The sequence below is a fragment of the Staurois parvus genome, unplaced genomic scaffold (genome assembly GCF_062004578.1).
Source record: "Staurois parvus isolate SC_StPar_1 unplaced genomic scaffold, SC_StPar_1.0 ptg001052l, whole genome shotgun sequence".
Classification (NCBI taxonomy): domain Eukaryota; kingdom Metazoa; phylum Chordata; class Amphibia; order Anura; family Ranidae; genus Staurois; species Staurois parvus.
Genome location: NW_028318848.1, coordinates 423,659 through 477,653, shown reverse-complemented (window position 1 = coordinate 477,653; position 53,995 = coordinate 423,659). Strand labels below are relative to the sequence as shown.

Below are 53,995 nucleotides of genomic sequence, written 5' to 3'. Positions count from 1 at the left end.
CTGTATCCCACTAGGAGGCCTCAAAAATCGAAATTCGGGGAGTGGTGAGACTGTGCCAAAATATTTTCTTTTATATTTCAAACTTATTAAGATTTACAACATTTTTATTGTGTGGTTAGGAATGTATAAAGGATATCTGAATTATTATTAATGTAACTGTTTGAGTATTGGTATTGAGATTATATACTGCATACTAACTGATTTGTAGTATTTTTGGTGGTGCTAATTATCAGAGATACTTTCTTATTTCCCTACGGCCGCAGGAAATTGGAAATAATATCTGAAGCACAATAGGTTGCAACTAACCCCTCAAAATGTGTTTTAAAGTCATTTGATAAACATATCTTGTATGATCCCGTAGAGATAAACATACTATTTCTTTGATTGTGTGTATGAATATATTCATCACCAGTATTGTGCGTTTGTATTAATATATATAAATATTTGTACATAAATAAATGTATTTATTTATTAAAAAGGCAAATTTTGTGTATATGGTAACGAAATCATATTGGTAAAAGAACTAAAGGAATATTATTAAGTGGTGATCAAATTATTATGGTGTCCAAATTATTGGTTTATTAAATATTTGCTGTATTTTAACAACTGGAGCCCAGTGTGAGATCTGCCAATCAGAGCCCAGCGTAAGATCTGCCAATCAGAGCCCAGTATGAGATCAGCCAATCAGAGCTCAGCGTGAGATCAGCCAATCAGAGCCATTCGTGAGATCTGCAAATCAGAGCACAGCGTGAGATCAGCCAATCAGAGCCCAGCAGCTGACCAGCCAATCAGAGCCGAGCGAGATATAAGCCAATCAGAGTCCAGCGTGAGATCAGCCAATCAGAGCGCAGTGTGAGATCAGCCAATCAGAGCACTCTATGAGATCAGCCAATCAGAGCCCACTGTGAGATCAGATCTTACGGTGGGCTCTGATTGGCAGATCTAACACTGGGCTCTGATAAGCTGAACTCACGCTGTGCTCTGATTGGCAGAAATCACATTGGGATCTGATTGGAAGATCTCATGCTGGACTTTGATTGGCAGATCTCACGCTGGAGTCTGATTGGCTGATCTCATACTGGACTCTGATTGGCTGAGGGATGTCCTATACTTTCTGCATGGCGCTCATTGTGTCACCAGTGATCTCACGGAGTGCTCTGATTGGCTGAGAGCTGCGCTACACTTGGTGTGTATTGTGATCGCCAGCCCCATCTAGAGGACACAATGCGGAATTCTCCTGAAATAAATCAAACAGGAAAGTATATCAATATGGCCACTAGATGGAGCCAACTATCATAGGTAACACACCAAGTGTAATGCAGCCCTCAGCCAATCAGAGCACTCCACGAGATCGCTGGTGAAACAATGAGCGCCATGCAGAAAGTATAGGAAATCTCTTAGCCAATCAGAGCCCAGTGTGAGATCTGCCAATCAGAGCACAGAGTGAGATCAGCCAACCAGTGCCCAGCGTGAGATCAGCCAATCAGAGCCCAGCATGAGATCTGCCAATCAGAGCCCAGTGTGAGGTCTGCCAATAAGAGCCCAGCGTGAGGTCTGCCAATCAGATCCCAGTATGAGATCAGGCAATCAGAGCCAGTCGTGAGATCAGTCAATCAAAGCCCAGTGTGAGATCAGCCAATCAGAGCCCTGCAGCAGATCAGCCAGTAAGAGCCCAGCGTGAGATCAGCCAATCAGAGCCCAGCGTGAGATCAGCCAATCAGAGCCCAGCGTGAGATCAGCCAATCAGAGCCCAGCGTGAGAGCAGCCAATCAGAGCCCAGCGTGAGAGCAGCCAATCAGAGCCCAGCGTGAGAGCAGCCAATCAGAGCCCAGCGTGAGAGCAGCCAATCAGAGCCCAGCGTGAGAGCAGCCAATCAGAGCCCAGCGTGAGAGCAGCCAATCAGAGCCCAGCGTGAGAGCAGCCAATCAGAGCGCTGTGTGAGATCAGCCAATCAGAGCCCAGCAGCAGATCAGCCAAACAGAGCCCAGCTTGAGATCAGCCAGTCAGAGTGCAGCATGAGATCAGCCAATCAGAGTCCAGTGTGAGATCAGCCAATCACAGCCCAGTGTTAGATCAACCAATCAGAGTCCAGCGTGACATCAGCCAATCAGAGTCCAGCGTGAGATCAGCCAATCAGAATGCAGCGTGAGATCAGCCAATCAGAGCGCAGCGTGAGATCACAAGACATACACAGACTGGACACGTTTCAAGTTTATCTAAACCCCAGAAGTCCTGCATTTCAGCTTCACAGTCCCTAGATGCGGCGGCTGCATTAGTTTTCTTTTTTTTCCATTTTCACCCAGTGATCCCGCCAGCAACACACTTCCTGTCCTCGGGTGGCAAATCTAACTGTACTCTATCCATGGATCAGCAGCGGTGTCACCCAGATTAGGACCCCCCTTCATCACCTCCATTACACAGCGGGGAATTGTTTTGTAGTTTGCTGATCTCGCGCTGGGCTCTGATTGGCTGATGGATTTCCTATACTTTCTGCATGGTGCTCATTGTGTCACCAGCGACCTCGCGGAGTGCTCTGATTGGCTGAGGGCTGAGTTACACTTGTTGTGTATTGTGATCACCAGCCCCATCTAGAGGACACAATGCGGAATTCTCCTGAAATACAACAAACAGGAAAATACATCAATACGGCCACTAGATGGACCCGACAATCATAGGAAACACACCAAGTGTAACGTAGCCCTCAGCCAATCAGAGCACTCCGCGAGATCGCTGTTGGTACTATGAGCACTATGCAGAAAGTATAGGAACTCCCTCAGCCAATCAGAGCCCAGTGTGAGATCTGCCAATCAGAGCCCAGTGTGAGATCTGCCAATCAGTGCCCAGCATGAGATCTGCCAATCAGAGCCCAGAGTGAGATCAGCAAATCGGAGAGCTGCGTGAGATCAGCCAATCAGAGCCCAGCGTGAGATCAGCCAATCACAGCGCAGCGTGAGATCAGCCAATCGGAGCCCAGCATGAGATCAGCCAATCAGAGCCCACCGTGATATCAGCCAATCAGAGCCCAGCCTGAGATCAGCCAATCAGAGCCCAGCCTGAGATCAGCCAATCAGAGCCCAGCCTGAGATCAGCCAATCAGAGCCCAGCCTGAGATCAGCCAATCAGAGCCTAGCTGAGATAAGCCAATCAGAGCCCAGCATGAGATCAGCCAATCAGAGCTAAGTTTGAGGTCAGCCAATCAGAGCCCAGTGTAAATTCAGCCAATCAGAGTGCAGCGTGAGATCAGCCAATCATAGAACAGCGTGAGATCACAGGACATACACAGACTGGACACGTTTCAAGTTTATCTAAACCCCAGAAGTTCGGCATTGCAGCTTCGCAGTCCCTAGATGTGACGGCTGCATTAGGGAACAAGAAGATCGCCGCAGTGCATGAATCTGCGCATGCGCAGGATCCCGACAAGGCATACAGGTTGGCGGGCACTAGGACCCAGGTGCGCGGGTCAGCAGTGACGGAACAGGCAGGCACTAGGACCCAGGAGCGCCTGTCAGCGCTGGGCAGGCTATTTAAAGAGCATCCTCAGTGCTCATTCAGTGCTGACTGGTCTTCAGCTCCACCCCCCCCGTGTCCTGCTTGTTTCCTGTGCGATTCCTTTGGTGCTGACCCGGCTTGTTCCTGACCCGAGTCTGATTACTCTCCTGCTCCTGGTTCCTGACTTCAGCTCTGCTCCTGACCTTGGCTTCTCCTACTGATTCTGTACCTCGCTGCCCGACTGTTGATGACCTTGGCTTCCTTTGACCCTGCTCCTGTTCTGTGTCCTGGCTACCTACTTGCTCTGCTGCACATCAGGCATTACCCAGAACCTGCTCTGTCTGCTACTACAGTATTCTAATCAGAGGATACACGGCCTTTCCAGGCCATCATCTGCAAGAGCCGCAAGCAACAACACTGGCGCTCTGGTCCCCCTGGTCCCTAGACTCCCACTGTTCCAACCTCAGCGGGGTCAGGGCTAGTGACACAAGTGAGGCCAACCTCGTCAATTCAGTCTCCTATCAGGTACGTGACAATTAGTTTTCCTTTTATCCCATTTTCACCCAGTGATCCCGCCAGCAACACACTTCCTGTCCTCTGGTGGGAACTCTAACTGTACTCTATCCATGGATCAGCAGCGGTGTCACCCAGATTAGGACCCCCCCCCCATCACCTCCATTACACAGCGGGACTTGTTTTGTAGTTTGCTGATCTCACGCTGGGCTCTGATGGGCTGAGGGATTTCCTATACTTTCTGCATGGTGCTCATTGTGTCACCAGTGATATCGCAGAAAGCTCTGATTGGCTGAGGGCTGAGTTACACTTTTTGTGTATTGTGATCGCCAGCCCCATCTAGAGGACACAATGCGAAATTCTCCTGAAATACAACAAACAGGAAAGTACATCAATACGGCCACTAGATGGAGCCAACGATCATAGGAAACACATCAAGTGTAATGCAGCCCTCAGCCAATCAGAGCACTCCACGAGATCGCTGGTGGCACTATGAGCGCTATGCAGAAAGTATACAAAATCCCTCAGCCAATCAGAGCCCAGCGTGAGATCAGCCAATCAGAGCCCAGCGTGAGATCAGCCAATCAGAGCACTCCATGAGATCAGCCAGAGTCCAGCATGAGATCAGCCAATCAGAGCGCAGCGTGCAATCAGCCAATCAGAGTCCTCCATGAGATCATCCAATCATAGCCCAGCGTGAGATCATCCAATCGGAGCCCAGCGTGAGATCATCCAATCGGAGCCCAGCGTGAGATCATCCAATCGGAGCCCAGCGTGAGATCATCCAATCGGAGCCCAGCGTGAGATCATCCAATCGGAGCCCAGCGTGAGATCATCCAATCGGAGCCCAGCGTGAGATCATCCAATCGGAGCCCAGCGTGAGATCATCCAATCGGAGCCCAGCGTGAGATCATCCAATCAGAGCCCAGCGTGAGGTCAGACAATCAAAGCCCAGCGTGAGGTCAGCCAATCAGAGCCCAGCGTGAGGTCAGCCAATCAGAGCCCAGCGTGAGGTCAGCCAATCAGAGCGCAGCGCGAGATCAGCCAATCAGAGCGCAGCGCGAGATCAGCCAATCAGAGCGCAGCGCGAGATCAGCCAATCAGCGCCCAACGTGAGATCAGCCAATCAGAGAGCAGCGTGAGATCAGCCAATCAGCGCCCAACGTGAGATCAGCCAATCCGAGTCCAGCGCGAGATCAGCCAGAGTCCAGCGTGAGATCAGCCAATCAGAGTCCAGCGTGAATTCAGCCAATCAGAGCGCAGCGTTAGATCACAGGACATACACAGACTGGACACGTTTCAAGTTTATCTAATCCCCAGAAGTCCGTCATTGCAGTTTCGCAGTCCCTACATGTGGCGTCTGCGTCTCTCTGTGATTGGACGGTCTGCGTCTCTGTGATTGGACGGTCTGCACCGCTCTGTGATTGGACACTATGTGCCGCTCTGTGATTGGGAGGTCTGCGTCGCTCTGTGATTGGGAGGTCTGCGTCGCTCTGTGATTGGACGGTCTGCGTCGCTCTGTGATTGGACACTATGTGCCGCTCTGTGATTGGACACTATGTGCCGCTCTGTGATTGGCTGGTCTGTGCTGCTCTTTGATTGGACAGTCTGTGCCATTCTGTGATTGGACGGTCCGTGTCTATCTGTGATTGGACATTATGAAGTGTGCTTAGTATCCCAAGTATATAAATACAAAATATAATAAGTGCTCTAAACAAAAACAAAAAACACACAATTCCCAAAATAATAAAATAGTCCTTCAAAATATCAAATCATTCAAAAATCTCAAAATCAACTTCCAGGTGAAGACCGCCTCCAAAGTGATTTCTGAAACCAAAAAACCTCAAAAAAAAAGAGAAAGGAAAACGCACATCGTGTATTATCCGTAACAACTTGAATTATTCATTCCATAACGCATGTGATTCACACAAAAACACTGGTGATCACTATATGGGAAGGAGAATAGCTGTGTAAACACGTGCCTGTGAAACAATCTAGTGATAAAAACTGTGATAAACGTGTCCACTTCTAGAGTGTGCAAATTAAACACCTTTACCAAAAATATATATAAACCCCAGCTTGGTAATCTTCCAGGCCGGGTACTGATATATAATGAGTTCCTCCAGAGGGATCTTCACAGCCGCAGTATTATACTCCTCCCCACATCAGTCTCCAAGCGATGCCCCCCATAAATGGAACCACAACAGTGTAATTCTGTAAAAACGTAAACAGAATTTACTTTATTCATGTGCTTACATATATCTTCATCTTTAAAATTGCCATCAAACAAGAAATCAGCCCAGCCAGACCTCCGGAAATCCTCAGCAGATCCTCTCCTGTGGATCAGAGATTTCCAGGATCCAAAATGGCCGCTCGAGGAGAGGATCTGCTGAGCATTTCTGGAGGTCTGGCTGGGCTGATTTCTTGTTTGTTGAAGTTTGTGAACAAGGGAAGGGTACACCGTATTTTATTGTGATTGGACAGTATGGTCCGCTCTGTTATTGGATGGTCTATGTCTCTCTGTGATTGGATGGTCTGTGTCTCTCTGTGATTGGAGGGTCTGTGTCTCTCTGTGATTGGAGGGTCTGTGTCTCTCTGTGATTGGAGGGTCTGTGTCTCTCTGTGATTGGAGGGTCTGTGTCTCTCTGTGATTGGAGGGTCTGTGTCTCTCTGTGATTGGAGGGTCTGTGTCTCTCTGTGATTGGAGGGTCTGTGTCTCTCTGTGATTGGAGGGTCTGTGTCTCTCTGTGATTGGAGGGTCTGTGTCTCTCTGTGATTGGAGGGTCTGTGCCTCTCTGTGATTGGACGGTCTGTGCCGCTCTGTGATTGGACGGTCAATGTCTATCTGTGATTGGAGGGTCTGTGCCTCCCTGTGATTGGACGGTCTGTGCCTCCCTGTGATTGGACGGTCTGTGCCTCTCTGTGATTGGACGGTCTGTGCCGCTCTGTGATTGGACGGTCTGTGCCTCTCTGTGATTGGATGGTATGGGCCGCTATGTGATTGGACGGTCTTTGTATCTCTGTGAATGGAGGGTTTTTTACCTTAATGCAGAGTATGCAATGAAGTGTTACTAAACCCCGGACCCGGCATGCACTATATCCGGTCTCCCTGGACCCTGCATTCACTATATCTGGTCTCCCCGGACCCTGCATTCACTATATCCGCTCTCCCCGGACCCTGCATTCACTATATCTGGTCTCCGCGGACCCTGCATTCACTATATCTGGTCTCCCAGGACCCTGCATTCACTATATCTGGTCTCCCAGGACCCTGCATTCACTATATCCGGTCTCCCCGGACCCGGCATTCACTATATCCGCTCTCCCCGGACCCTGCATTCACTATATCCGGTCTCCCCGGACCCGGCATTCACTATATCCGCTCTCCCCGGACCCTGCATTCACTATATCTGGTCTCCCCGGACCCTGCATTCACTATATTCGCTCTCCCCGGACCCTGCATTCACTATATCTGGTCTCCCCGGACCCGGCATTCACTATATCTGGTCTCCCACAGTACACAGAACATGGAAATGTAATTATTTTAGTACATATAAACTGCTAAATACGGAGAGGTGGAGGAGAGGTGGATCCATTCATTGTAAACCGTTGGCTGCGATTGGACGGTCTGTGCCGTTTTGTGATTGGACGGCTTGTGCTGCACTGTAATTGGACGGTTTGTGTCGATCTGTGATTGGACGGTTTGTGTCGATCTGTGATTGGACGGTCTGTGTCGATCTGTGATTGGATGGTCTGGGCCGCTCTGTGGTTGGACGGTCTGGGCCGCTCTGTGGTTGGACGGTCTTTGTCTCTTGTGATTGGACGGTCTGTGCCGCTCTGTGATTTGACTGTCTGGGCCTCTCTGTAATTGGACGGTCTGTGCCGCTCTGTGGTTGGACGGTCTGTGCCGCTCTGTGGTTGAACGGTCTGTGCCGCTCTGTGGTTGGACGGTGTGGGCCGCTCTGTGATTGGACGGTCTGTGTCTCTCTGTGATTGGACGGTCTGTGCAGCTTTGTGATTGGACGGTCTGTGTCTCTTGTGATTGGACGGTCTGTGCCGCTCTGTGGTTGGACGGTCTGTGCCGCTCTGTGGTTGGACGGTCTGTGCCGCTCTGTGGTTGGACGGTCTGTGCCGCTCTGTGGTTGGACGGTCTGTGCCGCTCTGTGGTTGGACGGTCTGTGCCGCTCTGTGGTTGGACGGTCTGGTCCGCTCTGTGGTTGGACGGTCGGTGTCTATCTCTGATTGGATGGTATGGCCTGCTCTGTGATTGGTCGGTCTGTGTCTCTCTGTGGTTGGTCGGTCTGTGTCTCTCTGTGGTTGGTCGGTCTGGGCCTCTCTGTGGTTGGTCGGTCCGTGTCTCTCTGTGATTGGACGGTCCGTGTCTCTCTGTGATTGGACGGTCTGTGCCGCTCTGTGATTGGACGGTCGGGGTCTATCTGTGTTTGGACGGTGTGGGCCGCTCTGTGATTGGACGGTCTTTTACCCTAATGCAGAGTATGCAATAAAGTGTTACTAAACCCCGGACCCTGCATTCACTAGATCTGGTCTCCCCGGACCCCGCATTCACTATATCTGATCTCCCCGGACCCCGCATTCACTATATCTGCTCTCCCCGGACCCCGCATTCACTATATCCGCTCTCCCCGGGCCCCGCATTCACTATATCCGATCTCTCCGGACCCCGCATTCACTATATCCGCTCTCCCCGGGCCCCGCATTCACTATATCCGCTCTCCCCGGGCCCCGCATTCACTATATCCGCTCTCCCCGGGCCCCGCATTCACTATATCCGCTCTCCCCGGACCCCGCATTCACTATATCCGCTCTCCCCGGACCCCGCATTCACTATATCCGCTCTCCCCGGACCCCGCATTCACTATATCCGCTCTCCCCGGGCCCCGCATTTAGTATATCCGATCTCCCCGGACCCCGCATTCACTATATCCGGTCTCCCCGGGCCCCGCATTCACTATATCCGGTCTCCCCGGACCCCGCATTCACTATATCCGCTCTCCCCGGGCCCCGCATTCACTATATCCGCTCTCCCCGGGCCCCGCATTCACTATATCCGCTCTCCCCGGACCCCGCATTCACTATATCCGCTCTCCCCGGACCCCGCATTCACTATATCCGCTCTCCCCGGACCCCGCATTCACTATATCCGCTCTCCCCGGACCCCGCATTCACTATATCCGCTCTCCCCGGACCCCGCATTCACTATATCCGCTCTCCCCGGACCCCGCATTCACTATATCCGCTCTCCCCGGACCCCGCATTCACTATATCCGCTCTCCCCGGACCCTGCATTCACTATATCCGCTCTCCCCGGACCCCGCATTCACTATATCCGCTCTCCCCGGACCCCGCATTCACTATATCTGCTCTCCCCGGACCCTGCATTCACTATATCTGCTCTCCCCGGACCCTGCATTCACTATATCTGCTCTCCCCGGACCCCGCATTCACTATATCTGCTCTCCCCGGACCCCGCATTCACTATATCCGGTCTCCCCGGACCCGGCATTCACTATATCTGGTCTCCCACAGTACACAGAACATGGAAATGACATTATTTTAGTACATATAAACTGCTAAATACCGAGAGGTGGAGGTGAGGTGGATCCATTCATTGTAAACAGTCGGTGAGGTTGGGGTCCTCCCAGTGGCCCAGCACTATCCTCAGTCATTTGAAAGTTCTGGAGAACAGCTCTGTCTGTGTCTCTCTGTAATTGGAGGGTCTGTGCCGACTTGTGAAAGGAAGGTCTGGGCAACTTTGTGATTAGATGGTCAGTGTCTATCTGTGATTGGACGGTATGGTCTGCTCTTTGATTGGACGGTCTGTTCCGCTCTGTGATTGGACTGTCTGTGCCGCTCTCTGATTGGACGGTCTGTTCCATTCTGTGATTGGACGGTCTGTGTCTCTCTGTGGTTGGACGGTCTGTTTCTCTCTGTGATTGGACGTTCTGGGACGATCTGTGATTGGACGGTCTCAGTCGCCTTGTCATTGGACGGTCTGTGTCTCTCTGTGATTGGATGGTCTGGGCCGCTCTGTGATTGGACAGTTTGTGCTGCTCTGTGATTTGAGGGTCTGTGCCGCTCTGTGATTTGAGGGTCTGTGCCGCTCTGTGATTGGACGGGCGATGTCTATCTGTGATTTTTCAGTTTGTGCCGCTCTGTGAGTGGAGGGTCTGTGCCGACCTGTGATTGGACAGTCTGCGCCGCTCTGTGATTGGACGGTCTGCGCCGCTCTGTGATTGGACGGTCTGTGTCTCTCTGTGATTGGACAGTCTGTGTCTCTTGTGATTGGATGGTCTGGGCTGCTCTGTGATTGTACAGTTTGTTTCGCTGTGTGATTGGACGGTTTGTGCTGACCTGTGATTGGAAGGTCTGTGCCTCTCTGTAATTGGACGGTGTGGGCCGCTCTGTGATTGGACGGTCTGTGTCTCTCTGTGATTGGATGGTCTTTTATCTTAATGCAGAGTATGCAATAAAGTGTTACTAAACCCCGGACCCGGCATTCACTATATCTGGTCTCCCCGGACCCTGCATTCACTATATCCGGTCTCCCCGGACCCTGCATTCACTATATTCACTATATCCGGTCTCCCCGGACCCTGCATTCACTATATCCGGTCTCCGGGACCCTGCATTCACTATATCTGCTCTCCCCGGACCCTGCATTCACTATATTCACTATATCCGGTCTCCCCGGACCCTGCATTCACTATATTCGGTCTCCCCGGACCCTGCATTCAGGTGGAGGTGGAGGAGAGGTGGATGCATTCATTGTAAACCGTTGACTGAGGTTGGGGCCCTCTCAGTGGCCCAACACTATCCTCTGTCCATTGAATATCCCGGAGAACAGCTCTGTGATTGGACGGTCTGTATCGATCTGTGATTGGACGGTTTCTGCCGCTCTATGATTGGATTATCTGTGCCGCTCTGTGATTGAACGGTCTTTGCCGCTCTGCGATTGGACGGTCTGTGCCGTTTTGTGATTGGACGGCTTGTGCTGCACTGTAATTGGACGGTTTGTGTCGGTCTGTGATTGGACGGTCTGTGTCGATCTGTGATTGGATGGTCTGGGCCGCTCTGTGGTTGGATGGTCTGGGCCACTCTGTGGTTGGACAGTCTGTGCAGCTCTGTGATTGGATGGTCTTTGTCTCTTGTGATTGGACGGTCTTTGTCTCTTGTGATTGGACGATCTTTGTCTCTTGTGATTGGACGACGGTCTTTGCCGCTCTGTGATTTGACTGTCTGGGCCTCTCTGTGGTTGGACGGTCTGTGTCTCTCTGTGGTTGGACGGTCTGTGTCTCTCTGTGATTGGACGGTCTGTGCAGCTTTGTGATTGGACAGTCTGTGTCTCTTGTGATTGGACGGTCTGTGCCGCTCTGTGGTTGGACGGTCTGTGCAGCTCTGTGATTGGACGGTCTGTGCCGCTCTGTGGTTGGACGGTCTGTGCCGCTCTGTGGTTGGACGGTCTGTGCCGCTCTGTGGTTGGACGGTCTGTGCCGCTCTCTGATTGGACGGTCTGTGCCGCTCTCTGATTGGACGGTCTGTGCCGCTCTGTGGTTGGACGGTCTGTGCCGCTCTGTGGTTGGACGGTCTGTGCCGCTCTGTGGTTGGACGGTCTGTGCCGCTCTGTGGTTGGACGGTCTGTGCCGCTCTGTGGTTGGACGGTCTGTGCCGCTCTGTGGTTGGACGGTCTGTGCCGCTCTGTGGTTGGACGGTCTGTGCCGCTCTGTGATTGGACCGTCTGGGCTGCTCTGTGATTGGACGGTGTGGGCCGCTCTGTGATTGGACGGTCTGTGTCTCTCTGCGATTGCATGGTATCCTCCGCTCTGTGATAGGACAGTCTGTGCCGCTCTGTGATTTGACGGTCTGTGCCTCTCTGTAATTGGACGGTCTGTGCCGCTCTGTGGTTGGACGGTCTGTGCCGCTCTGTGGTTGGACGGTCTGTGCCGCTCTGTGGTTGGACGGTCTGTGCCGCTCTGTGGTTGGACGGTCTGTGCCGCTCTGTGGTTGGACGGTCTGTGCCGCTCTGTGGTTGGACGGTCTGTGCCGCTCTGTGATTGGACGGTCTGGTCCGCTCTGTGATTGGACGGTCTGGTCCGCTCTGTGATTGGACGGTCTGGTCCGCTCTGTGATTGGACGGTCTGTGCCGCTCTGTGATTGGACGGTCTGTGCCGCTCTGTGGTTGGACGGTTTGTGTCGACCTGTGATTGGAGAGTATGTGCCGCTCTGTGACTGGACGGTCGGTGTCTATCTCTGATTGGACGGTCTGGTCCGCTCTGTGATTGGACGGTCTGGTCCGCTCTGTGATTGGACGGTCGGTGTCTATCTCTGATTGGATGGTATGGCCTGCTCTGTGATTGGACGGTCTGGGCCTCTCTGTGATTGGTCAGTCTGTGTCGCTCTGTGATTGGACGGTCTGGTCCGCTCTGTGATTGGACGGTCTGGTCCGCTCTGTGATTGGACGGTCTGGTCCGCTCTGTGATTGGACGGTCTGGTCCGCTCTGTGATTGGACGGTCTGGTCCGCTCTGTGATTGGACGGTCTGGTCCGCTCTGTGATTAGACAGTCTGTGCCAGTTTGTGATTAGACGGTCTGTGCCGCTCTGTGGTTGGACGGTTTGTGTCGACCTGTGATTGGAGAGTATGTGCCGCTCTGTGATTGGACGGTCGGTGTCTATCTCTGATTGGATGGTATGGCCTGCTCTGTGGTTGGACGGTCTGTGCCGCTCTGTGATTGGACGGTCTGTGCCGCTCTGTGATTGGACGGTCTGTGCCGCTCTGTGATTGGACGGTCTGTGCCGCTCTGTGATTGGACGGTCTGTGCCAGTTTGTGATTAGACGGTCTGTGCAAGTTTGTGATTAGACGGTCTGTGCCGCTCTGTGGTTGGACGGTTTGTGTCGACCTGTGATTGGAGAGTATGTGCCGCTCTGTGATTGGACGGTCGGTGTCTATCTCTGATTGGATGGTATGGCCTGCTCTGTGATTGGACGGTCTGGGCCTCTCTGTGATTGGTCAGTCTGTGCCGCTCTGTGATTGGACGGTCGGGGTCTATCTGTGTTTGGACGGTGTGGGCCGCTCTGTGATTGGACGGTCTTTTACCCTAATGCAGAGTATGCAATAAAGTGTTACTAAACCCAGGACCCTGCGTTCATTATATCTGGTCTCCCCGGACCCGGCATTCACTATATCTGGTCTCCCCGGACCCTGCATCCACTATATCTGGTCTCCCCGGACCCTGCATTCATTATATCTGGTCTCCCCGGACTCTGCATTCACTATATCTGGTCTCCCCGGACCCTGCCTTCACTATATCTGGTCTCCCCGGACCCTGCATTCACTATATCTGGTCTCCCCGGACCCTGCATTCACTATATCTGGTCTCCCCGGACCCTGCATTCACTATATCTGGTCTCCCCGGACCCTGCATTCACTATATCCGGTCTCTCCGGACCCTGCATCCACTATATCCGGTCTCCCCGGACCCTGCATTCACTATATCTGGTCTTCACGGACCCTGCATTCACTATATCTGGTCTCCCCGAACCCTGCATCCACTATATCCGGTCTCCCAGGACCCTGCATTCACTATATCTGGTCTCCCCGGACCCGGCATTCACTATATCTGGTCTCCCACAGTACACAGAACATGGAAATGACATTATTTTAGTACATATAAACTGCTAAATACCGAGAGGTGGAGGTGAGGTGGAGTGGAGAGGAGGTGGAAGAGATGTGGACGTGGAATGGAGGAGAGGTGGGGAGGAGGAGATGTGGAGGTGAGGTCAAGTGGAGGTTGAGGTGAGGTGGATCCATTCATTGTAAACAGTCGGTGAGGTTGGGGTCCTCCCAGTGGCCCAGCACTATCCTCAGTCCATTGAAAGTTCTGGAGAACAGCTCTGTCTGTGTCTCTCTGTAATTGGAGGGTCTGTGCCGACTTGTGAAAGGAAGGTCTGGGCAACTTTGTGATTAGATGGTCAGTGTCTATCTGTGATTGGACGGTCTCTTCCGCTCTGTGATTGGACGGTCTCTTCCGCTCTGTGATTGGACGGTCTCTTCCGCTCTGTGATTGGACAGTCTGTTCCATTCTGTGATTGGACGGTCTGTTCCATTCTGTGATTGGACGGTCTGTTCCATTCTGTGATTGGACGGTCTGTTTCTCTCTGTGGTTGGACGGTCTGTTTCTCTCTGTGGTTGGACGGTCTGTGTCTCTCTGTGGTTGGACGGTCTGTTTCTCTCTGTGATTGGACGTTCTGGGACGATCTGTGATTGGACGGTCTCAGTCGTCTTGTCATTGGACGGTCTCAGTCGCCTTGTCATTGGACGGACTGTGTCTCTCTGTGATTGGATGGTCTGGGCCGCTCTCTGATTGGACGGTCTGTTCCATTCTGTGATTGGACTGTCTCTGTCTCTCTGTGGTTGGACGGTCTGTTTCTCTCTGTGATTGGACGTTCTGGGACGATCTGTGATTGGACGGTCTCAGTCGCCTTGTCATTGGACGGTCTGTGTCTCTCTGTGATTGGATGGTCTGGGCCGCTCTGTGATTAGACGGTATGGTCTGCTCTGTGATTGGACAGTTTGTGCCGCTCTGTGAGTGGAGGGTCTGTGCCGACCTGTGATTGGACAGTCTGTGCCGCTCTGTGATTGGACAGTCTGCGCCGCTTTGTGATTGGATGGTCTGTGTCTCTTGTGATTGGATGGTCTGAGCTGCTCTGTGATTGTACAGTTTGTTTCGCTGTGTGATTGGACGGTTTGTGCTGACCTGTGATTGGAAGGTCTGTGTCTCTCTGTAATTGGACGGTGTGGGCCGCTCTGTGATTGGACGGTCTGTGTCTGTCTGTGATTGGATGGTCTTTTATCTTAATGCAGAGTTAAAGTGTTACTAATCCCCGGACCCTGCATTCACTATATCTGGTCTCCCCGGACCCTGCATTCACTATATCTGGTCTCCCCGGACCCGGCATTCACTATATCTGGTCTCCCGGACCCTGCATTCACTATATCCGGTCTCCCGGACCCTGCATTCACTATATCCGGTCTCCCGGACCCTGCATTCACTATATCCGCTCTCCCCGGACCCTGCATTCACTATATCTGGTCTCCTGGACCCTGCATTCACTATATCCGATCTCCCCGGACCCTGCATTCACTATATCCGGTCTCCCGGACCCTGTATTCACTATATCCGGTCTCCCAGGACCCTGCATTCACTATATCCGGTCTCCCCGGACCCTGCATTCACTATATCCGGTCTCCCAGGACCCTGCATTCACTATATCCGGTCTCCCAGGACCCTGCATTCACTATATCCGGTCTCCCCGGACCCTGCATTCACTATATCCGGTCTCCCCGGACCCTGCATTCACTATATCCGGTCTCCCAGGTCCCTGCATTCACTATATCCGGTCTCCCGGACCCTGCATTCACTATATCCGGTCTCCCCGGACCCTGCATTCACTATATCCGGTCTCCCCGGACCCTGCATTCACTATATCCGGTCTCCCAGGACTCTGCATTCACTATATCCGGTCTCCCCGGACCCTGCATTCACTATATCTGGTCTCCCGGGACCCTGCATTCACTATATCTGGTCTCCCGGGACTCTGCATTCACTATATCTGGTCTCCCGGGACTCTGCATTCACTATATCTGTTCTCCCGGGACCCCGCATTCACTATATCTGGTCTCCCACAGTACACAGAACATGGGAATGTAATTATTTTAGTAAATATAAACTGCTAAATACGGAGAGGTGGAGGAGAGGTGGATCCATTCATTGTAAACAGTCGGCGAGGTTGGGGCCCTCTCAGTGGCCCAGCACTATCCTCTGTCCATTGAAAGTCCCGGAGAACAGCTCTGTGATTGGACGGTCTGTATCGATCTGTGATTGGACGGTCTGTATCGATCTGTGATTGTACAGTCTGTGCCGACCTGTGATTGTACGGTCTGTGCCGACCTGTGATTGGACTGTGTTTGTCTCTCTGTGAAAGGACGGTCTGTGCCGCTCTGTGATTGGACGGTCTGTGCCGCTCTGTGATTGGACGGTCTGTGCCACTCTGTGATTGGACGGTCTGTGCCACTCTGTGATTGGACGGTCTGTGCCACTCTGTGATTGGACGGTCTGTGCCACTCTGTGATTGGACGGTCTGTGCCACTCTGTGATTGGACGGTCTGTGCCGACCTGTGATTGGACGGTCTCTGTCGCTCTGTGATTGGACGGTCTGTGCCGCCCTGTGATTGGACGGTCTGTGCCGCCTTGTGATTTGACGGTCTGGGCTGCTCTGCGATTGGACGGTCTGGGCCGCCCTGTGATTGGACGGTCTGTGCCGCCTTGTGATTTGACGGTCTGGGCTGCTCTGCGATTGGACGGTCTGGGCCGCTCTGTGATTGGACGGTATGTTTTACTCTGCGATTGGACGGTCTGGGCCGCACTGCGATTTGACGGTCTGGGCCGCACTGCGATTTGACGGTGTGGGCCACTCTGCGATTTGACGGTCAGGGCCGCTCTGCGATTGGACGGTCTGTGTCTCTCTGTGATTGGACAGTCTTGGCCTCTCTGTAATTGGAAAGGTCTGTGCCAATCTGTGATTGGACGGTCGGTGTCTATCTGTGATTGGACGGTATGGTCTGCTCTGTGATTGGATGGTCTTCGCTGCTCTGTGATTGGACGGTCTGGGACGCTCTTTAATTGGATGGTCTGTGTCTCTCTGTGATTGGACGGTCTGTGTCTCTCTGTGATTGGACGGTCTTTGCTGCTCTGTGATTAGACTTTCTTAGAGTTGGAGAGAACAGGAAGGAGAGAGAGAAGCCATGTTTTGGAGCATGGAGCCCAGATTGGCTGATCTCACACTGGGCTCTGATTGGCTGATCTGCTAATGGGCTCTGATTGGCTGATCTCACGCTGGACTCTTATTGGCTGATCTCATGGTGGGCTCTGATTGGCAGATCTCAAGGTGGGCTCTGATTGGCTGATCTCACACTGGGCTGTGATAGGTTTATCTCACACTGGGCTCTGATTGGCTGATCTCACGCTGTGCTCTGATTGGCTGATCTCACGCTGTGCTCTGATTGGCTGATCTCACGCTGGACTCTGATTGGCTGATCTCACGCTGGACTCTGATTGGCTGATCTCAGACTGGGCTCTGATTGTCTGATCTCACACTGCGCTCTGATTGGCTGATCTCACGCTGCTCTGTGATTGGCTGATCTCAGACTGGGCTCTGATTGGCTGATCTCACACTGCGCACTGATTGGCTGATCTCATGCTGGACTCTGATTGGCTGATCTCACGCTGGGCTCTTATTGGCTGAGCTGATGGTGGGCTCTGATTGGCTGAACTCATGCTGCACTCTGACTGATCGCACCCTGCGCTCTTATTGGCTGATCTCTGCCTTGGCTCTGGTTGACTGATCTCATGCTGGGCTCTGATTGGCTGATGGCACGCTGAGCTCTGATTGGCTGATCTCTGATTGGCTGATCTCATGCTGGACTTTGACTGGCTGATCTCATGCTGGGGACTGATTAGCAGATCTCACGCTGGGCTCTGATTGGCTGAGCGATTTCCTATACTTTCTGCATAGTGCTCTTAGTGCCACCAGCGATCTCGTGAAGTGCTCTGATTGGCTGAGGTCTGCGTTACACATGGTGTGTTTCCTATGATTATCGGCTCCATCTAGTGGCCGTATTGATGTACTTTCCTGTTTGTTATATTTCAGGAGAATTCCACATTGTGTCCTCTAGATGGGGTTGGCGATCACAATACACAAGTCCCTCAGCCAATCAGAGCACTCCGCGAGATCGCTGGTTACACAATGAGCACCATGCAGAAAGTATAGGAAATCCCTCAGCCAATCAGAGCCCAGAATGAGATCAGCGAACTACAAAAGTCCCTGCTGTGTAATGGAGGTGATGAGGTGGGGTCCTAATCTGGGTGACACCGCTGCTGATTCATGGATAGAGTACAGTTAGAGTTGCCACCCGAGGACAGGATGTATTTTGCTTTCAGGATTACTGGGTGAAAATGGAAAAAAAAGAAAACTAATGCAGCCGCCACATCTAGGGACTGCAAAGCTGCAATACTTCTGGGGTTTAGGTAAACTTGAAACGTGTCCAGTCTGTTTATATCCTGTGATCTAATGCTGGACTCTGATTGGCTGATCTCACGCTGGGCTCTGATTGGCTAATCTCACGCTGGGCTCTGATTGGCTAATCTCACGCTGGGCTCTGATTGGCTGATCTCACGCTGGGCTCTGATTGGCTGATCTCATGCTGCGCTCTGATTGGCTGATCTCACACTGTGCTCTGATTGGCTGATCTCACGCTGGACTCTGATTGGCTGATCTCACGCTGGACTCTGATTGGCTGATCTCACGCTGGACTCTGATTGGCTGATCTCACACTGGGCTCTGATTGGCTAAGGGATTTCCTATACTTTCTGCATAGCACTCATAGTGCCACCAGCGATCTCGCGGTGTGCTCTGATTGGCTGAGTGCTGCGTTACACTTGGTGTGTTTCCTATGATAATCGGCTCCATCTAGTGGTCGTATTGATGTACTTTCCTGTTTGTCATATTTCAGGAGAATTACGCATTGTGTCCTCTAGATTGGTTGATCTAATGCTGGACTCTGATTGGCAGATCTCACCTTTGGCTCTGATCGGCTGATCTCACGCTGTGCTCTGATTGGCTGATCTCATGAAGTGCTTTGACTGGCTGATCTCACGCTACTCTCTGATTGGCTGATCTCAAACTGGGCTCTGATTGACTGATCTTAGACTGGGGTCTGATTTTCTGTAAACAATACAGATCTCTTCCCTGTCAGCTCCAGCACAGTGATTTGTACGGCTCTGCATAGCATAGTCATACAAAGCAGTGTGCCTACAGTTGAAAGCATAGACACAGCTTACTGTGAAACAGCACACAGTTAACCCTTTGATTGCCCCACATGTTAACCCCTTCCTCCCCAGTGTCATTAGTACAATGTCAGTGCTTTTTATTAGCACTGATCGCTGTATTGGTGTCTCTGGGGATGTCAGTGACACCAAGTCAGAATGCCCACTGCAATCCCACTATAAGGCGCCGATTGCCGCCATTACTAGTAAAAATTAACCACCATTTGTAAATGCTATAACTTTCAACCAAACTAAACCAATCAGTTTACATGTATTGGGAGTTATTTTAGTAAAGATTTGGAGCAGAATACATTTTGGCCTAAATTCGTGACGACATTTGTTTTTTTTTATTTTTTTTACTGGACATGTTTAACCTCTTGCCTACCAGGTACTCATACCCCCTTCCTGCCCACGCCAATTTTCAGTTTTCAGCGCTGTCGCACTTTGAATGACAATTGCACAGTCATGCAACACTGTACCCATATGAAATTTTTATTATTTTTTTCACAAAAATTGAGTTTTCTTTTGGTGGTATTTACTTGCCGCTGGGTGATTTCTTTTTTGTGTTATAAACAATAAAAGAGATAACATTTTGGAAAAAAAAAGTTTTTCTTTGTTTCTATTAAAAATTTTTGCAAACAGGTAATTTTTTCTCCTTCAGTGATGTGCGTTGATGAGGCTGCACTGATAGGCAGCACTGATGAGATGACATGGATAGGCAGCACTGATGGGCATGGATAGGCAGCACTGATGAGCTGGCACTGATGATGCTGCACTGATATGCAACAATTATGGGCACTGATAGGTAGCACTGATGGGTGGCATTGACTGGCGGCACTGCTGGGCAGCACTGACTGGCGGCACTGCTGGGCAGCACTGATTGGCGGCACTACTGGGTGCCACTGATGGGCACTGGTGGGTGGCACTGATGAGTACTGGTGGGTGGCACTGATGGGCACTTGTGGGCGGCACTGTTGGGCACAGGTGGCCCCTGATGGTCAGTGCTGATTCGTCCTCTGTAGGACACAGCAATCACAGATATCGCCGGGTGCGTGCCCCTGTGGGCGCGCGGGAGGGCGCGTTCTGGGAGGAGGTCATATGATGCCCTCCCAGAACTGGCCGGCCACAGTGAAACCGTCATTTGGCTATCTGTGGTTGGCAAGTGGTTAATGGCAAAAAGTAAAAAATACCACCAAAATAAAGCTCTGTTCTTGGGAAAAAAATTTCATTTGGGCAGTGTTGCATGACCGCGCAATTGTCAGTTAAAATAACGCTGCGCCATAACGCAAAAAATGTCCTGGTCAGGAAGGGGGGTAAATCCTCCGGAGGACAAGTGGTTAAAGGCCTTATTGCTTTTTCTGAAATCAGTAGAATGATGGGCTTTACCAAAAAGTGGGAATTTTGTTTTGTCTGTCCACAGCACATTCTTCCAAAAGGAATTTTGGCTTCCTCAGGTACGTTTTGGCAAACTCCAATCTGTCTTTTTTGTGTTTCTGTGTCAGCAGTGGGGTCCTCCTGGGTCTCCTACCATAGCATCTCTTTTCATTCAGATGGCAATGTACAGTGTGAGCTGACACAGTTGTACCCTGGACCTGAAGGTCAGCTTGAATTTGTCTGGAAGTTGATCGAAGTTCTTTAGCCACCATTCATACAATCCTTTGTTGCAGTATTTAATTGATCTCTCTCGTTTGTCCAAATCCAGGGAGATTAGCTACAGGGCCATGGGCTGTAAACTTCTTGACAATGTTGTGCACAGCGGACACAGGAACATTAACCACTTGCCCTCCTGAGGATTTACCCCCCTTAATGACCAGGCCTCTTTTTGCTACTCGGCGCTGCACTAATTCAACTGATAATTGCGCGGTCATGCAATGCTGCACCCAAACGAAATTTACGTCCTTTTTTTCACACAAATAGAAACTTTCTTTTGGGGGTATTTGATCACCTGTGCGCTTTTTATTTTTTCACGCTGTAAACAAAAAAAGACCAAAAAGTTTGAAGAAAAACGATATTTTTTACTTTCAGCTATAAAAAATATATAGTAAACTCAAAGATAGTTATAAATTTAGGCCAAATGTATTCTTCTACATGTTTTTGGTAAAAAAAATCCCAATAAGTGTATATTGATTGCTTTGTGTGGAAGTTATAGCGTCTACAAACTATGATATAAATACTGCAATTTACGCCATTTTTTTGCTATACAGCGCTGTGCTAGTTTAACGGACAATTGCGCGGTCATGCAATACTGCACGTAAATGAAATTTATGTCCTTTTTTTCACACAAATAGAGCTTTCTTTTGGTGGTATTTGATTGCCTGTGCGTTTATTTTTTGCGCTACAAAAAAAAGGCTGACAATTTTGAGGAAAAAAATCAATATTTTGGACTTTTTGCTATAAAACATGTCCAGTAAAAAAATGTAAAAATCAAATTTTGTCATAAATTTTTGCCAAAATGCATTCTGCAACATGTCTTTGCTAAAAAAAAAAACCCAATACGTGTAAATTAATTGGTTTACATGAAAGTTATAGCTTTTACCAATGGCGGGAAAGATACTGGGATTTTAATTTTTTTGTATACAAATAATGGCGGCGATCAGCGACTTATGGCGGCGATTAGTGACTTGTGGCGGCAATCATGGAGGGACTGCGGGACAGCGGCGGACATTCTGACACTGGGGGGAAACTGACTTGGGGTCACTGACATCCCCAGTGACACCAATACAGTGATCAGTGCAAACAAAAACTACTGACACTGTACTAATGGCCCTGGGGAGAAAGGGGTTAACTTTTTTATTTACTGAAAGGGTTAACTGTATGAGGGGAGTGTTTTACTAGGGGGCGGGGTGTGTACTGCTGATAGGGAGAGAGAAATAAACTCTTCTCTCCAGCCCAGTGTGTCAGGAGCTGTCAGGGAACTGACAGAAAGCAGAGCTACTGCAGCCCTGCTCTCTGTCATTGATTGCCGCTAATCAGCGGGACACAGCCGGTAACGACCGGCTGTGACCCGGTGACTGACATCCGCGGCTGTGATTGGCGGGACAGATAGGGCGGTGGCGCGCCTCGCGCGCGCCCCCTGCCTGTTTTGAAAACACACGTTTTAAAACGTGGTTTTGCCCAGCCGTGCCGCCCTGCCAATGTATTTATACAGTGGCTGGGTAGCATGTGGTTAAGAGCTCTGGAGTTGGACTTGTAACCTTGAGATTGTCCATGCTTTTCCACAATTTTTGTTTTCAAATCCTCAGACAATTCCTTGCTGCTTTCTCTTCTCCAAGCTCCATATGGCACATAAGGACACAGAACAGAAAGGTTGAGTAAATTTTTCACGATTTTTAACTGGTTGCCGGTGTGATTTCTATATTGTCAGCGCCTGTTAATTGATAGAGGTGAGTTTAATTACAAATTATAGGAGCATCACAAACTTGGAACGCAATTATTTCTTAAATTTTGAGAAGGTGCCAATAATTTTTGTCCAGCCCATTTTTGGGGTTTTGCGTGAAATGTGTCAGATTTGGATTTTTTGGCCATAGCTGTATATAATAAGAAAAGTCCTAGCTATTTGTCCTGAAAAACTGCATGTACAATCATTCTGTGTGAGTGAATCAGCATTCCCTCTCTAGTTTCAGGGAATTTTCCCGCATTTATATAAAGCCATGGCTGTTGTGGGAAATGAATACAGTTGAGTGTTCTTAGGATATTTTCTCTTTTGATGGAATGTTTTTGGGGCATTTTCCCTTAGAATCAAAAGTTCTTAGAATATGTGCTTAGATTCACCAGCGCAAATACAACACCTTGTATAATAATTACCACATTCTAGTTCAATTTAGCAATGTTGGAACAAACAGAATACACCGAATCAGCATTACACACCTTCTGTGAAAAACTATTTAAATCTAAAAAAATAACATTTTGCACAAATTAAAAACATTTGCAAGGTTATTATTTACGATATTAAAGTGGAACTTCACTCTCTCAATCAACATTGAGTAGCATTAGTAAATGGATAGGAAGGTATAATATATTTACTTGTTTTAAACTTTTTTTGTTTACATTTCTTCAGTTACTTCCTGGTTTTCATGCCTAGGCAAATGGTGTCATACATCCCAGGAGTCTTCAGAAGGGGAGGAGGGCCTTTCTCAGCTAAGCACACCCACCTTCCTGCATGCCTGAACTAAGGGCAGATGGATTCCAGATCCCAGGAAGTAAATTCCTCTGCCCTTTCTTAGGCTCCATGCACACCAGGTGTTTTGATAATGCTGGTAATGTTAGCTGTGTAAAGTCACGTTAAAAATGTGATTTTTTTTTTTTAAACGTTTTTGCATTAGCGTTTAGTGGTGTTTTCCCACGTTTGCATTTTTTAGTGTTTTTTTTTTACAAAAAAAATATTTATGTGGTTAAAAAAAGTCCAAAAATTCTGGTTTGTGTCGTTTTACCACGTTTTTCAGCATTAGAGCGTTCTTACAGCTAAAAAACTCCTCTAGAACCCACTTGTCCTGGGTTTTCTCCAGCCAAAAAACATTGATTCCAGTCTATGTGTGCATGGACACATAGGATAACATGCTGGGGGGTTTGCTGGCTGTAGAAAAAAACATCAAAAGCCAAAAACAGCCGCTGTAAAAATGTTCGGTGCACATGAGGACTTAGGTTGGCTGCTGCCTGAAATGCTAGAGAAGTGTTCTTCATAGTGATTTCTCAGCAAAATACAGCATGGAGACATGGATGGATGGATAGGGGAGTTTGCTTTGAATATTAAAAATGAATAGTGTTTTTGGTTTGCGCTGCTTAGATGCCGTGTAGTTCCCCTTTAAGGCGTTTCCCCCCATTTAGAGATGAGCTTTCACTGTGTGCAGTAATAAACGTACAGAGTTCCTCTGAAAAGCGACTTGTCCCGTGTCACTACACTGTGACTTGTATGTTGCATTAGGAGGGGCGTGCTGAGCCTGCACCCACTCCCCCAGTCCAGTGTACTGTACCTGGGTTACCTCCCAGTAACAGAATGGAATGGCGCCGAGCACACAGCACTGACCTCATGCGTGTTCTCACTTAACTCTTTCCATCCCGCACCTCGTGACTAGGCCATAGATCTCCATAATGCAGGTTTGGATCTCGTTGCCATTGGATTCTGACAGCTGGGGGGGGGCCAGAACATCGACCCACTCGCTTCCAGATAACCTGTCACCTTACCAGGTAACACGCCTAACCAGGGGCGGACTGACCATTTGGAAACCTTTTTCATAGGCTTTTTTGAGTTTGGGCAAGGACATGGGGGCCCCGTGATCCCCTATTGCCCGGGGGCCCCATGAGTTGTCAGTCCGCCTCTGCGCCTAACGAATGGTTGTTTGTACCTTCACTTGGAGACCCATAACAACTACACTCCTCTTGTCTTGCTGAGTTACCTTTTAGCAACAGCGTTACTTCACACTCCACAGTGCTCTACTTACCCAAGTTATCCGGAATACGCCAGAACCAACATAGACCTCTTTGAATCACTTCAGCCCCGGCTAATAACGGTAAATATGACTTTACTCAACAAGTGCAGCATACGCTCAATATGAACAACATCCCGTCCCCAATCCTAAGATGACATATTGGCCCAGGCCTACCTCCATAAGGTCCATTACAGCATTGTCCATGTCTGGATGTCCTCCGAGAAATCCAGGTCTTCAACAACACCAATGACTACGCTCACAGGTGGTGCTGTAGCTCCTGGACCCACTGAAACCTGCCTTTTTTGGACCTCAGCCATCCCCCCTTTTATAGCACAGGTGGGCTGGTTAGGTTGAAAAGCCCAGGCATTTGGGTACAACGGTTAACTCTTTCCCCCAGCCTGGGCCTAACTCATTGGAGCCACATACTGTATTTCAACCTTCCTACAAAAAGAGGACAAAGTTTTGTCGTCAGTTTTGTTTGCAGACTAAGTGTATAGTCCATAGGGCGCTCCTGCTGAAACTAGACCTCTGTAGCCACTAGGAGGGTGTCAGAATGGATATCCAGGATAGAGAAGCCAAACAGACACTGAGGCAGCTCTTCACAGAGTTGGAAGCAAATCTCTAGTGCAAAAAGACATGGAAAGAAGGCGCCTCTAAGTGTAGTATTGGCAGTTTATTAACATACAGAGATAAAATTCTACTTACAGGAAGTCAAAACATGACAGGCTCATCATAGTAAATTCGACTGATGTTCCTGGTGGTATGGGTTAAGGGCCATCCGGCTGTTCAGCGGCAGCATGACCCAGGGAACACAGGGATGTCGGAACTAAAATGGCTGTAGAACCTCAGGAGGAGTCGTGGAACCTCAGGTCTGATGAAGGAGCCCTTTGCGCATGCTCACGTTACCACCCCACACCTTATGTCACTTCCGACGTATGCATTCCATGACTCCTCCCGAGGTTCTACAGCCATCTTAGTTCTGACATCCCTGCGTTCCATGGGTCACGCTGCAGCTGGACGGCCAGACAGTCCTTAACCCATACCACCAGGAACATCAGTTGAATTTACTATGATGAGCCTGTCATGTTTTTGTGATGGATTTGGTAAAATGCCTATTTCGTTTCCTATTGAATATATATATATACGCTATTTCTTTAAGTTTTATAAATATTTACTTTTATACTTTAATACATATGTTGTGTGAATATTTTCTGCCTGCTGGGCTTTGTGGTACTATAAGAAATCCTTGCTTAAGAAATGTCTGCTCACACACACAGACCCCCTCCCACCGTGTGATTTGGGAAACAAAGGAATGTTTTTCTTCTCTATGAGATAAGGCCTGGAAGAAGATCACACCTATACCATGACGGAGATTGTTTTCGTGTGGAAATGACCAATCAAAGACTAATATAATGCTTATGCTGTTGTCACATGACTCTCGCATCATTCTGCATATATAAGTTCACTTTCTCATTATAATAAACTAGAAGTATTCATAGACTGAACTTGTGTGTCAGCGTGAGTCCCTTCCAATGTGCGCACATTTCAAAGCTAGCGTCATAAATTAGGACAGGAACAGATAAGCAGTGGACGATTTCAGTCCCTGACTAAAACAATTGGTGCCGAAACCCGGGAACTGAGTAATGAACCTGCAGCCAGCCGACATGAAAAGGGCATTAGCTGTCAGTCAAACTGGACAGGACGGAGATTGATCACCTCTGGAGCATGGTAAGATATATTTTGCTATCTTACCATTGCTTATCCTGTCTTTGTTGTTGATTCATACCTGTGCCTAGTACGGCTGCTAAAGGTCACTAAAGGCAGGTAACTTTGCTTGCCCGGAGTTTATTTAAATATACCTGCATGTGCTTATCTGTTACCTGGGTCTCTGTTGTGTGTTTTTATGTATCAGTCTTGAGGTGGAAGAGGAGTGGACCTACTGAGGGTTTTGACACATAATTTCTCTGGGTGTGTGGTAACCTTGTGTGTTGACCACAAGAGAGGAGGTGTCGGGTACGCGTCACTGTAGTGTGACAGCGTGGTGCCGTAACTGTGTTTGTGTGGGTTATGATGATTTACTCAGTGATCTGTACTCATAGCCCACCAAGATAGACTGCTATGTTATGTCCTAAATGTGTGTCTGTAAGTTAATGTTTGCCATTCATAACAGAAGGTTGGGGTTTGTTAAGGGTTAAGGAAAGTCTGGACAGCAGCCTGTGAAGTGTCTTAGATTCCTGTTAGGAAGGACAGAGAAGGGGGGAGGAGATGGGTCAGATGCTGATAAGACCCCTAGAAAGGAATGTTAGCAGTGACCTGGTTGCAGAGAGAGAAGAGGAAAAGTATGTGGAATTAAAGATAAGGAGGTATGAGAAAAAAAAAAAAAAGAGAAGAAAGATGTCTTAGTTGACAAACATGTGCTGAAGACAGTAAGAAGTTTGGTATAATGTAGCCAAAGTTATCCACAAAGAGCAGTGGACAGGACAGGTGTTGCTACAGGAAAAAGAAAAAAAAAACCTGTTTATGTGTACCATTATTGTGTTAAATATTGAAAAGGATTACTGGCATGTCATATTGTGAAGAGGTGTGAAGGAAGTGAAGCAGTTAAAAAAGTAGCGAAAGTTTGTAAGCTGAAGGTCAGGACTGGCATAAATCATTGTAGGAACAGAGAGGAATGTTATGTGAAAAAATGTTTGCTGAACGTGACAGAAGCTTGGTAAAAAAAACTGTAAAAGCGTTGCATAAAGGATAGTTGGAAGAAATTCAATAAAATGGCAATTGTATAATGTATGTGTATCACACAATTGTAATTGGAAGTGTGCTAAAACCACCGCCCTATGTTGGAATGTGGGGTGGAGGAGGGGAGGGACAGCCCTGCCCTTCATCTAACGCCCACTTTATGCCCGCCACCCCAGCCCTGCCCAGTACACTTCCTGATGGCAGCCATCTTGCTGCTCCTGCTTTGTCCCTTCCTGCCCAGCCCAGTAAACTTCCTGACGGCAGCCATCTTGCTGCTCCTGCTTTGTCCCTTCCTGCCCAGCCCAGTACACTTCCTGGAGGCGGCCATATTGGTACACCAAATTAGACAAATGGAAGGCCAATGCCTCGAGTGAGCCGCCTCTACCCAGTGTGTCCGGTCTTACAAGTCAATGGTACATTCTACGTAGCACCGGATGTGCTGAGCAGAATCCCAAGTTGTCTATGGTCCACAGGACCCGAAGATATTGGACGTTTAAAAGGTACCCCCAATTATGGTGGAACTGAAGCCTGGAGCTTCCCTACCCAGGAAACCACAGTACCCACTGAAACCAGCGCAACCCAAGGCCATTTCGAAGCAGGTCAAGTCCCTTGTGGCAAATGGTGCACTCATACCTTGTACCTCTCCATGTAATACATTTTTGTTCCCGATAAAAAAAAAAAAGAAGACACCCAAAGGAGAACCAGAGAAGTACAGGACCTCCGAGCAGTGAATGAAGCCACTGTCTTAGAGACACCTATCGTTCCAAATCCCCACACTTTACTCACAGGGGTACCTCCAACAGCAAAGTATTTCACCGTGTATCTTCCCTGCAGATATTTCTTCGTTTTTTATCCATGAGGGGCAGCAATACACCTGGGCAGTTATGCCACAAGGGGGAGCAAAATTCCCTGAGCCAGTTTGCCAAAGCCATGACCACCATACTGGGCACGTGGCAAAAGGAACATTCGGCAGTGGTCCTTCTTCAATATGTGGATGACTTTTCCTCTGTGTTGATGACCTGCCCACGGCTGAAGAAGCCTCAGAGAGTTTACTATGTTACTTGGCACACCAAGGCTGTAAGGCCTCTACACCAAAGTTGCAATGGTGCTCTACAACAGTCGTATTCTTGGGCCACTGCCTCTCATATGGAACAAGGCATCTTACGGAGGAAAGAGTTAAGGCCATCCAGAACTTGCCACTCCCTTTAGGCCAGAAGCCACTCCATGCCTTTCTTGGCCTCTTATCCTACTGTAGGTCATGGATTCCTGATGTTTCTTGGTTTATGCAACCACTCTACGATGCTCTCAAGTCTGAGCCCTTCCATCTGTCCGAAGAGGCCGACTCCAACTTTTTTGGCTCTAAAACGCTTATTTTCTTCAGCCCCAGCCCTGGTTCTACCAGACTACGAGAAACCTTTCAAACTGTTCATGTCTGAACGCCAAGGCCATGGCACAGGAGTATTGGCCTAGTCCCATGGTGACCGCCTACGACCTGTAGGCTACTACTCATGCCGTTTAGACCCAGTGGCTAGATTAGCACCGTCATGTCTGCGTGCAGTTTTCGCTTCTCAAGCTCTGCTGGATAAGACCTCTGATATCGTACTGGGACATGAACTTTTTCTTCTGGTGCCGCATGACATTGCTGCCATTTTAAACCAAGTCCAACCTAAACATTTGTCCACAGCGAGGCATCTTAGACTACAATGTTCCCTCCAACTTCCTGATAACGTCACTCTCCTACGTTGTCAAACCCTCAATCCGGCCACTCTCCTCCCAATTGCTGAGGGGGGTAATGAAGGTAATGCAGAAAGTGGAGAGGATGATGGAGCCACTGAGCCTCATAATTGTCTTGAAGTGATGAAAATGAAATCTTCCATCTCCCCACAGTGAGTGAAACACCTCTGCAGGATCCAGACTTCACTTTCTTTGTTGATAGTTCCAGATATGCAGATGAAGGAGGCAAATATTATACAGGATTTGCGGTCACTACTGCAGACACAGTCCTACAGGCAAGAGCCCTATCGCCAGCAATATCTGCACAGGGAGCTGAACTTCAAGCACTTACAACAGCATGCCAGATGGCGGAAGGAAAAAGGGCCAATATCTACACAGACTCCAGATACGCCTTTGGGGTGGCCCATGACTTTGGACCCATATGGAAGGCAAGAGGATTTATGACTGCGGCAGGTACGTCCATAAGACATGGAGCAGCCATTGGACGACTGCTGGAAGCACTCCTTCTACCCATTCAAGTGGCTATTCTGAAGGTAAAAGCTCATGGGAAATTAAACTCCTCAGAAGCCAAAGGCAATAATCTGGCAGATTTGGCGGCAAAACGAGCGGCCATGGGATCACCAGAAATGGAAGGAGAGGTGACCGGAGAGTGGGAACCAATATTCACCTTACAGACTTTACCTGTGGACAGAAACTACCTCAAGGAACTCCAAGAAGCAGCAAGTCCAGAAGAAAAAGAAAGCTGGAGACGGAGAGGAGCTATTATCAAAGACGGTCTGTTTGAGTGCAACAAGAGGCTTTGTTTACCCAAGAATATGTTTCCAGCTGTAGTCCAGTGGGCACACGGAGCAGCCCATCTGTCAAAGAGCCTCATGAACTCTCTCATCAACAAGTACTATGTAGCGCCTGGAATCACCACATTGACTAACAATTTTTGCAGAACATGTGCCATCTGTGCACAATGCAATCCGGGACACACAGAGAAGACACCACAGAAACACTTGGCCAAACCCCTATACCCTTTTCAAAGGATACGAATTGATCATATCCAGATGCCAAAGAGTGGGTGGTTGAGTACACCCTAGTGGTGTTGGACATGTTTTCCAGTTGGCCAGAGGCCTTTGCTGTAACTAACATGACTGCTAAAACAACTGCGAAGAAACTCCTCACTGAGGTTGTATGCAGATATGGACTTCCAGAGGTGATAGAGAGTGATCAGGGCCCCGCCTTCACAGCTTCAGTAACCAAAGGAATATGGGCGGCATTAGGAGTCACTCTGGCATTCCATACCCCGTAGTGTAAAAGTAGAAAGAATGAATGGCACTCTGAAAGCCAGAATGCTAAAAATGGCCCAAGAGACTGGCATGAGTTGGTCAGATTATTGCCCTATTTAGTGTCAGATACACACCAAGAGGAGAACTCTCCCTATCCCCTTATGAGATTTTGTTTAGCTCAGCCCCCAGATTTGGTTGTTATTTTCCACAACAGTTGCAATTACAATTTGATGTGTTAACTGATTATGTGACTGTATTATTACGTGAATTAACCCGTATCCATGTCCAAGTGTTTTCTCCATTCCAGATTCTGAGTCGGATACAGGAACTCACAGCCTATTACCCGGAGATTGGGTATTAGTAAAGACATTTATGAGGAAACATTCCCTTGAGCCAAGATATGATGGTCCCTTCCAAGTTCTGCTGACCACAGCCCCTTCTGACAAGGTGGCCAGGAAGAACACTTGGATACACGCCTCCCACTGCAAGAAAGTCCCAAACCCTGAGGGAAAGGCGTCATCTACACCATGACAACTATGTTGTATATCCTTTTTCTAATGAGTCTGACAGAGGCTCAACAGGTGGATATCACCGAAATAGGTGACACCACTATATTTTGGTACAACTCATCCAACACTCATGTAGCTATTTTCACCTTTGATTTCTGTAGTATAGATCCCATGTGGTGCTATGACCATAATCTATATGATCTTGATACAACGAGCATGTTCCAATAGTAGTGACCAGGTATACATATATGTCATGGATGATTACTGGTGACCAAAAGATTAGAATCAGATTGGAAGGGATTTGGACTGGTGAGTATGCTCTTGCAAAGGTCATTATGCCTCTCCACATCCTAGCAGAAAATACCCATGACCCAATGCCTGGCCGTAGGAGGAAACGAAAAGCTCCTTCTGGCAGTTTTGACCCACATGTGTATAGATGCTATTGGAGTCCCAAGGGGGATGCCTAATACATTTAAAGCCAGAGACCAGATAAAGCAGGCTTCGAATCCCTGATTCCCATGATAACTGTTAATAAAAATGTAGATTAGATAAACTACATATACTACAACAAACAGAGGTTTGTGAATTACACCAGGGATGCCCTTCAAGGAATCGTTGACCAGTTAGTCCCTACATCCTACATGACATTCCAGAATAGAATGGCTCTGGACATGATTTTAGCAGAAAAAGGAGGTGTCTGTAAAATGATAGAAGGAACCGGAACATGTTGTACATATATTCCTGACAATACTGGCTCGAATGGTAAGGTTACTCTGTCTATAAAGAAATTGGAAGATCTGTCAGTTGAGTTGAAAAAGAATTCAGGGATCACAGACTTGTGGGATCAATATTTCAGTTGGATGAGTGGGTGGCAAAAGATACTTGCCCAAATAGGGGTAACTGTACTAATAATTCTGATTCTCCTGGTCCTGGTTGTATGCTGTGTTATACCATGTGTGAGGAAATTGATGAGCAAAGCTGTAGACAACAGAACACCTACCTTCCTGAACCAGGAGCAAGAGTATCCCCCCATGATAGATAAAGAAAAACCTTATACCCTATTACGGTCCCTCCCCGCCAATAGTAATCTCACAATTTTGTAGGGATAGCATCTGACTTCCTTATGTACAAAGTCTGTGGCAAGGGGGGTGATGAAATAGTCATCACCTGTCTAACGTACAGCATAAAAGAGTTCCAAGGTACATAAGGACAGATGAGCGAGGTCTTATAGGGACAGAGTAAAATAGTCATTTTAAGGGGGGGACTGTGATGGATTTGGTAAAATGCCTATTTCGTTTCCTATTGAAAAATATATATATACGCTATTTCTATAAGTTTTATAAATATTTACTTTTATACTTTAATACATATGTTGTGTGAATATTTTCTGCCTGCTGGGCTTTGTGGTACTATAAGAAATCTTTGCTTAAGAAATGTCTGCTCACACACACTGCCCCCCTCCCACCGTGCCAACTTGTAACAAAGGAATGTTGTTTTCCTATGAGATAAGGCCTGGAAGAAGATAACACCTATACCATGACGGAGATTGTTTTCGTGTGGAAATGACCAATCAAAGACTAATATAATGCTTATGCTGTTGTCACATGACTCTCGCATCACTCTGCATATATAAGTTCACTTTCTCATTATAATAAACTAGAAGTATTCATAGACTGAACTTGTGTGTCAGCGTGAGTGTCTTCCAATGTGCGCACATTTTCAAAGCTAGCGTCATAAATTAGGACAGGAACAGATAAGCACTGGACGATTTCAGTCCGTGGCTAAAGCACAACCACATTAAAGTAAACCTTTCCTGAAGGAATCACAGGCTTTGCCATCACTGGTCTCTCCTTCTGAAAAGACTAGTTTCCTGGCATTCATGTTTTATTGTTTCAGTGCTTTGAGTCACTGACCTGGAACAATACATGCAGATAAGGACTTTGCTCTGACTGCATTGCTGTTCTAGGTTAGTGACTAAGAAAGTATTGAAGCTGATGGGTCCCATAACAGCCAGGCAACACATTTGTAGAAGGAGATCAATCTTTGATTTTAAAAATGTAACCCATTCTTGCAGACATATGTCACAGCCAAATACGTATTAATAACATGCATCTGATTTGTTAATAGAATCCTAGTTCACAATGATACCTTCTAAAAAAAAACATTTATATGTGGCATTATACACAGCACATTACTTGACCTCCTGTACAACCAGCAGAATGATCTTTTTCTCTTTCTCTCTCTCAGTGTGTCCAGAGGTGAAGGTGTGGGGCCGTCGTCAGTCGGATGATGTGACCAGACTTCATTGCCTGGTGTACGGGTTTCACCCCCGACCTGTGGATGTGAGGTGGATGAGGAATGGGGAGGACCATGTTCCTTCAGATGAAATGACTCCAATTCTCCCCCATCCTGATGGCACCTATCAGACCAGAGTCAGTGTGGAAGTGCCAACCAAGGATGCAGAGACTTACTTCTGTCATGTGGACCACAGCAGTCTGGAGGATGTTCTCACTAAGAAATGGGGTGAGTGATATACAGTTTAGATATAAGCCTTCTATTATTTCTGCAGATAGCATAGTTCACTTTGCTTTCGTAATGATACCCAACGATGTGGAGCACAGGTGAAATCTGCCTTTATGGAATGTAAATTGCAATATCTTAAAGTGAATATGTGAGTAAAATAATTTTTAAAAAAAACGTATTTAGTAGGGATGCACCAAAATTTTGGTGGCCGAAAACACCCCTTTTGGTTGTCGGACGATATGAAAAAAAGCATCGATACAGGTGCTGAAAAAACCCGCCCCCCGCCTGATGTCGCAACGCCCGCCCACCCATTCACCCACCCACCTACCCACCTCTGCCGCCACCAGCCGCCGCTCGGTAGTTCTCAGCCTTACCTGAGAAACCATCGAACGATCCCGGCACTGGGCATAGAGATTAGTGAAGGAAAGATGGCCTCCACTCATCTCTATGCCCTTGGAGGACCGGAGCGATGTCACTTCCGGTTCCGGCCAATTTTTTTTTTTTTTTTTAAAGCACTAGATCAATGCTTTTTTTTGATCCAGTACTTTACATTGCAGAGGAGAGATATGGGGTCTTATTGACTCCATATATCGCCATAAAGAGGACCTGTCACTAATTATTTCTATCACAAGGTGATGCATGCATTTCTTGTGATAAGAATAAAAGTGATTACAATTTTTATTAAAGGAACAGTGCAAAAAAAAAAAGAAACCATTAAATAAATAATAAAAAATGTTTAAAGTGCCCCCGTGCTCGCACATAGTGCTGAACACATACGTAGGCCATACCCACATATGTAAACGGTGTTCAAACCACACATGTGAGGTATCGCCACGAACCTCAGAGCAAGAGCAATAATTTAAAGCATCACCCATGGAGATTTTTAAGTACCGCAGTTTCACGCCATTCCATGAGCGTGTGCAATTTTAAAACGTGACATGTTGGGTATCTATTTACTCGCCGTAACATCCTTTTTCATATTTTACAAAAATACTGGGGTATATATTGGGTTCTTTTGTTTTTTTATAATCAAAGTGTATTTTTTTCCAAAAAATATATGTTCATTTTTAAAAACTGCGCATTTTGGTTTTCGGTCAAATGCATTTTGAATTTTTGGTTTCAGCACCAGAATTTTCATTTTGGTGCACCACTAGTATGTAGTCCCTGCCCATTTCCCCTTGTTTTGTCTCTTTATAAAGGCTGCAAGTACATAAAAAACAACTGTTGACTTGACAGAAACCCAGTGAGTTTCTAACTTCTTGCAGTGAGCTGAGAAGAAAGTACCTCTTCTTCATTTATCCTTCCAAGGAATGTTGTCAGCCCGGGCCACTTTACTTCTGTGAACCACAGAACACTCCCCTCAATGTTTTATAGTGTTGAGAAGAGAGGGATGTGTTGTGTTGTCCTTTCTTCCTTTTTGGGGACAATTCACTAAAGGTTATTGTATGTGTTATGTCATTCACAGCACCACATACCGCATGCAATACTGAAAATGTCCAATCACTATTGCTAGTATGCGGCATTTACCGAAAATAGCAAAAACGCTCTGTAAATACCACATAAAAAGACGGAAGGAAATACATAATTAAATGCATGCGGCAATTAAGTTGTAGTCCAGGCATGCGGAATATACTGGTAACTGTCAGTAACTGTCATGGGTTGTTAAGGAATGGGTGGCTGCTGTGTCCTTAACAACCCATTAGTCATCAGCTGTCAGCGGGATTCCCCACTGACAACTGAATGTAAAAAAAAGAATTGCTGGCAATTGTAAATCAATAAAAAAAAAACAGCTTGCCCCCCCCATCCATACCAAGCCCTTCGGGTCTGGTATGGATTTTTAGGGGAACCCCCACATCAAAAAAAAAATTGGGCCCCCCCAAAATCCATACTGGACCCTTAGCATGCAGCCTGGCATGTCAGGAAAGGGGGGTCAAACGAGCACCCCCCCTCCTGGACCCTACTAGGCCACATGCCCTCAACATGGGGGGAGTGTTTTGGGCCAGGGGGAGCTCCCCAAAGCACCTTGTCCCTATGTTGATGGGGACAAAGGTCTCTTCCCCACAGCCCTAGTGGTTGTGGGGGTCTGCGGGCAGGGGGGCTTATCAGAATCTGGCAGCCCCCTTTAACGAGGAGGCCCCCAGATCCCGGCCCGCCCATGTGAATGAGTATGGGGTACATGGTACTGACACTCATTCACCCCAAAAAGAAGTGTATTGTAAAAAAAAAATCACAGGGGGCAGTTTTTGACAAGTCCTTTATTAAAAAAAAATTTTAAATGTCCCCCAGTGTAGATCCATTGTCAATCACGATGCCTGCTGCAGCCGCCGACCCAAAAAGAAAAGGCTTTGTTCTCGACGATGTCTCTTGCCATCTGACAGCTCCGCCGTCCTGACAGTGTTTAAATGGCTAAGGGGCTGCGCCACCAGGTGACGTCACCGAGTGATCGCGCCCCCTTGTAACATCAGCGCCCGGGCTATGCTATAAATATGAGTCATCTTTATTAAAATATTACTAATGAAAATATGAAATGTTTTCCCTGATCCCAGGTATCATGCCAACATTAAAGGATGAGTTCACCTTTTGAAAAAAATAATAAATGCATTTTTGGGGGATAAAAATGTGCATTTATTATTTGTTTTCTCTCTACCAGAGCGCTCACCAGCACCCTTGTAGTTCATTAAGGGGTTCATTATGGGTCCACTATAATGTTTCTATTTTTCTCAACTTCACACTGCTGAGGACACAATGGCTGGATTTAATAAAGACAAATAGACTGTGCACTTTGCATATACAGTTGCACTCATTTTCCCCAGAGCACAGTAAATATGGTAAAGCTCTGCTGATTTCCATCATCCAATCACGGTCAAGTGAAAATGCTGTTCTTTTTTAATTTTCTTTCACCTGATTGGGTTTTCTTTACAAAGTGAAGCTTTACCACATTTATTAAGCTCTGGGGAAAATGAGTGCAACTTGCAAAGTGCCCAGTCTATTTGCCTTTAGTAAAACCAGCCCATTGTGTCCTCAGCAGCAGTAAGTTAAGGAAAGTGGAAGAATTGCACTGGACCCGTAAGGCTCTCTTGTTGGCATTGCTATCTTAGATTGATATTGATGTGAATAATCTGGTTCCTGGACAGGCAGGTTCTGCGCCCATTAGGATCTCCATCTCCTTTGTAGTGGAATGTAACAAAAATGAAAATGAAGCCCCACACCATTGCTAAAAGGTCCAGATATAACCTAATTCCAATAAAAATCGGGGACAATCCAACAGTTGTCTGTGTTGGCTATTCGGATTGTCGCCGTGACTTTTTTTGACATACATTTATATGTGGGCCTCTTAGCAGTGGCGCAGTGCTTCAGTTTTCATTTTTGTTACATTCCATCACCCTGCAGAAGAAAGACCGCTATGAGCTTTTCAACTGACCATCACTGTAGCATTGCGCTTTGTCCACGAATTCTCCACTGACTGCACGAGACATTATTCAACCAATCGACACTGCACCCACACACTTTCCTGCTGGCCATTAACCACTTAAAGACCACAATACATAAAATATGCGTTGCGGTTTTCAAGTGGTTTACCAGGGTTAGGGCTGAAGGAATCATCCCTAACCCCGATATGTTTTTTTTTTTTTTTCCAGCAAATGGCTGGTCTTCACATGTCTTAGCGGCTCTTGAGCCTCTGGATCACTTTCCATAGCCGCAAACGGGGACGTCCCCCCCCCCCCCCCTCCTGCTCGCTGGTGTTTCTCGGGTTTACCGTTAACCGTGGTCGACCCGAGAAACAATCCAAGGGTGCCGCCATTCCCGCCATCTTGCTGGAAGACCAGAGCGTTGTCATGATGGTTGTGGGCGGATGTAAATAATTATTTTTAATTTTTTTTTTCTAAAAGCAAAAGATAAAAATAAGTTTTTATTATTTTTTACTTTTAAGGGTAAAGAAGAGGTTTGGGGTCTTTTTGACCCCAGATCTCTTCTTAAAGAGGACCTGTCATGCATATTTCTATTACAAGGGATGTAGGAAACTTTTTTTTTTTTTTTTTTAAAGCACCCACATCCCACCATGCTTGTGTGCAGATGCTAATGCATATGTAAATCACGTACACATATGTAAACGGTGTTTGCAGGACACATGTGAGGTATCGCCGCAATCATTAGAGTGAGAGAAATTATTCTAGCACTAGACCTCCTCTGTAGCTCTAAACAAGTAAACTGTGAATATTTTTAAAGCGTCCCTATGGAGAATTTTAAGCACCATAGTTGCCATTCCACAAGTGTGCACAATATTAAAGTCTGACATGTTAGGTATCTATTTTCACGCCATAATATCTTTTATATTATACAAAAATTGGGGTAAATGTTTTGTGTTTTTTTTTTTTTTTACTTACTAAAGTGTATTTTTGTATTACTAAAGTGTATCAAACAAATTGCGTTTGAAAAACCTCTGCGCAAATACCATGTGACATAAAAAATGGCAACAATCACCATTTTGTTCTCTAGGGTCTTTGCTGAAAAAAATATTAAATGTTTGGGGGTTCTAAGTAATTTTCTAGCGGAAAATACTGATTTAAAGGTGTAAACAAAACACCATAGAAAGTGCATGGTCTTCAAGACTTCCCCACAAACAGCTGTGATACTCATGCACTGCTCCAGTCAGTGCCACAGTTACTGTGAGGTTCTCTGCTGGCTACCGCTGCCACCACACATTTCTCCCCTTACCACCACTGTACTCACACATCACTGAAAGCCACTTAACTGAAGCAATTCTTCACTGACTGTCACTGCACCAACACACTTCTCCATTTACCACCATTGTATTCACACAACATTGACCCCCACTTCACAAATGCACTTTCCACTTACCACCACTGTTCTCCCATGCCTATCCCTACACCTCCTGTGCTTCTCCACTGACCACCAATTCACCTAGACCCTTCCCCACTGACCACCCATTCACCCACACACTTCTCCACTGACCACCAATTCACCTAGACCCTTCCCCACTGACCACCCATTCACCCACACACTTCTCCACTGACCACCAATTCACCCACACACTTCACTGACCACCCCTTCACCCACACACTTCTCCACTGACCACCCATTCACCCACACACTTCTCCACTGACCACCCCTTCACCCACACACTTCTCCACTGACCACCCATTCACCCACACACTTCTCCACTGACCACCCCTTCACCCACACACTTCTCCACTGACCACCCATTCCCCTAGGCACTTTTCCACTTACTACCAATTCACCCAGGCACTTCTCCGCTGACCACCCATTCACCCAGGCACTTCACTGACCACCCATTCACCCAGGCACTTTTCCACTTACTAACAATTCACCCAGGCACTTCTCCACTGACCACCAATTCACCCACGTACTTGGGGCCCCTGTGTCCTTGTCCAAACTCAAAAAAAGCCTATGAAAAAGGTACCAGGGGCATCTCATGGGGCCCCCTACTGACCCCGGGGCCCTCGGGCAGTGCCCGAGTTTCCAAATGGTCAATCCGCCCCTGCCACAGACTGTTCACCTTGTACACTGTACTATACATTATGTGCTCCAGACTACTGAACACTGTGTACTGTACATTTATATTACTAGGAATTGAATTTAGAAATCCAGTGTTTCATCATTTTTTTCAGAGTCAGAAGACATTTTTTGTATCTATAAAATCAAAAGCATCAATATAGAATTTGTACTTAACAATCATTCAACTTTCATCTTTCAACTAAAGAAGGAATTTGGTATAGGAGGCCGGTTCATTTTTCATAAATCCGCCTATTTAGCTCTGCAGACATAATATATTACTATCAGATGTCTCCTTCTCTCAGTATTCCCACCTTTCAATGTTCTTTTGTGTCTCTCACTTACAGAACCTGACAATGGCCTCCCACTTGCTGTGATTATTGGCATTGCCTGTGGTGTTGTTGTCATCGCAGTCGCTCTTGCTGTTGGAATCTGTTTGTACAAAAGTAAGTGACAGATCTTGTTTTTTTTCTCTCAGATGTTACTTTCTGTTATTGGATAAATGAATGTCCTGAACAAAGGCTTGTATGTTTAATGTGTTATTAGCAGAATGCACCAAGGCTGGGGGAATCAGCATGACAACCTAAAAATGCCTGAGGGGTCACCCCTCAATGCCACGTGGTAACTGTAAAAGGAAACAAAACCTCAGAATGCATAAAAAAATATAAAAATTTTAGGGATTTTAGGGAGCCACGGTCAGGTCTGAATAATGTGTTCGGTTTTCAGGCGCACTGAAAACCGGACACGAGTCACACGTTGTGTGCAGACACTTTTTGTAAGAATTTGTGAAGCTCTTGAAAGAAGACAGGCTCTTGTGGCCAACTTCCCTGTCGTCTGGGCCAAAGTGGAGATTAAAGCAACACTCCACATGGAGTATCCTCTTCCTGGATTTTGAGTTTAAAATAACATGTTCATATATATCAAGGCCAGTCTTAAGATTTGGCAAATTATTGTTCCCTAGGATCTGTACAAGGAACAGTTCCAGATGGAAGAAAGGAGATGTTCCTGTCAGTTTAAACAGGTGTTCTTTACAGTATGAGCTGCTAAGCTTTACCACCAGAGCCAGCAATATCAGAATCAATATGGAATTTGAAATGACCTTGTCAATTGCTTAACCACTTCCTGTCCTTAGGCCGTTTATAAATTACCTAAGGTTGAAGTGGTTATACCAGGATCATGGATGAGGCTACAATCATGCTTCTGGTATCATTTTTTTGAGTCGGTCAATTCCCCACAATGTAAAAGTGATCCAGCAGCTATAGAGCCGCTGGATCACTTTTACAGGCCAAGGAAGCACATTTCTCTTCCCTGCTGCCTCTGCCTTTACAGGTCTTTCCCGTCCAATCAGGGAGCCTGGTATGGATGCGACCAGCAGCATCTGTTTCTTGGTACTCGGTGAGAGGAACCGATGTTGTTTCTCCAACTGTGTAACATCAGAAACCAGAAACTATGAGGATTCGGTTACTAACATTTTCAGTCTCAAGAAAATAATCCGTTCCCAGCTTGTGAAAGCATCTGATCAAACCGATCCAGGTTTGTTTAGATGCTTTGGAGGCCAGAGGAGAGGTAGGGAATCTCTCCAAAAAGAGGACCTGTCATGGCCCATGCTATAGCAATAAAATCGATCCAAAATAAATTAAAGGTAAGATGTAAAAAAATTAATTAATTAATTAATTTTACAGTGCCTCATCCCCCTGTGCTCACACACAAATGCAAACACACACATAGGCCCCGCACGCATACTGTACATAAACGGTGATCACACCACACGTGAGGTATTGCTGCAAATGTCAAAGCAAGAACAAAAATTCTAGGGCCAGAACTCCTGTGTAACTCTAAACTGGAAACCTGTAAAGACTTGTAAAGCGTCGCCTAGGGAGATTGTTAAGGTTCCACAGGAGTACACAATTTTAAAGCGTGACATGTAAGGTATCTATTTACTCGGTGTACCGTTATCTTTTTTTATTTTACTAAACAATCGGTTATTAGACATGTGAGATTTATTTTGTTATGAATAGAAATTCACACAAAATGTTCAATATTCGGAGATTCAAATGTATCCACATTTCTGAATCACAATAGTAAAGAATTTCAATGAATCTGAAATAAATAACAAAGCAAATTATCTAAATTCAAAAATGAATTAAAAAATGAATTTTAAAAAAATTATTAAAGTTCAAAATGGAAATATATTGCAATAAATACAGTAAGGTATAAAAGTGAAATAAGATGATGATTGCTACTTAGACTGCTTTATAGAATACAATAGAAAAGAATAGAATAAAATAGAATATAAAATAAAAGAATAAAATAGAAAATATCTTAGAAAAAAGTGAATAGATTAGAAAAAAATTGAATGAATATAGCCATCTTCTGAAATTCGAATCTCAAATTGATTTGAAAATAACGAATATACAAAATGAATCCAAATATACAAAACAAATTCCAAAAATGAATCATTCTAACATAACAAATATGACAAAATGAATGAATCCAAACCAAAACACATTTTTCTGTTGTGCACATCTCTATTAGGTATTATATTGTGTTTTTGTGCATTCAGATTCATCAAAGTGTATTTTTTTAAACAAATTGCATTTGAAAATCACTGCATAAATATCATTCAAATATGAAACGCCCATCATTTTATTCCCTGGGGTCTTTTATAGAAAAAAAAAATGTTTTGGGGTTCCAAGTAGTTTTTACATGTAGGGTAGGAATGTTAGAATTGTCATCGACTGGAACTGGTTAAAAGATGATGGTTCCCTGCAAGAGAAGGGGTAGTATACTCACCTCTCTGGCAGCCTGTGTCTCCTACATCCCTTCCATTCCAACACTGCACCCCAATATTTCATCATTTCACTCTTCTGGGAGTGTCAGATGCCTGCATCCCCTAACTCCTATGTCACTAAGGAGTCCTGTAGTAATGTCGGTGTCAGAAAATGGAACCACAAGGCATGGAGGACACAGGAATCTGACACTCCTGGAAGCATTGAATGCTGATGCATGGGAGGCTGAAAAGGAAGGGGTAGGAGACACAGGCTGCCGGAGGGTTGAGTCTAATATCTTTTCAGCTTGCAGGTAACTGGAGTTTCTGGCATCAGTTCTGTAGGAGAGATTTGTTTCACCTTGCTCTGGACCAAATCTACCAGAGGAGAAACTTTACAAACATTTGACTTTATTCCACGTTTATTAACTAAGTAATCATGAAACTATTTACTGTCATTAAAGCTGAAATCCAGGCACAAAACATTCATATAAATATTATCCTAAATGGACACAAAGGATATACATCCATTCTCTGCACTAAATGCCTTTGCAAGCTCAGATAGTACCTTGTAAAAGTAGCTGTGACACCATCACTGTGCTGTACATGAGCAGAGCTGTGGGAGGGGCACAGCAGCTTCAACCACTATTGGCTGCCTGCAGAAAACTACAGGAGGGGGCGGAGACAAGACCAGTCACTATGCACAAATTGAAATCGCAGCAGTGGCCGGTCTTTATTACAGGAAGCTCCGGCCCAGAGGTAAAGCCGCTGAATTATTGCACAGATCTGGTAGAAGTACACAACATACACCAAGATTCGAGTTATAATACACATGACTCTTGTATTTGGACAAAATTTGCTTTTGCCAGAGTTCAAATTCTAAACATGGCCGAACATGCCAAACTGCACACCCCAAAGATGTATGACCATTATGTGTCAGCAAAATCCCCCCTCCCCCCAACAAACAGAGCACTAATCTGCATGTTTACCCCTAAGCATAAATTCCCCCTCCTCCCAGTACAAATCCGCCCACCTGCTGAAATCCCCCCTCCATCCCCCAAATCCCACCAGCTCTAATGTCCTCCCAAAAATCACCCCTCCTAGCATAAATCCTTTACCCCAAAAATTTTCTTTCCCAGTACACATCATTTCCCCCCAACTGCAGATCCCCCCTTCCACCACAAATTCCCCCCAATCTCCCCTCCTAGCACAAATTGTTATCCCACCATCCCTCCTCCCAACACAAATTCCCCTAAATCACACTCTTACCCCCAAAATTTCCCCTCCTAGAACCTAGCTGCCCCCCCAGATTCCCCCTTCCAACACAAAATCCTCTCTCTCCAAATCTGTGGTGCCCCCCTACCTCACATGATATCACCGTGCCCAGGGCAGCCGCCCCTCCTGCCCACCCCTTGTCCTGGCCCTGGATATATCCCGCTTTGAGCAGTGACATCATCTCCCTGACGTCTTCCGGGTGTTGGGCCTTCAGCCCACTTGTTTATCTGGTGGAGGATGATGTGACCCCCGCATGTGTCATTCATTCTGGGACCAGCACGGTGTGCCGGGAATGTAGGCTGAGCTGCACATGTACATCCTGAAAAAGATTGCAAACAGGCAGGTGAGTTTGTTTTAATACAGAAGAAAGATTGTCTGTCTCTTTTGCAATAGACAGTCCACATGAATACAATACATTTAGTTCCACTTTAACAAGAGAAAGATGACATGTTTAATGGATTCAGGGCCAGTTCACTGCACAAAGATGCACTCTGGACACATTTTTGGTTCCAGTTCACACCACACTCCATTCCGGTGCAGTTTTGATGCAGTTTGCCATGTTCCAGTATGGTTCTGTGCAGAAAAAATGCAGCATGTTCTACTTTTTTTTTCTGCATTGGAAACTAACTGGAACTGACTGCACTGGTGTGAACTACGGCCATTGAAATACATGGAAAACACTGTGCATGCATTTTTGATGCAGAATAAAAACGCACTGGACTGCATCTAATGTGAACTAGCCCTAAAAAAACATACATTTAAATAATAATTAATTGGTGCTCAAATAGTTTTCTGCACGTATGAAAGGCATATAAGGGAGCTGTTTTATGGCCAAAGGCTTTGTATACCTGTCCATCCAGTCATAATATTTACATAGCTCTGCCTCACGGCACAGCCCTGTTTGGAAGGACAGAAGACCTAATTTTTCTCTGCTGCAGATTAGTAGAACTTGCAGGTCCCCCCTCTTCCCACCCTTCCATCCTGTGACTGCACTGTGAACAGAGAAACATCAGACTGATACGCTTACCTCAGTGCCAGGCTGCTCTCTCCTCCTATCAGCATGCTCTTTGTGCTGCTTCTTCCTCCCCCTCTCTGACCTCTGCTGTACAGGGATTGCAAGAGGCTGATACCAAGTTAAATTCAGATCCTCACATTGCATATTTAAAAACATACATTTAATAAAATATTATTGATGACAGAGATGCAATGTATTTGTTTTTTATCTGCCTGGAGTTCACTTTTACTTACTGGGTTGTTTTCTGCTTAATCTGGAGGTAAATGTCTCATGTATGTGACCTTACAGACATTCACCACCAGAATGCTTTGTGCTTTTCATCCTCGCTAGTTTGTGAGGAGCTTATGCTTAGTATTTCTCTCTAACAATGTTTTATATATTTCAGAGAAGGGACGCGGCTATAAGAGCACCAGTAGTAAGTATCCCATCCTCTCCTCTCCTTCTGTGCTGATACAGTAAGCAGTGTGTGTGGAATATGTCAGGAGATGAGACGTCCTGCAGATCATTTTGCTTTATTTTACAAGAGATATTACTATCATGACCTGTCTTGTATTATACAATCACAGATAACCGGACATCACTGGATTGTCAGCTCTTTGTACAAATAGAAATACCTCTCTGTAAGGAAAAGCACAATGGATGGAAATCAGTAAAGCTGCAGCACCACATTTCTGACATTTATTCCTCCTGTTAATGTATTGCGGCACATTCATCAAGCATTTGCAACACTTTTTGGTTCTGGCAGTGACACAATGAGGAGTTATTTACTAAAATTGGAGAGTGCAAAATCTGGTACACATCTGCGTGGAAACCAATCAGCTTCCAGGTTTTATTGTCAAAACCTAATTGAAGAAGCTGAGGTTAGAAGCTGATTGGCTCCCATGCACAGCTGCACCAGATTCTGAGTGTTCCGGTTTTAGTAACTACCTGAGTCACCGAATTCAAATCGTTCTAAAATGCACCACTTTTACATGGTGTCACAATGAATGTCAATGTAATAGTGGAGCTGAATAAAACCAATTCTCTTTTAGTGTACGGGGAGAAAATCTAGCTCAGACGTTCACGTACGTTCTAAAAGCTGCACAGAATGAGCCAAATTCTAGTACAATTTCTAGACAGGTGCATGAATTCTGTGCATTCTTCACCACTTTTAGGACGCATGACACCTTTGCAAAATCAGCCAAAGCCAGTCCTTATGAATTCCAGGGAATGTGGGTGAGGAGGCTTTCCTATTTCTCTGCTGCATAGCATGAGGTGATTGTAGCCGTATTAGTACATTTGCGACAGAAACAATTGAGTACTGACGTGATACTTTTTTTATTTGCACTAACATACAATTTTGAGGACAAGCTTTCGGGGAATGTCCTCTTCTTCAAGGTCCAGGCAGTACTATTACAAAGTTTTAGGAGAATGTTAGAAGAGATGTGGGGGATGAAAAAACCCCCCCCCCAAAAAACGGAAACACACACAGATGTACACATCACTAGTTAACCTCTTGCCGTCCGCCTGCTGTTTATAAACGGCAGGGCGGTGGCAGTCCAGGGGCGGGTTGCCCTTCCTAAACGGCACCCGCCTTTTCTAGCTGTGCGCGCTCCCTGGGAGCGCGCACCACCGCGATCAAGTGCCCGCTGTGTTCTCCGGACACAGTGAAACACCGATCGTCGGACGGGATCTCTATACGAGGTCCCGATCATGTGATCACTGATTGGCGAATCAGTGATCACATGCAAAGTAGTAAGCAAGATGTCACTTGTGACATCATTGCTTACTACGTGTTAATTCTGTGAATGATCACAGAGGTCACATGGTACAAGGCTATTCACAACAGCCTTGTACCATGTGACAAGCTGTGACCAATCACAGCTCACTCAGTATTTCTCAATGACTGCAAGAATGCAGACAGAGAGAAAGAGAAATGATTGCTTTTACATCTTATATGGGTGTAAAAGCAATCAGTGTAAAAAAAAAAAAAAAAATCTTCATCACCCCCCACAAGTAGTACAGTGTCACCATGGTGACACTGTACTGCTAGGGTGACAGTATGTAAAAAAATAATAATAATAATATTAAAAAAATAAAATAAAAATGTAAAAAAAAAATGTTTAAAAATTATAATTTTTGGTTATAAACTAATTTGGATTTTTTTTTTTACTAAAAAAATAACGGAATAAATTTTGGCCAAGATTTATCATGAAATATTATTTATTTGCAAAATTTTATAAAAAAACCCACTTTTTTTCTAATTTTTTGGACTTTTTCATTTACATAGTAAAAAAAATAAAAATCCCAGCGGTGAATAAATACCACCAAAATAAAGCTTTATCTGTCTCAAAAAAATGGTAAAAAATTCATATGGGTACAGTATTGCATGACCGTGCAATTGTCATTCAAAGTGTGATAGCGCTGAAAGCTGAAAATTGCCCTGGACAGGAAGGGGGTAAAAGACTAGGATTAGACTAGAGATAAAACATAGCAAAAGCAAAGACTGGGGGGGGGGAACAACACTCACAGAGGGGGTTCTAAAACTGTTGGATAATGATTGAGGAATCCCATGTCCAAATTCAGGCCCTTCTCTCTTGTGTCAAATGGAATTATCATTCTTAGTTCAAAAGTTTTTCTTTCCTGAATGGATTTGAAATTTCCTTTAAGAACTAAAATATTGAGGTCTTCCATAGTGTGGTCTGGTTGTTGGAAATGGTACTGTGGAACTCTGAGAAAATATTCCAGCAACCCCCAATACTGGCCTTCAGACAACCCCCAACCTCAGAAATAAACTAATCAGTAGGAAACTTCCTTCTGATGATGATGTCACAAATAATGGAAGCGAACCCTGCAATAAGAAACGCTGCAAGCTGTGCAACCAAATCAATCCATCAAAAAGTGTCAGATGCTCAAAAGGGATCTTCAATATCTCCGGATCATACAGCTGCACCTCCAGTAATGTTGTGTACCTTATCCAGTGCAGAAAATGCAGCAAAGGATCTTATGTTGGTGAAACAGGACAGAAGTTGCAAACAAGGATGAATTTGCACAGACATACCATCAAGGAACATAAAGAAGATGACTTTTGCACACCTGTAGGACTTCATTTCGCACAACCAGACCACACTATGGATATCTGAATATCTGATAAATAAATGTGCTGAGATTGCAAAGATGATAGTCAGCAATGACTAATGAAAATACAATGGGGATTAACTTACAGTGGATGATAGGGCGGCTTCTGGGTCTTCTCACTGGTAAAAGTAGCTGAGTTCCTGTGTGCAGTAATGTTCAGCAGGGGCATTTCATACACTGACAGCTGGTCTAGGGGATGGTGACCTCCGTGTAGGCTGCAAACCATTACTAATACAGGTCATACATGGGTCAAATTCTGAACAAATTTTCTTTAGAAAATCAGAGATTTCATGCATTTTGTAATCCGATGGCGCCACCATTAATTTGAAATTTAATCATCCAAGCCTTCAATTTCACCTCATGTTGCTACAGAAAAGAATTTTCGTGGCCAAGAATTTTCTTTTCTTTCCAGGTCGCAGCTCACGCTCATTTCTTTTTCGATTACATTTCTCACACAATTCTCCCATCATTTATTCGAAATTCATTTGTTTTTCAAAAAATTTCCAACATGCCCGATCACTCAAATTCAATGGTTGCTCAAAAATTGGCTGTTGCTGTGACCCACTGATGGTGCGAAATTCAAACGAAAATTCTTAGAATTTCTTTCAAAAAATCTTTTCTTTCGGAATTGGACCCGTGTATGGCCGGCTTAAGATAGTGTGAATGTAAGATGGGGTGAATCCCTGGGGTTGGCAATGTATTTCAGGGTAGATGAGCTTTGTCAAGCCAAGTCTCTACTACATGAATACTGTAGGACATTTAAATACCCAACTGCTGGACAGGCTTGTAAAAAGCTAGCTGGGTTTATTCATTTCCACATTTTCTTTAGAACATAGACTGTCCCACTGTCCCTTGCAAGCTCCTAGAACTATAAAAACATTAGAAGACTACACTTGACGTTTAGACAATAAAAAGGTCAACAATAAGAGAAAAAAAATTATTTATATTAACATTAACCACTTCCCTACCGGGCACTTATACCCCCTTCTTTACCAGGCCAATTTTCAGCTTTCAGCGCTGTCGCACTTTGACAATTGCGTGGTCATGAAAGATTGTACCCATATGAAATTTTTATAATTTTTTTCTCACAAATAGCTGAGAACTTTACGTTTTGCGCTATAAACAAAAAAATGTGGGGGAAAAAAAAGTTTCTTTGTTTCTATTATAACATTTTTCAAACAGTTAATTTTTTTCTCCTTCACTGATGTGCGTTGATGAGGCAGCACTTATGGGCACTAATAGGCGGCACTGATAGGCAGCATTAATGAGGTGTCACGGATAGGCGGCACTGATAGACAGCACTGATAGGTGACTCTGACTGGCATCACTGCTGGGCTCTGACTGGCGGCACTGCGGGGCTGCACTGATGGGCACTGGTGGGTGGCACTTTTAGGCACAGGTGGCTGCACTGATGGGCACAGGTGTGCGGAACTGGTGGGTGGCACACCCTGATGATCGGTGCCGATCCCTGCTCTGACAACTGCCGGTTCTCGACAGTACTTTCCTCACGCTCTGACAGCGTGAGGAAAGTGCAGCCGAGAACTGGCAATTGCATTTCCCGGTGATCAGCGTGTCATTGGACACGGCTGATCACGTGGTAAAAGGCTGCTGTGATTGGCCTTTTACCACATCACGTGATCAGCTGTGTCTAGGACACAGCGATCACGGAGATCGCTGGGGGCGAGCTGGAGAGCGCGTTCTGGGAGGACATCATATGACGCCCTCCCAGAACTGGCCAGGCGCAGTGTAGCCGTCATTCAGCTATCTGCGGTTGGCAAGTAGTTAAATAACATTAAAACATTGAAAATCAGAAGATATATAATAGAATAATAGAAAGTAAACAACGTCTATTCTGTACACAATGCTACCAATATGTTGTCAGTACAATACTGATTGTGTCTCTGCAGATATATTTCTGGTTGTGTCAGTATTTGTTCTAATTGCAGGATTGCACCCCCCCCCCTTCCCTCCACAACCAGAACATTCCCCAAATATAACCTATTGAAAAAAAGAAACCATTATCCAGATCATAGTGAGAAATGTCCATGGCACTTTATTGGTGTTACACAATAAACCATGTACACGAAAGTGGTCCCAAAGGTTTGTGCCCACTTTTGGCCATTCTCTGTGGGCATGTTTCTGGTTGTGCCATTATGGTATAGTTTGTGTCTCTGTAGGCATGGTTTTTGGGGGATCAAGACAGTACTTAGTGGGTTGATTTATTAAAACTGGAGAGTGCAAAATCTATTGCAGCTCTACATAGAAACCAATCAGCTTCCAGGTTTTATTGTCAAAACTAAATTGAACGAGTTGAAGTTAGAAGCTGATTGGCTGTTATGCACAGTTGCACCAGAATCTGAGTGCTCCGGTTTTAGCAAATCCACCGCATTGTGTCTTTGCATGTTTACTTTTTTATTAATCATTTATTGGGAAGATGTTTATTTTGAGCTCATTTGGCCCCTTATTTTAACAATTCTGGTTTTCAGTTGAAACAGATATTTAATCTATTGTATCTATGATTGTCTTCATGCGTGTATTTTTCTGCAGCAATGTATACACTGTTCTGAGTGTGTGTGTTGGTGGTTACAGCAGCCATACTAATTGTAAGATGAGAAGCGGGGCACAGGGTGGTTGGGAAGAAGAATGTGTAAATCCAGCCTTTGCCATTGTACAATAGTAATTTTACTATAAAGTTGGTACTAACTTAGTAGTTTCACATTTTTACAGCTTCAGGATCCAGTTCTGACAGCGACTACAAAGAATACTACAACAACTCAAAAGCCTGAATGTAGATGATGGTGGACCATGAGAAGAATGATGGCAAAGCTACAAAAGCAGATGCAGCTTTTCTCCATATAGATTCAACCTGCTACTTGCTTTTATTTAAACATCTGATGCCATGCAATTTTGAAGAGAACCTGTTATATTGTATATCATAATTAATTTACTATGAATAGCATACACTTGGGTGTAAAACCAGAGAATGCCTGATATATAACGTTTGATAGAAGCCCATCCCCTCACGGGATGTCCTCATATTGGTTGAACTGAAACTGCTCTGATATAGCTAGACTATATATAAAGGACTGTGAAATAGGAAATATTCATACACAGGTTCAGTTTAGTGATCAGTGCTGCCTGCACTTTAGTATTGAGGACTTCTGAATAGAACCATGGTCTTGATTGTACTCAGTCTTCCATTGCATCTAACAGGCACCTCCCTGGGCTCTGCAGTAACATAACATAATAAAGGAGAACATATTTTATACCTCCACATGCATATCTACCCTAAAGTGGAACTATGGGTTGGGAATATGGGAGCTGCCATTGTTTTCTACAAAGTCTCACTATCTGTTAATGTCAGCTTGAAAGCAGTGGTCTACTCAACTGTTTATATTCCTCAAAATCATCTACAAAGCTAGCAGATCCTGTACAATGAATTCACATAGATTTCAATGGTGACCTATTCCAAGCTAGAGATTCTAAGGGTATGCCCCCATTCTGGCATGGCCAGCACCCAAGAAGATTGTATGCCTTTGGTAGGTAAGCAGAGGAGGGACTTTTTGAAAGTACCTGTTGATGCAGTGACCTGGATCAGGAAGATTGCCAGTGAAGTAGGTATTCTTTTTCAGGTCAATGACTCACTGTGTAGTGGATTATGGGAACAGCAGTTCAAGATGCTATACTTGTAAATTGCTCCGCCATGGTGGCTCTCATATTTCTATTATCATGGGCAGCACTGTACCTAATGTAGTTTGCATCCAGAGTGAACTATTTCTTAATACCCTCCCCCACACCTCTCTATATGTCAAAATGACTTTCTCTAATAATTGTGAAAGTAAACAAAATACTAATAATGGGCAGAAAAACAGAAGGTGTGAAGATCCACATTGGTAAAAAAAAATTAGAGGATTTAATATTGCCACACCCACCGCAACAAAACATGGAAATCGTAGTGCTGAGAGGACTGAGGCTGCATTCACGCTTGAGCATTTTGTAGCTTGAAGTTCGAAAACTCTCATACTTAAAAAATCAATAGTTGTCTATGTTGTCTGTTCATGTGATCAGGTCAGAACAGGTACCATAGAGAACTTTTGTTTTTTTTTAAGTTTGAGCTTTTTCGGAGTTTCGAGCTTCAAGCTACAACATGCTCAAGTGTGAATGTAGCCTAAATGATAGTGATATGGTCTTCTGAACAGCAGAAACTTGATAATACATAAGCAAAAACTGGCAATCCTGAGTTTTTTATGACAGGTTTTCTGTAGGTGTAGGATTTCTGTAGAATTGTTCAGATTATACAGCATAATGCTGCTTTTTTTTCTTTTCAAATATTCACTTATGTATTTGCAACAAGGAATGTTTGATCATTTTACATCATAGGTGTTTTGTTAGGGTGTTTTCTTTCATTGATGGTGATATATATTTTATATTTGCTCTTTATTTATGAAGTAAAATGTTATACCACACCTGCCTTAATAGTTCATCCTGGACACCATTGTGACAGACGATGAACCTCATCATACAGACATACTAATTCATTAATATTTACAACAAATAGTATTGTCTTCAGCCTTACATATACAAGTCCCAATGGCACCCTTTTAACTATCTAAAAGGAAAAAACAGTGAGCGCTGGTCCTAAACAGCAGCTGAGCACTCTAAGCAACCGATAACTACTTATACAGAATAACATAAAAAACAGTGCAGCGCTGAAGATATTAATAATAAGTCCGAAATAAGTCCACTGCAAATCCAGTTCATAGAAACATGTCAGGTGACAAGTGGAAACTCAATGTCGGTGATCCGCGAGGAAGTAGCAGAAATACGCACTCACCAGAAAGAAGATATATATAAGCAGTATATATCAAAAGCCCATGGATCCTCAGTCCAGAAGGAACAAAGCTGGTCTGGTCACAGTAGGTGGGTCCCTCCTTTAAGGATGCAGAAAAAGGTCTTCCTCCTCTCAGTTGGGTATTTGGATTCCAAAGTCAGGATTCTGCAAACAAAGTGCTGCCACCAATCCACCAGATCTGTCACTGCACACGGGGTGGCGGAGGCCAGCGGACCGGAAGCCGGAAGTAGAAGGGTGTGAGTAATCAGAGTCCAGTGTGCAGTGACAGATCTGGTGGTTTCCACTTGTCACCTGACATGTTTCTATGAACTGGACTTGCAGTGGACTTATTTCGGATTTATTATTAATATCTTCAGCGCTGCACTGTTTTTTATGTTATCCTTTTAACTATCATTGACGGACAATTGTCCTGGAATATTGTATATTGTTGCTTGTAAAAGCCCAGATGGGTTGCAGTTTGTGGAATATGGATGTATAATTTTCTGAACTGGCTTGTAGCTCCTTTTCTAAGATAAAACCGATGTGAATGTACAATATATATATGTAAAGTGCTGCGGAAATTGACAGCGCTATATAAGTACCTGAAATAAATAAAACGAATAAACTTGAATTGAAATAAAATAGTATTGTCTTCTATATAAACCATGGGTCAGAAAAGGTAGAGGTCATAAGCTTTCCATTAATTCATAGAGTCCACCTCTGAGCAGACAAATGTCCAACTAGCACTTATTTGAGCTGTGCGAGAGATTTACTAAAGCTGGTTCACTCAGAATCTGGTGCAGTTGTGCATGGTAGCCAATCAGCTTCTAAAGCCGGCCATACACGGGTCGAATTCTGAAAGAATTTTCTTTCGAAAATCTTCGTTCTAATTTTGCACCATTAGTGGGCCACAGCAATGGTCAATTTTTGAGCAACCATCGAATTTGATCGGGCATGTTGGAAATTTTTTTGAAAAGCCAATTTCTAATGAATGATGGGAGAATCGTGCGAGAAATGTAATTGAAAAAGTAATGAGCGTGAGCTGTGACCTGGAAAGAAAATAAAATTCTTGGCCACAAACATTCTTTTCTGTAGCAACATAAGGTGAAATTAAAGAATTAAAGGCTTGGTTGTTCAAATTTTGAAATCAATGGTGGCACCAAACGCATTAAATTTCCGATTTTCTAAAAAATTTTGCAGAATTCGACCCATGTATGGCCGGCATAACCTCAGGTTGTTTTATTGAGCTGAATGGTTTCCATGCAGAAGTGCAGAAGATTCTGAATTATCCAGCTTTAATAAATAAACCCCCCCAGTGTCTGTGAGCTCCAGAAGTCAGCTGAGCATGGAGGATGGCAGTGAGGGAGTCACTTGTGGGGATTCGTAGGAGTTTCTCTGCAGCTGATAGGATCATATGACAACAATATCTTTTTTTTAAACTTCCAAAGAAAAATCCAGATTCCAGGTGCTCACTATTTAATCGTAGGTTTTATTCTCAAGGAGCTTTAAACAATAGAACAACAACAACCAAAGAGCTTCTCATGTTTTCCATGAGATGTAATTACTCCTAAGGATAACATTAAAATTATGGGATGTGGTCATGTTTCATTTTATATTGGGGGGGATTTATTAAAACTGGTGCACACAGAATCCGGGGCAGCTGTGCCTGGTAACCAATCAGCTTCCAGGTTTTATTGGCAAAGTTTAATTGAACAAGCTGAACTGAGAAGCTGATTGGCTCCCATGCACAACTGCACCAGATTCTGTGTGCACCAGTTTTAGTAAATCTCCCCCATTGTGTATTTGTTCATCTTAAGCATTTGCAATCACAGATATAGCATTATTGATTAGCAGAGCGCACTCAATATTGGAAGGAGTTTCCAGCTATTTAACCTCCCTGGTGAAAGGAATTGACTCTCATCCCTCTCAAGACACTGACCCCCGTCAGTCCCTGGCTTGACCAGTGATTGTCCTCAGGCCTGGAGTCCACTTTGAGACACAGGAAACGCAGACACAAGGTGGTATCTCAGAATGAACTGAATTTATTCTTCCGTGTTTCAGCTTATATAAGAAAGTTCAAACAATGCATAAAATATAGAAGCCAATCAAATATCAGATATGCATAAGCCAATCAAGTGTTACATACGTCAGTCATGGCCAATCATTTGTGATATACGTCATATTTGAACTCTTAAACACTTATGGAAATTTCTAAGTTCTTAAGAAAAAGAAATATGTATATTTTTAATATATACTCAGGATGCGCTAAAACCACTAACCTTCAGTTTGATCTGATAAAAAGAAAAAAGAGAACTTGGAGTTTAAGAGAAAGAGGAAGTTATTTAGGTTT

The 53,995-nt window shown here is 45.6% G+C and overlaps 1 protein-coding gene across 1 annotated transcript; it reads left to right on the top strand.

Annotated features, from left to right (window-relative positions):
• The first annotated feature begins 14,566 nt into the window (after positions 1 to 14,566).
• On the top strand, positions 14,567 to 50,088 carry LOC149440794 (class I histocompatibility antigen, F10 alpha chain-like). Its single transcript, XM_089658138.1, has 5 exons — positions 14,567 to 14,603; positions 32,830 to 33,105; positions 38,988 to 39,086; positions 44,083 to 44,112; positions 49,542 to 50,088. The coding sequence occupies exons 1-5, from the start codon at positions 14,567 to 14,569 to the stop codon at positions 49,598 to 49,600; spliced, it is 501 nt and encodes a 166-aa protein (XP_089514264.1). The 3' UTR covers positions 49,601 to 50,088.
• Positions 50,089 to 53,995: the final 3,907 nt, after the last annotated feature.

Excerpts from the sequence above, each read along its gene's own strand:
- LOC149440794 (XM_089658138.1), top strand. The coding sequence starts at position 14,567 with ATGGTCTGCTCTGTGATTGGACAGTTTGTGCCGCTCT. Across the intron at positions 33,106-38,987 it reads TGTTCTCACTAAGAAATGGG|AACCTGACAATGGCCTCCCA; the intron begins GTGAGTGATATA and ends TCTCACTTACAG. Across the intron at positions 44,113-49,541 it reads CGGCTATAAGAGCACCAGTA|CTTCAGGATCCAGTTCTGAC; the intron begins GTAAGTATCCCA and ends ACATTTTTACAG.